This window comes from Primulina tabacum, chromosome 9 (genome assembly GCF_025594145.1).
Source record: "Primulina tabacum isolate GXHZ01 chromosome 9, ASM2559414v2, whole genome shotgun sequence".
NCBI lineage: Eukaryota > Viridiplantae > Streptophyta > Magnoliopsida > Lamiales > Gesneriaceae > Primulina > Primulina tabacum.
In genome coordinates this window covers 31,762,741-31,822,321 of record NC_134558.1, presented here as the reverse complement: position 1 = coordinate 31,822,321, position 59,581 = coordinate 31,762,741, and the positions used below count along the sequence as shown (strand labels likewise).

At 33.8% G+C, this 59,581-nt stretch overlaps 2 protein-coding genes and 1 long non-coding RNA gene across 4 annotated transcripts; 1 reads left to right on the top strand and 2 right to left on the bottom strand.

Annotated features, from left to right (window-relative positions):
- Nucleotides 1-10,024: 10,024 nt before the first annotated feature.
- LOC142556554 (uncharacterized) lies at nt 10,025-13,350 on the bottom strand. 2 transcript variants are annotated; one of them, XM_075668014.1, is made up of 3 exons: nt 12,281-13,350; nt 11,250-11,396; nt 10,025-10,257 (listed from the first exon to the last, which is right to left on the bottom strand). In XM_075668014.1, the coding sequence occupies exons 1-3, from the start codon at nt 13,124-13,126 to the stop codon at nt 10,162-10,164; spliced, it is 1,089 nt and encodes a 362-aa protein (XP_075524129.1). In that variant the 5' UTR covers nt 13,127-13,350; the 3' UTR covers nt 10,025-10,161. The 2 variants fall into 2 exon arrangements, with proteins under 2 accessions (XP_075524129.1, XP_075524128.1); XM_075668013.1 differs by having other exon boundaries at nt 10,048-10,257; nt 11,250-11,789; nt 12,281-13,338.
- A 12,884-nt stretch (nt 13,351-26,234) lies between these two features.
- LOC142556553 (uncharacterized) lies at nt 26,235-28,585 on the top strand. Its single transcript, XR_012822650.1, has 2 exons — nt 26,235-26,387; nt 28,338-28,585. It is a non-coding gene; the product is annotated as an uncharacterized LOC142556553 (long non-coding RNA).
- A 6,541-nt stretch (nt 28,586-35,126) lies between these two features.
- LOC142556552 (uncharacterized) lies at nt 35,127-45,462 on the bottom strand. Its single transcript, XM_075668012.1, has 3 exons — nt 44,499-45,462; nt 35,660-36,202; nt 35,127-35,373 (listed from the first exon to the last, which is right to left on the bottom strand). The coding sequence occupies exons 1-3, from the start codon at nt 45,312-45,314 to the stop codon at nt 35,278-35,280; spliced, it is 1,455 nt and encodes a 484-aa protein (XP_075524127.1). The 5' UTR covers nt 45,315-45,462; the 3' UTR covers nt 35,127-35,277.
- Between the last annotated feature and the right edge of the window lie 14,119 nt (nt 45,463-59,581).

Genomic DNA, 59,581 nt, shown 5'->3' with positions numbered 1-59,581 from the left:
GACATATTCCTTTATTCGGGCTTACCCTTGTTAGTCCCATTCTTTTCATCAACACCTTGATTAAGAATGTCAGAACTCATTTCTGATTGCACCCATCGGATCATGGTAAGAGCGTCTAGTAGCATCGCCCCATGATCCCCTAGGTATCACTGATAGTGCCTGCAAGAACCAGTAGATTATGATTAACGTACAGTACGGTCCCTTCATCTCATATATACCGATCGAATCTGCAACCATTGGTTCATCGAGTGTTGCATATTAATTCGATAACTATGTGATACATATAAATAGTGGCATCACATGTACCATTGGAGAACTCCTTCTCCAATGTACATCTCATACTCTGGCCAGAGATTCCACGCACTATTATTTCATCAGATCACATAGGATATCCACACCCGTAGGTGAGCGGTGAATCCCCGACTACAATGCACTGGCTCCTACATGTGTCGCAACTGTACCCAACCTCGCCACCTGATGACTCTCCTGGAGTCGGTAAACAAGTCAAAGCACAGCTCTAGCATATAGAGCCTCAGTGTTGTCCCGGATCGTAAGGACTAATGGTGTACAATCATAACCACTGACTTATCCTCTCGATGAATGATAACCATTTGGAAAGTCCGAGGGAGGGTTGTTCGGTATAATCATCATATGACTACCTATCTGTATGTTTGGATATCTCCATGCCCTTACCAAGAAACGCGGTACACAACATCACAGATACTAGTCTCGAGCTCAAGCGACCTTTATCCATGTTTTAGGCGGCTGAATCGACTAGGAACAGATTTAGATAATACAGTGTTTACAAATTAGTTTCAACATCGAATTACGATTCATTTGTATTAAAGTATAATCAATGTCTTTATCTATGTTGTTCACATGGGTATACAGATAAAGAAATAACAAACCATGAAACATTAAATTATATTAAAATAAAGATTGTTTATTATAACTGAGTCAATAAAATCCCTAGCCAACAGTTGGCTTGCAGGGCATCTACTCTAACAGGTTGTGGGTTTGAGAGATTGATGAACCATTTCATTTAATTGAGTATCCACCTGAGCAACGCCTGAAATTAGCACTATGCCAGTTGAGGGGCCGTGCTAAGCTGTGGTGGGTTATGACTTTGATAATTTTTTAGGACCAAAATTTGCAACTTCTTGGGATATATTTAAGCTAAAGTTTTAAGGAGAGTTTTTGTAGTTCAAAAGATTCAGATTTCCATAACTTAAAGCATAGAAATATGTTTGTGGAGAATTATGCTGATACATTCTTCAAGATGCAGAGGTATGCTTCTCATGTTGTTTTAGATAAAAGAGTTGTAGTTAATAGATATTAAAAAAAGACCTAGATGGCCATCTAAACCCTTTTGTATCTACTAGCAAGAAGCACGTGCGATGCACGTAAATATTAATTATTTAATAAAAATTAAAATTCGATTTTTTTAAAAAATAATTTGAATCATTTTTTTATTTATATTGGTTTAGTCTTTTGTCACATTAGACGAATAATTAATTAAGAACTTATATACATATATGAAGAAAATATTATTCTTCTAATGTATTTTTTATTATCGAATATCTATTCAATTTTTATGTAATATTATTTTCAAAATTTCTTATTTTACAATTTTCTATTAAAAAAATAAAAACACTATGATCCTCATGTGTTTAATGAGTTCAAAAAAATAAATGCATCAATTAAATAAATAATCAATACATTACAAATTCAATATTCCAAATTTGTCCCTAAATTTTATATATTTTTTACACCAATGCCAATACAAATTAATACAAATAATGCATAGTTTTTGGGCAATATAGTAAAATCACAATGCAGAAACTTTGCTCATCATCCATACTTTTATAGATATATAGATATAGATTTTCCACCAATGCCCATGCAATTAATACAAACAATGCATAGTTTTTGGGTAATGTAGTAAAATCACAATGCAAAAGTTTTGCACATCATTTATATTTTTATAGATACATAGATAGATATAGATTTATAGGTATATGAATACATTACAATAAGGCTCTAAAGTCAATTAATTATTAGTAATGATGAGGCATTTATGTCATGTTATTTTTATCTTTACATTACAATAATAATAAGTTTTATTTTGTTCAAGTTTGCACAAATGACATTTTTGTCAATGCAAAATCGAAAAATAAACATTACAATAATAATAAGTTTTATTTTGTTCAAGTTTGCACGAAGGATATTTTTGTCAATGTACAATCGAAAAACTAATGTCAATTATACACACTTTTATATGTATATATATATATATATAATTATAGGTATATAGATATAGATTTTCCACCAATGCTCATGCAATTAATACAAACAAATCATAGTTTTTGGGTAATGTAGTAAAATCACAATGCAAAAGCTTTGCACATCATTTATATTTTATAGATACATAGATAGATATAGATTTATAGGTATATGAATACATTACAATAAGGCTCTAAAGTCAATTAATTATTAGTAATGATGAGGCATTTATGTCCTGTTATTTTTACTTTTACATTACAATAATAATAAGTTTTATTTTGTTCAAGTTTGCACGAAGGGTATTTTTGTCAATGCACAATCGGAAAACAATGTCAATTATACACACTTTTATAGGTATATAGACTACGAATCCGACAAGTTATCTTGAAGTTGTGGAGTTGGCTAAGATAGTTGAGGTTAGTTTGAGACGAAGTGAAATCATGGCTCTTACTCAGCACAACCAGTCTGGCAGACAATCTTTCAGTCCATCTGATATTGCTAATCTTCACCCAAAAGGAAATAAATTTAAGAGATTTGGCTCTAGTTCTAAGAATTCTGAGAAACAGGGCAGGAAGTGCTACACCGGCCCCTATTGTGATCATTGTGGGGGTTAACACTTTAACTAATCAGTGTGTATGAGTGCAACGAATTTTAAATATCTTTGGCAGACCAAGTCGCTTTGCTCGAGTTTGCCCTAGATAGACCGGTAAAATAGTTCAAGCAGGTAGTGGAGTACCTATTAACAGGTTCCCAACACCATCTCACTCCTCTCAGAAGTCCAGTTGGCCATTTCAGTATTTCACGGTACATGCTTCTCAGTAGAATTAATCATCTTTCTTTGTTTTTGCCTTGACTGAGGATGAGGCACAAGCAGCTATAGGTACCGTTATAACTTGTAACTGAACGTAATGTGGCTTTACAACACGAGTATTATATGACACTGGAGCATTGCATTCATTTGTTTCTCATGCATTTGTTGTCTCGCATGATCTCTGTACCACTAGATCTGTTCCTACTCCGATGAGTAGAATGAATGTAACTGATAATGTGGTCTTTAATGCAGCGTTATTATTTGGTAATAACGTGTTGTATCTAAATCTCATAGTCCTACATATGCATGATTTTGATTGTATAGTTGGTATGGATGTCTGGACTTCTAATAAAGTCACAATTGAGTGTTATTGAGAAATAGTTCGTTTTAGGCCTAAATTTGTCCCTAAGTGGAATTTTTATGGTCGAAGTTCTCAGGATAAAACTCATTTAGTTTCATCAATCGATATGACTCGATTGTTATTTAATTATTTCATATCAGAAATCTAACTCGGTTTTTTATGGGGCCGGGAGGGGGCAGGAGGGCTACTATGGCTACTGTTGATCACCCTGGTAGGTCACCCAAGTGGTTTAACAGCACCAAGCGGAGAGTCCGCCAGTGGAGCTTGTGGTTGAGGTTGGATCGTGTATGCAGTCTTCTAGATTATTATGTATTATGTTAGAATCTTGTATATTTTTACCAGGTCGATGTCTCAAGTATTTTTATTATTATTATTATTATTTGGAGTTTTATGTCGTTTTATGGACATTATTATGTTGTTATCGAGCCTTGTCGGTTCTAGTATTCAGTTGGATGCTTTATGTTGTCGTTGTGCCTGACCTGCACCCATTTGTGTGAATTTAAATTGATTGAGGCCCTAGTTTTAGTTATTTGGCTATAAATCGCTATTCGAGTTTTCTGAAATGTCATATTTACGACGAGGTTATATCAAAATTTTTTAGGCTGAAAAGTTAAAATTTAACTCTTTTTCTACTGTTTACGTTAATGCATCTTGTTTTGCATGTTAATTAAATATAATTAGAGTAATAGGCCCCACATCTTGATATCATGATCATACAACTCTATATCCAGTATATACTCAAACAAAAAATATTTGTGTATGATCTCCATTATGTTCGAATTCCTCTTATCACCTTTTTTTAACTCACCAATCTACTTATATTAATGTAGTCCAAGCAAATGATAAAATCAATAAAAATCCAAATGCTACATAATATAGAAATATTAATTCATAACATATTTCGTAATATCGATGTTTTTCGTGATATTCAATATAAAATAGTGGATATAATTTTTTAAATTTATGCAAAAATACATTCAGACAAAGTACCACTTACAAAAATTCATATTTATACGATAACTAAATAATAAATCTGAAAATTTGAGAATATCCATTTGATACTAGTTTTGATGCTAAAATCATATTTCAAGAGAAATTCGGGATAAAAGTGCTTTCCAACTATAAAATAAAATCGCATTGCGAAACTAATTTGCATGTCTCAATAGCCTCCGCATGTGACAACATCTATTTTTTTGAATAGATGATGCATGACTCACTTCCTAATGAGTTCCTTATGTATTGCAATTATTGCAAGATATTGGCAAAATGGAATTTATAATTATAATCAATTCAAAAAATGTTATGATTAATATTAGACACATGAGAGTTGAACTATAAATATCTCATATATCTCAATCTCAATAGTCTTAAACTGAGCATCAATATTCTTCGCTCATGTGTATGATATGATCACACACTCAAATAATGACGAACTTTAAAAATAAAAACTATATAATTAATGTGTTTGTTATTATAATGAAAATATCGTATTTTTCGATTCAACCCCTAATCACAACTGAAATATTTTTATTTATGAAACTATTTGATAAACGATTAAATCTCTCTTGTTTTTCATAAAGATATCCGGTTCGGTCGACCCTACCCCTGCGGGCACTGCCTGCAGGGGTCGATCCAACGGCTCGGATTTTTCGAGCCAATTTTTTTTTTTTTTTTTACAGGGAGGTGGGCCCGGATCACTCATGTGGAGTGATCCGGGCCGTTCATTGCCCGTGCAGGCGGTAGGTTGAAACAAACCAAGATATCCATATGAATATGGGGTTTTAGTAATGATACGTGATTCATATTTATTAATAGTACAATCAATGTTCATTAATCTCAAATAAAGAATAATCTTCCCTTCCAAACCCTATAATTATTACCTTGAACCTCTGTAGGTTCACAATTAATATCATATTAATGATCAAGAAAAAATGCTACAAAATAATAAATAAAGTATATGCTAATGTTATCAAATGAAGTAATAAACCATATGTCATGTTTTACTCATGTAAATCATATTGTAAATATAAATTGTTGACATACAAATATCTTGTGGGTTAAATTTTTAATTTTTTTACACTAATACAACTTAATGATATAAATACTAAATTATATTTCATTCTTAATCCTTATGGGTGGTTGGGATCATAACATAGTTTAGAGGGCCGGGGGTGGATAAAGTCTTTAAAATATTTTCTTAAAACAAGTTGCTATAACAGTGTTTAGGCAGTTAGAACAAAGTTTCTTGAATGGCTAGCCTCACTAGACCACTGAAAATAAAATAGTGCGACTATGGTCCGGTTTGATTAGTTATAAGTTATATATTCAATGAAAGCAACAATTAACAATAAACCGCTGGATAAAATAAACAAGAATGAAAGTGCATAAAGGAAATACGACAACTATTTATGAATGTTTGGAGATAAATAGTCCTGCGTCACCCCTTTTTCCACTTTGAATAAATTCACTAAAAGACTTTGATTTTACAATTTCTTGTAACCACCCAACTCAACTAGGACTTATCACTTCCTAAACTGAAACTCTTAGTGATCAATTTGCAAGTTTGGGTGTTTGAGAACCATCGGTTCACCAGAAAATAACACGGCTCACGGGAAAATAACACAAAAACCAAAGGTTAGCTTGAACGGCTTGAGTTGACAGGGTAGCACAAAATGATCTTTGAAGATATGATATTTTCTGATATGTCTGTGCTAAGTGAGCAATTTGAAGTATCTTCATTTAAGTGTGTTTAGAAATCTTGAAAGAATGCATACCTGAAAGAAGTAAGCTTGAAATAATGGTTCAAGAAACTTGTTCTTCAATCTCGAGTATGCATATTTATAGTTGAAAAGCTTCATGGTTGAATATTGTTTTTCAACGATCATCTGTACTTGTTATAGACAAAATGTTCTTGTCACTAACAACATCGTACACTGTAATAAATTCCATTTAATGTTTCTTTGATTTTTTCCGGCTTTGTCTTATATAGCCTTTGAAAAGTTGATTGAATTTTGAAATTTTGGAAAAAAATTATGTCATTCGGAGTTGTTAGGATATTGTGCCAAAATGATTGAGCCGAAACAGCTTGAGTTCAACATGTACTCCTAAATTTTGTCATATCTGAATGATTGCAGTGCGGTTGGACTTGATCCAACCATTGGAAAACCTGAAATTTCAAACATTACTATGCTACATCCTGAAATTGTTCGATGTTTTTATTTTTTAATCAACAAAACTTAGTGTAAAATATATCTCCTCCTTTACTTAGGGTAAAATAAATATTCTAACAATTTTTTTCTTTTGGGTGATGATGAAACCAAGCTACAAAAGTTACATAAAACGATTAAACGATAAGGAAATACTCAAGATGCAAACACGTTCTTCGTTAAGATAATGAATAACATTTGTAAAAATAAAAAATCCTAATACACCTACCGAAGTATGTAAATCCTATCTTCTAAAACTTAATCCGCCACTGCCACCTCATCATCTTCTTCGGGCTTCTGTTGGAATGTTGTATCTTCATTAGTTTCTGCAAGGTATATCTAGCTGGTGGTTGTTTGCCAGCTCAACTTCTTCAGCAGCTTGATTATGAGTAGTTTTTTCATTGCCGATTGACTTTCTTCAGGAAAGATTCTAGCCATTTTTCATGAATCTATCTCATTATCACTTATAGAATCAAGGTTTGCAACATCCAATCTTTTTCTTAAATAATGTATATTATTGTTGTTATTATCATGACAAAAGGAAGATTAATCAAAGACAACATATAAAAATTCTTCAATGGTTAGAGTTCTATTGTAAATCATATAAGATTTATTAACTGAAGAATAGCCTAGAAACACACCAATGTCTGATTTAACATCAAAAGCAATTAAATACGTTTTATCACTATTGTAAATGAAACACTTACAACCAAATATGAAGAAATATGATATTTCTGGTTTTTTTCCATTCCATGTCTCGTATGGCCTCTTTTCATGATTCTTTATTATTATTGATATGTTACGTGTATAACCATGTAGTGTTCATAGCTTATTCCAAAAACCTTTCTTTGCTTTTTACCATCATCTTTTTTAGCTTCTCTGAAAAATTGATTTACTATTGACACTTTAAGAAACATTCATGTTATTCGGAAATGTGCATTACAATTTATCTGATATCATTGAACATATTGAGTTTGTTCTATCCATCTTGATTTGTTCATGTCTCACCAGTTAGAGTTGAAAGGTCGGACTCTCATTATTTCTTTGATAGAGCGGTCTGGTTAGAAACCGATAGGTGATCATCTTCTATTGATATTTGCAACTTGACTGTTCATTTTGAGCTGGTCTGAACTAATATTGTGGCAAAGTTTCCCAATAAAGATTATGTATTTTATAATTTGAGACTTGGATTTGTTGAATGAGATTGTATGAGCAAAATTCTTGATATCCAAGTTCCCGATAGACTTAGATACATCTTGCAACCGGTTCAGTATTTGTTGTGGCATTGGGTCTTCATCACTTTCTTCATCAGTCTCAAATTATCAATCTTAATAAGCAAAAATTGGTCTCGTACTTACCTAACATTGACTTTACAAAATATGAGGTTTTTATGCATGCAGTTAGTAAATTGGTCAGATCAACAATCAAGAACCAAGGAAGTAACTCAACGGCTCAATGACTCGAAATTCTACACAAGGACTTAACTCATCCAATACCCATGATGAGCATAGGGGGAAAGAAGTATACCCTAGTAATCAATGATGATTTCTTCTGAAACACATGGGTCATCTTCATAAGTTATAAAATATCAAACCACAGGCCCAGCTAATCAAGATTCCTAAAAGACTTCAGAATGAGAGATCCTCATTGGTGGTTACGATAAGAAGTGACAGAGGAACTGAGTTCATCAACAATCTCCTTTCAATCTATCTGGATGGTAATGGAATAAAGCATGAGCTTTAGTCGCAAGATTACTTCAGAAAATGGTGTTACTGAGAGAAGAAACAAAACACTCAAAGAAGAGGCTCGAACCATGATAGATGAATGCGTTGAATAAACATTTAATGAATTGTATAATGAAGAGAGAATGACAATACCAATATGTCGGGAGATTATACAAATGATCATTGAAAATGTTTTTTTTTTGGACCATTAGAAGACTTTCATGAGTATAAATATTCATATTTAAAACTTCAAAAAGGATAAGAGAAATTAACAAGATTCAAGCCTTCACGATATCCAATACACAAGATATAGAGCACACTTATTATTCATATATAAAACCGCTCACCTACCACATGCCTATTTGTTCATATCAGATAATCGAGGATCAACTAGTGTTACCCTACCAATATTAGTTGTTCAAAACTAACCGTTGGAAAGTTTGTTGATTATGGTGAACTGAGGGTTCTTATACAGTCAAAACTTGTTGTTTTGAGGTATTGTTAATAGTTTCGACTTAGACATTGTGATAAATCTAGTTGAAATGGATTTGTACAAAGATTGTATAAATCAAAATCTTTTAGTGAATTCCTTCCTAAATGGGAAATGAGATAATGTATGAGTTGTTATATCCGAACATCTATAATATTGGGTCCATATAAATTATGCATTTACTTATCTAGTTGTTTTACTAATTGATTGCTTGATATTATCACTAGTCTAGCCAGATCGTTTCTGCACTTAACATTTTTTTAGTGGTCCAGTTAAGTCTAGTCGTTCAAGAAAAGGTTTTAACAGCTAATAATTGTTAAAACCAATTCAAGTTCTGAAATGTATTTTAAAAATGTACATCTACACAAACACAAACATATTATACATATGTACAAATAATTATATGGAATAAATATAAAAAAAACTTTTTTAAATGATATTAATTAGATATTTTACTATGTAATTAATTTTGATTGCATGTATATTTAGTTTGCGATTTTTTTATGAATGTCCCTATAATTCTTTCAAAATAAATCCACAAATGTCCATGAAAATATTTTACAACTTCGTTTTCAGGTATATTTAGTTTATTTTTAATATTCAAATTCAATTAAAATCTGTGAATTTTTTTATGAATGTCCATACAATTCTTTCAAAATAAATCCATAAAATTCTATGAAAATATTTTACAACTCCGTGGAATTGTATAGAAATCAATAAAAATCTATTAATTCCGCACAAGTACATTATTTTTAAAAAATCATTAAATTTTTACAATGAATACATCATGTTCATCTGTGTTAAATATTATATAATTTGGTTAGTTCTTTAAAAAAATTCATTTTGTTCTCAATCAAACAATGTTAACGAATTTCTTGAAACTGGTGGTATGTTTGCTTGTTGGATGCATAGAAAATACTTTTTTGATGATTTTATTTCAAAAAAATTAATATTGTGTTTACTAAAATTTAAGCTAAACATACTATGTTAGTTATATATGATATCAATTTGGTCGATATATTATAATGTTCAAAATTTTTATATTAGTTAATAGATTGACCATCATCATCTTCAACATCATTCAAGTTATAAAATCCATAGAATTCGATAAAAAAAATAAAATGTTAGTAACAATCTCGCGAAAAGTGGACAAGAATCCATAGAATTCTTTTTACAATTATGTAATATTCTTAAAAAAAAAAACTTCACAAAAAGCTATCATGTTAAAAATCTCTAAAGTCTTAAAACTCTGAATTGAATACATAATTGCTAATAGTTTTGATCCATCACGCAATAACTTCGTCAATCATGCATTCCCTAAATTTGAGTTCAGCCTTGCTACCTTGTACACGAATGATGTCGCAGCATTCACATCGATCCATCTGAGACATCAAACAAAATACATAAATTTGTTATCAAATTATAGAATTGATCTTATGAAGATGCATTATGGGCATCTATCTATGTGAACGCCGAGACGTCTGTCTACCTATTAGATATACAATTTCATCATATTAAATAGGTAGACATCACCTCAGATTTAAAAATATAGATAAATATATGATTGAATTTAAAAATATAGATAAATATAGAATTAAAAGATTAAAAAAGAAATACTAGATTAGGAAAATTTTTTAAAAAAATGGACTAAATTTGGATTTATTGAATCCCTAAAATATTAAACTTGTGAATTGTGATAATTAATTTTTGGTTAACCAATATACACGAACTTATCAATATTTTAAAAGTTTGAGTAGGTCTCTTGTGAGATGGTCTCACGAATCTTTATCTGTGAGACGGGTCAACCCTACCGATATTCACAATAAAAAGTAACTCTTAGCATAAAAAGTAATACTTTTTCATGGATGACCCAAATAAGAGACCCGTCTCACAAAATACGACCCGTGAGACCGTCTCACACAAGTTTTTGTCTAAAAGTTTTAGGTCAAATAGTCGGAATTCGTTGTTTTAAGGTATTATATATATTGATTTTCATCATCCAAGTAATCAAAATTGGGTCTTAAGTAAAATTATTATTTTGTAGGAGTCCTATTAATTATTATGGTGCTGAAAATTGTTGATTCAACATTGAAAAATTCTAATATGACATTGGATATTGTTAAGTGTCACAAAGCGAGGATTACGACAAAATAGAATTAATTTTTTGAAATTTGACAAAGTAAAACACGAAAATTCAAAACATAATAAGTTAGAAAATTAGTTTGAATATTTACCCACATTTTTAAATTTTGTACGATTGTGAAATATTAAAAATTAAAACCATGATAATAATGATGACGCTGAAGATAACGACAACATAAGCAAAAAATTATTTCAATTAAACTATAAAAATCGAAATTGGATTGTGACATACCTGAGCCCGCTTTGTGGCCGGCGACGAGACATGAATCTCGGAGACATAATCCGCGGAACGATTGCCCGTCAACCCGCACGGCCCCAGCCCACGAGGCGCGGCTCGTGAATACACTGTCCGAGTCCCCGACGTGCTCTTGTTCACTTCCTGCAAGAAAAAACCATGAGGAGCTTCGCAAGGATCATTGGAAGGCAACCTCGTATTGAACATATACAACGGCGGCGGCCGCGGATCGCCGTGCCATGGCTTGAACGTTTCGATGGGGTTTTGTATGTAACTTCGAGTCATGATTCTCTCGTATATTTGTGCAGAATATCCCCAAGAAACGGAGAATGACCACTCTTTGTTCCTGTCGTAGCATATTGTTTGCTGCACGAGACGGGATTGGTCGGCGTCCGCCGCCTTCATGAGGTGGCGCGTGGACTCGAAGCGGTCCTTGGAGGGGAATATGGGATCAACATGGTCGAAATGATGAAGGGAGATTAATGGGAATTTGGGGTGAGATGATAAGAAACCAGATAAATCACCACGTAAATCAATCTGCAATATAATAAAAAGTTATATAATTACTGTCTCTCAACATATTATCAATTTAATTTGTTAATCAATTTGAAATTAATTTTATTGAATTATTTAATGAAATATAAAAAGTGTAATAAGATTTTTTTAGCTTCCAACTCTTTCTTTTTTTTTTTTCTAGATTTCTAACATTATGTCGAATCATATAACCAAAAAATAATAAATAATAAATAAAAGAGTAGAAGAAACCACTTGTCACATAAAACTAAATTTGATTATTCGAAAGACAAATATTCAACTTCAAAAACGATTTGGATGATTTTCTTATCCTTTTAATGGACTTTTTATGCCATATTTTTAAGGCGGCTTGAATATTATTTCACTATAAATACACCTAATTTACTAGCTACACCTGTTTGACTCTTGCAAGTTTTTCTTTGTATCAAATTTAATTTTGAAAACGATTTTTATTATTTTTTCTTTTATGATATATATTATAATAATGAATATACCTGGTGAATCCCTTTATTCGGAGAAAGATTGACCCCAATATCTCCGACACAAGCCATTGTTATCAAATCAGCAGAACTCAAATGTGCATATCTCCTCAAGCAACTCTCCATATCTTTTGCAAGAGCTTTGGCCAAAGGGTAACTCATAATAATCCCAGCCCCGCCAAAAGCTTGGTTAAATTGGAACCAAAAATTCGACATGACGAACTCGGACTGCCCTCCTAGGTAATAATACCTCGTATGATCGTACTCACCTAGTACATCAACTAAGTTGTCCACGAAGAATATCGAGTCGTCGTCCCCCATTACAAGCCATCGGATTTCTCTATGATCACCTTTCTCTACTTCCCTCAAAACTTCCATTATTCCATGAACCATTCGAATCATGATAGGCGCGCGAGCTTTTGTTTCGGCCAAGAGAGTTGTGAGATCGTCGGAAACTTTGTAAGGCGGCGAGGCTTTCGACCAAGGTAGGAGTTCTCCTGTGGGGGATTTGTCTAGAAACAGGAACCCTCTAGTTATGTTCGGCCTCCACCATGATTCTATGTACGGTTTTCTCCAGTGCCACGCGTTTTCGGACCCCAGAAGCCCGAAAACGATGTGGTTCAAGCCTGTTGGCAATTTATTGAACTGTTCTTGAGAAGAACTGTTGGAAACAGGAGGCGGTGAAAAAGGTTTTTGGTTAACTGGTTTTTTCTTGAAATAAGACAAGAAATCCGAGGATGAACAGCTAGGATTTTGTTTGGATACAGAGATGGAGATGAAGTAAAGGGCTAGACCAAAGATTAACAGGGCTTTGCAGAGATTATTTACAGCAAATTTCTCAGATGAAAACGGAGAAATCATCTTGAGATCAATTACTGTGGTTGAAACCGCACGGGTTCGTGATCAGAAACGTTATGGAAAAGAAAATTAATGGGAGAATTAATGCAGAAGATGATATATATATATATATATTTATCCCTATGAAAAAGCCAAGAAATTTAAATGAGTCCTACTCCTAATCAAAGACTGATTACGAAATTTTGTGAGATTGATACAGAACGTGTCTTAGCCAAAAAGCTAAATCCAGAGATTTATGGGATTAAGATAATCCTTTGTAATTTTCATTGTGTATCTACTTGGATTTGTTAAGTATATATGGTATATATTTTGTAGAAGAATTCGCTCAATTATTATATTATATAATAAGAAAAATATGCATTTTTGTATTTTATGTTTGTTATTTTGATTCCGTATATTATCAAATTTTAGTTATAATATCTGAAAATATACAGCCCGTCCTGGCTCGATCAGTCTTAGCCCACCCGCAAGAAATTAAATAAAATAACAATCATATCAATATTTAACAATTCATATGTAATTACTTTTGACTATTATATAATATTTGATCAACTCATACTAACTAATTTTGATATATCAATGTGACACTAAATTTTTTTTATAATTATACTCTCGCATAATATTTATTATGTAACTTTGATTGTTGGACACATGGGCTTACTAACAATTTTTGTACCTCTCTCGTGCTTTTCCAATTTTTTCTCCAACTCATCACTACATTATCTTGAAGTTCAAACTACCTTAATAAAACCGGATTTAATTTTTAACTATCATATTGTAATAAATAATATATTTTTTTACACAAATAATTTTAATATGTATGCATATGTCACATGATAAGAGACATTAATAATAATATATTATACCTAATCAAATGATCAAACATTTAAAATCATTATTATAGAAATTAAAATATAAATCTAAACTATATATTATTAAAAATTCATCAACCATAAATTTTATATCTTTTATATTTCATCTTTATTTCCATGTCTTTTCTTTTCTTCATGAATAATTTTCAAAATATTTGAACCCTGAGATAAATTTTTCTTAGTATCTACACTATTTTTATTATCTATACATATGAAATACATAAAGTTCAAAATTAAAATCTCAATAAACTAATATATCAACTAAATAAATAAATAACTTGATAATTTGTAAATAAAACTATCTTTTTAATAATTTATAAATGAGTAGGTCTCTTATGAGACGGTCTCACAAATCTTTATCTGTGAGACGAGTCAACCCTATCGATATTCACAATAAAAAGTAATACTCTTAGCATAAAAAGTATAATACTTTTTCATGGATGACTCAAATAAGAGATCCGTCTCACAAAATATGACCTATGAGACCGTCTCACACAAGTTTCACGAATCTTTGTCTGTGAGACAGATCAATCCTACCGATATTCACAATAAAAAGTAGTACTCTTAGCATAAAAAATAATTTTTTTCATGGATTATCCAAATAAGAGATATGTATCACAAAATACAACTCGTGAGACCGTCTCACGTAAGTTTTTGTAATATACAAAACGGAAAAAGAAATTCTCTCAATATAATATACAAGAGTTACTCTTGTAATATATAAAAGCATCCCTAAAAGTTTGGTATATCTCTGCGTCAATCTCTCACTTTGTCCGTGTGCTGATTTGTCCCTAAATTTTTAACATTTTACCCAATCTCATCCAGGATATTAACTATGAGTAATGCTATATATATATATATATATGTACAATCAAATTTATGCAATAATTCTTATAACACAAAAAATTCAATACATAAAATTCCATTTATCAAAATCTCAAGATAAATTCAATACAAAATATCACGAAATAATAGTAAAATCTCACGATATAATTATTGTAAATATCGTTGTACAATATTTTAATTGTACATTTAGTATTATTTATTAAATTCGGACGTCTACAACTAACCACACACACAGATATATAAATATATTACAAAGCCCATAAACTCCTAAAATAATAAAAGAAATATATACTCTTCAACCAATTGAAACAAAAAAAAAAAAATTTATTCAGAAGCGACAGATGGAAGAAAACAAAGTTTAAAGGGAGAAAAGTCGAAATTGGTCGGTTTGATTCAGTCTGTAGATATTATAATTATAATCACGTTGTTCACTTCCCATCTTGTATGGAAGTGGAAACGTTACGTTTAAAATGTGTATAGACGAGACATAGATAAATTGTACTTTAAGTTTAACGTTACGGCTAAGGGTTGACTTAGCACAATGACCGAGGAGGGTTGACGCTCGATATTTATGATCCTATTAATTTAGTATCACGTGACATTGATTATCATATCAATTCTAGGACTAAAGATTAACGGCATTCCAAAAAATTATATTTGACAGTAATGGTACAATTCAAATATTTTAAATCGTATATAATACCCAAACATCACAGTTCAATGTGTTTTTAGCAAAAATAATTATTGCATTGACACAAAATTTCTTCAATAATATACTAATTTATTTTTATTGATTTTAGTTAATTCAAACACAAACACTATTTCGATTCGATCTCTATGATTTGTTAAACATCGGGTTGGGTTGACTATCTCAATTTTTGTGTAAATTTTAATTGCATGATGTAGGTTGAAAGATTATTTAGCAAAATTTTCAGATGAACACGGGGAAATCATCATGGGATCAATTAATTATTGTGGCCGAAACATGGGTTCTTCTCTTGAGGTATTTCTGGCTGGTGATCAATCAACGGTTCAATTTTTTCAGCGGCTAGTTTCTATACATATTCTTCATGGACGACCGAACTTGATATATGAATGATTATTGTCGTTCTTTTCAAATCTATCTCATGATCACTGATTGCATCGAGGTTAGTAGCATCCAATCTATTGCTTAATTCATGTATATTGCTACTATTATTATCATGACAGATAGATGATTCAGAATACAACATGAATTGACTCTTCTACGATTTGAGTTCTATGATTATAATCTCTATATACTTTACTGACAGAAAAGTAAGTAGAAACACACTAGTATCAGATTTAACATCAAAAGCGGTTAATTTTTTTTACCGTTATTATGAATGAAACACTTATAACCAAATATGGACAAATATGAAATATTGGGCTATTTGTAATTCTAAATCTCTTAGGAGATCTTCCCATTATTCTTGTTAATCATTGATCTATTTAGTCTAGCAACTTAGTTTTGTCATCACAAAAAAATATAAATTGTTAGTTTGAAAATATCTTTATTTTTTAAAGATAACAAACAGTATCGAGTTGTTTGAGGATCTAAATGTAATTTGCGTGTATTTACAGGTTTTTACCTAGATTCCATGAAGTCAACCCGGACAGAGTTCTCGTCATAGTTCAATTTTGAACCACCTTAGTCAAGCTCCACTTGAACTGGACCGCATCAAAAGCTCAAGCCTCCTAATGATATTAGTTGATCTGCATACATATCAGATCAAGTACATTTTATAGATCATGCACAGTATCCAAAAAACTCATAATTGACAAGAATGTACCCTACAAATTCAAATATCCATCAACTTTTCACAAATCATAGTTGTCTATTACAAGGTGCCACTACAACAAAAATGAATTTTCGCAGCGCGCAAATCTCTTTCCACGGTGCACATTGCACGCTGCACAACTGCAAGCTGTTGAAAGTGCAAGATTATCCGTGGCGTACATATGCATGCTGTTAATACTATTATCCGCGGCGTGCATATGTACGTCGTTAATACAATTATCCGCAGCGTGCAATGTACGTTGTTAATATTCATAAAACATCTAAAATTAGCGATGGTTTTGTAATTAGCGATGGTAAAAAACCATCGTCGTCGTCGCTAATTTAGCGACGATTTAACATGCTTCGCTAATTTAGCGACGATGTTTAAATTTAGCGACGGTTAAGAAACCGTCGCTACATTTCGCGACAGTTCAAAAATCGTCGCTAATTGTTTCGTTAAAATAAAAAAATTACTTTTATAATTTAATAATTTTTTTAAAAAAACTTACAATATGACTATGATAACAATACTCATGATCTTAATTAACACTTAAAAAATTAACCAAAAATTGAAACGACAAAATGTACCCTAAATTGAAAATAAAATCGTCTAAGAGAGAAAAATTTTAAGTGTTGTGAAGTAGTGTGGAGGAAAATGGATGAAAATGCGGATATTTATAAACAATTTGCGACAGTTTTAGGTTTAACTGTCGCAATTAGCGATGGTGTTTAATCAAACCGTCGCTATTAGCGACGGTTCTATATAGCGACGGTTTTTCATTAAACCGTCGCTGATTTAAAATTAGCGAAAGTTGTTATTACGAAATCAACCGTCTCTAATAGCGAAGGTTTTTTAGTAAACTGTCGCGGATTTAAAATCAGCGACGGTTTTAAAAAAACCATCGCTAAATATAGCGACAGTTTTAAAACCGTCGCAATTTTTAAATTAACGACGGTTTCCATTTTTCGCAGCGTGCTAATATGCGTGCCGTGAATAATAATATTGACGGTGTGCGATTAATGTACTCCGTTAATGTCTAGACATGATTTTTTTAAAAAAATAATTTACTTTTAACAGCGCACATAAACATGCACGCTGTTAATAATACTATTAACGGTATGCCTTTATTGTGCACTTCGAAAATTGCATAGGTTATTAACAGCTCACATATAACTGCACGATGTCGTTTATATAATTTATTAACAGCACAGATAAATGCATGCTGCGGATATTACTATCTGCAACGTGCTTTTAATGCACGCCGTTATTTCTGTCAAGTGCAATAATATTAACTGCGCATATGGGTGCACGTGTTAAAAGTAATATTCGCACTGTGCTTTTAATACACGTTGTTGATGACGTGATGTGGAAAATCATTTTTCTTGTAGTGTGCATTAATGTGCCGCATTAATGTGCCGCATTAATGAGCCATTAAATGCGACATACTATAAATACATATTGAAAATACCTTAAAGTTTCTTAACGTTGGAAGAATTTTTAGTATATATAGGCATATTCAACAAGAAGAAGGATACCAAAACTGAAACTTTCATAATTTGCTATCCACATGATATCGAGCACTCTTATTCTTTCAATATCCAGCTGCTCACCTTGACACATGCTTATTCTACATATCAGATCATCAAGAATCTATCGGTGCAACCTTACCAACTCTAGCCATTCAAAGTTATCATTTGAAGAGTTGTATTGTGTATCTGTCTGAACCGAGGGTTCAATAGACAGTTTGTGTTTGTATTGTCATACTAAGAGTTTCAGTTTAGGAAGTGATAAGTCCTAGCTAATGTGTGTTTGTATAAAGAATAAATCAAAGTCATTTACTATATTCTTTCTTAAGTGGAAAAATGATAGACATAAAAAGATAGGGAAAATTACGTTTTCAGTCCTGTAATTGGCACTTTTTCTAATTTTAGTCCTGTTATGAGACAATTTACATTCTTAGTCCAGTAATTTGTAATATTTTCCAATTTCAGTCCTTTTTTCCCCAAAATTGAAATCTACCACGGGAAAATGACTAGCTGGCGGCCGGAATGCTGAGCTGTAATTTGAATTGGAGGGTTTTGATTTTTGGTGGCTTTTTCAAAGTCCACATAATTAGTAAATAATATAATAGAAAAAATAAAACTAAATCAACATCACTTTAAAAAATAAATCCACAAACATATTCCAAAAAAATGAAAAATCTTTTAAAAAAACAAGCATATTCTCCAAAAAAATGCCACGAAAACATAAAAGATTAAACCCAAAACAATTTTCAAATTTTTTTCTCCAATTTTCGATGCATTTCCGAATCCAAAGAAATCGATGCAACTCAGAAGTCCTCTTGCTCGAATAAATTACAGAGAATTTCAGTCTTCGACCTTTGTGAATCCAGAAGTCATTGTTTTGAAATGAAGATTCACCTCTCAAATGGAGTGAAACTTCCTCCACTAGAATATGGTTTGATTTATTGTTCTATTTTGAATATGCACTTTTTTGTGGTCTATGTGTGTTGCATCTTCTTTTAATAATTATAATCTTTGTGGGTCTGTGCATTTTAAATGCTATGTTTGTCCTTCTTAGCGAAAAAAATTTATTAATTTTTGTGTATTTATATTCTTCATGTTTGCTAAGTAGGGTACAATAATATATATACTAATTTTTTGTCTATATTCACCTTATGAAGCTGGAAGGCATGAGGACTCAAGTGAAGAAAATGACAATGCAGGTGGAGGATAACATTAGTTTAGGGAATGAAGATGGAAGTGATGAGATCATAGATGATGATAATGATGAGTACAACGAATTTTTTTATTGAGACTGATGACGAATGTGACGATAATTTATTCACTGCTAATGTGGATTTTGACAGTGAGTGGTGCCGGGAAAATAATGGCTCAAATGTTTCTCTGAAAATATATATGGCCGAGGATTCAACTGAGGAGAATTTAATTGACAATGAAGATGATCTAGTAAAAGTGTGAATGGATCAGATATAGAAAATGATGCAAATGAGTTTCCTTCTTTTAATTGTGTACAACAGTATGATCCAAATTTTGAGTTGGGAATGATGTTTAGCAACAAGAAGGAATTGAGAGATTCAATACACTCACATGCTTTAAAAAATAGAAGAAGCATTAACATTACAAAAACGACAAGATCAGAGTATATGCTAATTGTGCAGCTGAGGATTGTGAGTGGAAGCTTCATGCATTGAAGATTAGTGGGAATGCACTTTTCAAATCAGGAAGTATGTGGCTAAACACACATGTGTGATGAATATGTATGTAAAAAATCTGAAATCAACTTGGTTGTCTACAAAGTACATGAGTTAAATCAGATCAGACACGAAAAGAAATATGAAAGGCTTTAGAACTGATGTTATGGAGGACATTAGATGCATCGTATCAAAGTATGAAATTTATAGTGCAAAATCAAAAGCAACTCATCTTGTTGAAGGACAAGCCTGTGAGCAGTATGCATTGATTTGGGATTTTGCAAATGAGCTGAAGAGATCGAACCTGGGTCCACTGTTGTGATTGGCACTAATAATGAGATGACAAAAATAGGTTTGACAGGCTTTATATGTGTTTGTATGCATTGAAAGATGGATTTTTGTCAGGATGTAGGCGTTTTATTGGGGTCGATGGGTGTCATTTGAAAGGACCGCATGGCAGGGTGCTGCTATCAGCTGTAGGAATTGATCCAAATAATAGTAATTTCCCAATTGCTTTTGCCATTGTGAACAATGAGTCATGTGAGACATGAGGCTGGTTTTTGAGTTTGTTGAAATTAGATTTGAATATTGAAAAGGATTATGAATGGACATTCATGTCTGACAAGCAAAAAAGGTTGATCCAAGCATTCAGTGAAGTATTCCCAGGGGCTAACCATATGTTTTGTCTTAGGCATTTGCATGAGAATTTTAAAACGGCTGGTTTTAGAGGTGAATCATTTAAAAATGCATTATGGAAATGTGCTACATCTACAACATTGAATGATTTCAACAGAAAAATGGGAGAAATGAGAGATATTGATTCAAGCGCTGCTGATTGGTTTGATGACAATCCACCAATGTATTGGAGTAGGTCACTCTTCACAACCAACTCTATATGTGACTTTTTATTGAATAATTGTTGTGAATCCTTTAACAGCACTATTTTGGATACGAGCGATAAGGTCATATTGTCAATGATTGAATGGCTTATTAAATTGAGACTTCAACCCGTTTTAAAAGTGTGGAATTTTTTTTTTTTAAAGCTCACATTTTCGAAAATAAACCTTTAAATATTTTGCATGCATGCAACCCTGCTGAAAAATATATATGTCATTTAAAAATTTATCGTAAGCATTCGACGAAAAAAATACTGTAATGTAAAAATTGTCAACTCGGCCCTCAATCATGCATGAATAAAGCAAAACAAGTAAAATCCTGAAAATCAACCGTGCAGCATAACAACGTATAAAATCAATCATGTCTACTCAAAGCTCATAAAAACGTGATGTGCGGAAAAGTGTGGTCCTCGGGTCGTGCACGCACATCCAGTCCTGCCAACTCAGAGTTCGGCACCTCCTGTCCCATCATAAACATGCTCACCTGCATCACGCACGCCTAGTGAGTCTAAAGACTCAACACACCTGTACCAGCAATAACAAGTACATATACATAGTACACAGCAGTGAAAAATATCATACTCAACATATCTTTCATGCATTTAAAAGCATAAAACATGTCGTGTAAAATCATCTCGTGTCAAATCATGTCATCATATACGTATATATTTTCATTCTCGTGTCAAATCATGTCATCACATGTCATTATAAACGTATACATTTTCTTTTTAATTGAATTCAGTTCATTAGTTGTGACTTTCGTATCAGCTCTATCGTATCAGCTTTATTCTATGGATCCATCTATAAAACCGTGGTACCCGGCGGCGGGGGACATCAGCGACAGCATTACCCACCCACTGAGCCCGGGCCTCAGCTCATCATATCTCATGTCATCGTATACATATATATTGTCAGTCACAACCAATTCTCTTCCTTCAAAAATATCATCATTTTCATCACTTAATAAAAACATGCATATGCGTAACTTTTCCTTTTAAACCAAGCATGCAACGTATTTATCGTAATTCCATGAAAATCATGAACATGATGCATAAACATTTAAAATGTCATAAATTTGTGCTCATGGTGCTGCCAGGATCAAAATCTCACCCCGGGTACGAAATGAGCATTTTGCCCCTGGAAACCCATGAATTATCGTTTCAACCCTGGACCTCTAAAACTGACCCGAAGCTTACCAAACTCCTTAAAATGTCCCAAAACATTTTATAAACACTCCTAGACGTAAACTCGAGCCCAAACTCAAACTTAACTGATTCGTTTTAAAACTTGGACCGGGGTCCCGGTTTTAACCCGAATCGACTCGAAATTCAACCCAATTTTTCCCAACTATTAACCATATCTTAAAAAAACACTAAAAGGCCCTTAGTACTCTAATAATAGCTCCAAAACTTTCGGCTGAAGGATCCAAAAAAAATGACAAACTCTCGGCCTTCCCTATTCTACAATCTCATGACAACACATGGCCCCCAACTCACAACCTTTCGGTCCTCTCTAATCCCACCACCTATCCAACCTTTAAACCACACCATTAGGAACCTAATGACCCCTTTTAAACTAAGCCAAACCCAAACAACAGCTGCTGCACGAAACCATGGCATCAAACTGCCGAGCCTAACCCATTTTCTCTCGGCTAAGCTCTATCTCCCATGACCGAGCTTCTCCCTCCACCAAGCACCCATGGCTCACGTCCAACATCTTACTAGACTCAACAGATCTGAAACGTGGCTGGGTTCGAACCCATGCACAGCCGAAGCCTCCATACCTCGATCCACCCATCACCGAACCAATAGATAAGAACCGAGAGCTCCCTTACAAAAATGTTGTGATGATCTCGTTCCCAGCCTACCAGTACCACTACTCCCTACGGTGATGACAGCCTTCAAACACCCCCTACAGCAGACCCCTTGCACAAACTGAAGGAAAACGTGAGTTTCAAACCAAAAGGATGCAAGAAACATTTGAGAAATCGTACACCATGCGCACTCACGCTTGGATCAGAATATTCACAGTCAAATATACATATTACAGCAAGAATATAGCGTGTATGATGCGTAAAAGGATGGTAACATGCGTGCCTTATGAGTTTGAAGATAAAAAACGAGAAGAGAGATGCGCCGGAGATCATTCGATGGAAGAACAAGCTAAGCCGTGGCCTTCAGCTGATTTTTTTCTCTGAAACCGTGGGAATTCTGAAAGGAGAGGGACATATATCGGCTGTGGGGGTTACGGGAGATTAAGGGATTTTATTAGGCTTAAATGAGGTTGCAATTAAAAAGGTTAATGGTAGGGATGTAATCGAGTCGAGTCGAGCCGAACTCTTGAATGTTTGAGCTTGGTTCGTTTATAATCGAGCCGAGCTCAAGCTGTATTTAACGAATATATGCATGGCTCACGAGCTTATTCAAGCCTTTATCGAGCCTAAATAAGCTTAATAAATATGAATTATACATTTAAATTTTCATTAAATTAATTAAAAAGTAAATTATATATTTAAAAAAATATATATTATTCTTATTAAAATTTGTAAATTTATTATAATAAATAAATTTAATAGATTTTTCTATATATTTCATAAATAATATGCAAAATCAATAAATTAAATATCAAAAAAATTATTTTTTCATCTAAAAGATTACTAATGAACTTACCAACGAACATGTTCACGAGCTAACGAGCCGAATACTGTAAAACTTAAGTTTGGTTTGTTTATCTTAACGAGCCTAATTAAACGAGCTCAAACGAGCTTTTATCGAATCGAGCTTCGAATAGGTCACAAACGGTTTGGTTCGTTTACATCCCTAGTTAATGGGCTCTAACCTTGATAATTAAAGGTTTAAAAGAATATTTAAGCCCGATGAGCTTCAAATTTGACCCGTTAAATTACAAATACACTTCCGAAAAAATATTTCGTGTTGGAAAGTTCTTGAAAATAGTAGCCGAACTCTCAAGACGTCCCCCGATTAGATAAAATTTGCGTACCGTTAAAAATAAAATATCGCGGGTAAAAATTATCCAATAAGGCCTATTTTTGAAAAATACATTTAAAACATCTTATATTAATTAATAAAAATTAATCTTGTAATAAAAATAATTTTATTGATAAATCTCTTGTCTCCGTTCCTCGTTCGAGCGCGAAATGCAACTTAAAAATCTTTAATGCATGAACCTTTAAAATTTCATGAAATAAATTCTATCATACATGAATTATGCATAAAATGCATAAAAATAATTAAACACATAATTAATAAAATAAACATGCATTTTATGCTTTAAAAGAATTTAATAAAATACCAAAGAACTTTAATAATTTGCATGCATGTGGTTCACGTGGACTTTCCGATTTTCGGGACGTTACATAAATACTTCATGCCAAAAATGCAAGTTAATAGGGATAGGGCTGAAGAAAAGTGGGAAGAATTGTTTTGCCCACGAATAAAAAAACTAATCGAGAATAATTTGACAAATACTGGAGATTGCATGCCAATTAAAGCAGATAACTTTCATTACCAAGTTTCATGCTACGATGGGAGAAAGCACAGTGTAGACTTAAAATAATGGACATGTGGTTGTAGGAAATGTGATTTGAGTGGAATTCCATGCAACCATGCTTTATCTGCTATTTTATCTCAACGATTGAATTATTTAGATTACGTGCATAAATGTTATAGTTTAGCCACATACAAACAAGTATATGCTTGTACATTGATGCCACTAAATGGTAGGAGCGAATGGTAGCCAACAAGAACAAGAATTATGCCAGCACTTGCACCAAATTTTGGGAGACCTGTTGGAAGGACCAAACAAGCAAGAAGAATGGAAAGAGATGAAGCTACTGAAACAATGAAGAAAAAACGAAAAAGCAAAGCAAAGACAGTAAGAAATGATCATGAAATGAGGGAGCCATCAACGAACAGTGACATGTAGCATCTAGTGTTATTAAGGGTCACAATAAAAAAAGTCGTACTCGAACTGAACCAGTAAGGCCAGTGGAATCCGTACAAATCAAACAATCACAAGAACATCCTTTAAGCCAACTAACTGAAGAACTTATAAGTCAACCATCATCCAAGTTACCGGTATATGTGTCAATTATTATTTTTCTACAATACCGTCAGAGGAAATGTGGCAAAGAAATGAAATATCTATCATGGAAATAATAGTGTAAGCTAATGTTTTATTTTGTGTTTAGTATTTCAAATATCATATATAATAAAAAATTGTCAATTTGTATTTTATTTAAAAAAATTTACTTTTCATAGGGGAAAGACAAAAATATGTCTCAACCAATTGCTCAAAAAACTACATCAATCTCTCCATCGAGATCTATGGCTCCCCCATCTATGTATGAGCAGTTTAAACAATGTGAAATTCCCACAAATATGTCTAATATAAGGGCATCTACACCATTTGTTGGAGGAACCTACATACACAGTGTCGAACCATGCATCAATCGTTCACACGTGCTTCCAAAGTCAACCACATTTGAAGGAGGGCAGAAAATCATAACAATGTCCAGGCCTAAATAATTCGGTATCTGAAAATGAAAGTGTACTGGCGACAAAAAAGAAGAAAGGAAAGGCTTCTCATAAGTGAAAGCAAATGAAGTGTGAACTTTTTGGTTACTTTTTATATTGCAGCCCTCATGAAGAATATTAGATGTTTTTTGGAAATTTGAACTCATTTGCTTTTTGGCAAATATTCTGTACATTTCATGTTTTTTATATTTGATGGATTATGAAATGAAACATTGACATTGAATAAACAAGTTTCAGTTATGAATATTTCATATGAAAGTTTTTTATTTTCATGGATTATTTTTAATGATTCCTTCTGGGAGAGTAACAATATAACGTCCCGATAATTTGAAGGTTCACGTAAACTACATGCATGCAATTTATTAAATTTCTTTGGTAATTTATTAATTTGTTTTAAAGCATTAAATGCAGGTTTATTTCATAAATTATGGGTTTAATTATTTTTATGCATTTTTTGCATAATTATTGCATAATATAATTTATTTTATGAAATTTTAAAGGTTCATGCATTAAAGATTTTTAAGTTTCATTTCGCGCACGAACGAGGAGCGGAGACGGAAGAAATTTTCAGGAAAATTATTTTAATTACTGTGATTCATTTTTATTAATTAATATAAGATATTTTAAAGGTATTTTTCAAGAAATGAGATTTTTGGGGTATTTTACTCGCATGATTTTAAATTTTAACGGTGCGCAAATTTTATCGGATCGGTGAACTTTTTAAGGGTTCGGCTAATATTTTAAAATCTTTCCAATACGAAATATTTTTCGGGAGTGTGTTTGGATTTAATGAGCCAATTTTTAAGCTCATTGGACTTAAAACTCTTTTAATTTTTTTATTAAATCATTTATGGCTCATTAGCTTTTTGATTAATAATTAAAATAAATATTATACTATCTACCCTACACCAATAATAGAACTAGCCGACACCCTCCTCTTCATTCAGAAATTTCATTCTCGTTTTTTTTTCAGCAGCCATGGTGGGAAGCTTCGGCCTCTTCACTCCTTTGCAAAGAAAAATTCTTCGGTGCTTCCTTGTTGCTCCATTCTTCGATCTCCTCGCGTATATACATCATCAAGGCATGCTTTGTATCATTTTTTATGCATCATACATGTTTTATATGCTGATGAATGTGTTTATGCATGATAATTTTCGATCCAGCTTGATGCATGAAAGATATTCGGTTTTCTTTGCTTCGGTTATGTATTTCTTCCTACTTACTCACGTTCTTGATAATCTGTCGTGAAAGGGCTGCTGGTTGGTGATGCTGTAGGTCTCTAATCACCCAGGAAGAAGGGAGTGTAAGCTGGATACTAGGCTGTGTCGAATCAAGAAGGAATTGAGCGCGTTCCTTGAAGCATAGGCTCGTTGGTGAGGAGATTTGGTTGATCTGCTTGAACCAGCGGCACAAGGGCCGATCCAAGGCATGGAACAGACCTTGGTGGGTCTGATCCACGACCTAAGAAGGCTCGAGTGCTGCTGGAACAAGTCCCTTAGCCGATCGAGTGTGGGTTAATAAGAATCGGCCACGGTAGTTTCCTTCGGGTTCTAGCGTTCGTTTTCGTTGTGTAGGCTGCATGGGGCTGGTTGTGTGAGTCGGGTAGGTCCCTTGGGGTCTGGTCTTGGTCCCTAGTAGATTGGTTCGGGGCTGGTTGGAGTGGCTAGCAAGTTAGGACCGAGTTGAGCAAATGGATTTTGTAGGAATATGTGCTGGATTTTTCAGCCACGGTCCAGGATCATTTTCGAAAGTTTAGAGGTCTGGTTTTGAGGATTTTAGGGCCTTTTAAATATATAATAAGTATGGTAAGAAGTTGGGAAATAGTTGGTTAAGTTTCAGTTTGTTTCGGGTTAAAACCGGGACTCCGGTCCAAGTTTTAAAATATTCGGTTAAGTTATGAAATGAGATCGAGTTTACGTCTAGGGATGCTTTTAAATATGTTTTGGGACATTTTGAGGAGTTTGGTAAGCTTCGGATCAAAATAATGAGTTTTGGAATTATTCGGGATTTAATCGCCACACGAAATGTTAATTAAAGAATTAATTGAAACGCCTAGATTTAAGCTTAATAAAATTTTGGAAAATTATATTTAAGCTCAAATAATTATTAGAAGTCTAATTTTTTAATTTGGGAATTTTATGCTAATGTTTGGATTAATTCGGGATTAAAAGCAGTAATATGTTATAGTTAAAGATTAATTTTGAAGTCATGGATTTAAGCCAAATAAAAATATGGGAAAATTCACGTGGGCTTAAATAATTATTTGGGATATGTTAGAGTCAATGGAAATTAAGAAAATATCAAAGACGTGAAATTTTACGTGTAGGGACAAAGCGGTAATTTTTAGGTTTACAGTGGCAAAATGGTCATTTTGCTCCCGGGGTGAGATTTTGGACCTGGCAGCGCCCTGAGCACATTTTATCATGTTTTTAAATGTTTATGCATCACGTTCCTGAATTTTATGGAATTACGATAAATACATTGCATGCTTGGTTTAAAGGAAAAGTTACATATATACATGTTTTTATTAAGTGATGATTATGATGTTATTTTTGAAGGATGGGATTTGGTTGTGACTAACGATGTATATGTATACGATGATATGAGATATGATGAGATGAGGCCCGGGCTCAGTGGACGGGTAATACTGTTGCTGATGTCCCTCGCCGCCGGGTACACACGGTTACATGTAGATGGATCCATCGATAGAGCTGATACGATAGAGCTGATACGAAAGTCACAACTAATGAACTGAATTCAATAAAAAAGAACATGTATACGTATATGATGACATGAGATGATATGTTTTGACACGATATGATTTTACACGACACGTATACGTATATGATGACATGAGATGACATGATTTGACACGACATGATTTTATACGACACGTTTAGGTTCATGTTTTAAAGTTCATGAAAGATATGTTGAGTATGATATTTTTCACTGCTGTGTGCCTGTATATGTACTTGTTATTCCTGGTACAGGTGTGCTGAGTCTTTAGACTCACTTGGCGTGTGTGATGCAGGTGAGATTCATGATGAGGAGATTGGAGGTGCCGAACTCTGAGTAGACAGACTTGGTGGGGTGACATGACCCGAGGACCGCATGTTTTCCGCATTATGATTTACGAGATTTGAGATGAGATGAATATTTTCATACGTTGATGATTTTAGGATTTTTTACACGTTTACGTTTACGTTGATTTTGAATGATGGTAGTTATTTTAAACTACATTAATTTTATTGTCAATTAAAAAGATTATTTTAAATGTTATTTTTAAATGATAGCTTTATAAAAAAAAATATTTCCGCACTTTTAAATCGGTAGATGTGACAAACAAACTAATGAGAAGGCAAAAACGAAATTGCAAAACTGGCTCAATCTGAAAGAAAGCCATTCCATTGCTGATACATTATCGAACCATGGTTTTGAATGGTTGTCAATGAGGCAAATGTTTGCATTGATTCATAGTTTAATATGGTAGGCTGATACATAGAACAATAATACATTGATTCATAGTTTAATATGTTAATCACATGTTCACCTTGACAATAACAAAATAGATTACAACACTACTATAAAATCAAAAAAGCTTTATATTAGCACATGGGAGTTACCAAAGTGACGGTAGAAGCAGATTTCTTATACATTGTAGAAGCTTTGCATCTTCAAAACATAAAATCTTTATCTTCTAAGTAACTAGGGATGTAAACGAACCAAACCGTTTGTGAGCTATTCGAAACTCGATTCGATAAAAGCTCGTTTGAGCTCGTTTAATGAGGCTCGTTAAGATAAACAAACCAAACTCAAGCTTTACAGTATTCGGCTCGTTAGCTCGTGAACATGTTCGTTGGTAAGTTCATGAGTAATCTTTTAGATGAAAAAATAATAGTTTTGATATTTGATTTATTGATTTTGCATATTATTTATGAAATATATAGAAAAATCTATTAAATTTATTTATTATAATAAATTTACAAATTTTAATAAGAATAATATATTTTTCTTTAAATATATAATTTACTTTTAATTAATTTAATGGAAATTTAAATGTATAATTCATATTTATTAAGCTTGTTTAGGCTCGATAAAGGCTTGAATAAGCTCGTGAGCCATGCATATATTCGTTAAATAAAGCTCGATCTCGGCTCGATTATAAACGAACCAAGCTCAAACATCCAAGAGTTCGGCTCGACTCGACTCAATTACATCCCTATCAGTAACCCAAATCACCCATCAAAACATCCACAAAACAAACCAAATCAACCACGGTAGCATGAGAATCAACTTCAAAGTTGTGCTCTTCCCTCGCCATTTTTCGATTTTCTTCTTCTAGCACATTTATCTTCCGTTTTAATCCTAGAATTATGTTCATAGCTCTATAACACATTGGTGGATCTTTCCAAGCAAAAAAGTTACAGCCACCCTTCTGTAAAAGAAAAAGAGACCAAAATTGAAATGAACATTTATAGTACCTTTTTGTCAAAATTTATAAATACCTGAAAAGAAAAAAACCACCACCTTCCAATCTATGCAGCCATGAAACCTCCTACTAGGGTTACCATTTGTCCAAGAAGTTCGCAATATTGATCATTTCGCACATTTACAGAACAAGAAACCAGTTTAGTATGCTGAAGACATCTTCCTAGTTCGAATTAATTCAAGAACCGGCATGATCTTCCAACTTCTGCGATTTGAAGAAAGCCAAGAAACCAACCCCTGCATCTGCTGCACACATCTCTGATGACAAGCAAGTACCTGAGCCGATGCAAGAATCTACAGACAGCCTCCCCGATAGTGAAGACTCTGATGCATCTTCACCCAGCTTGATGAAGTTCCTGATGAGACCACTACCTCTGTTATCGAAAGCCATGCAGATTCCCCTACTCCTCCAGATGTTGCTCCAGATGTTGAGCACACTGAGGACAACAACGATCTCTTTGGATATGATCTTACCACTACCTTCAGTGACAAGTTCTACATTGAGCAGGCAGTTGCTCAGTGGCATTTATATGCGCATCGTGATTTTGTGGAAGAATATACTGTTGACACCGATGCCTTTGCGAGACACAATTTGCTCGTATTTCTCCAACACTGCCACCTCCTCTCCACAATCTCTGCTGTCACACCATTAAGTCTCAGACCTGTGCTGGAATTCTACTCCAATCTCTCACCTGGTGTAGGTGATGAAAGGTCTGGTAAATACGGGAAGGTCTTTGTTCGCGACAAAATTTACGAGTTCAGCCCTGCCGCAATAAACTCCCACTATCAGACACCAACATAGGATGAGGATGGACTTGCCTAAGACATTCACATGGTCACTTCCACACTCACAAGGGGCCTCTTTACACAATTTCCAGCCCATCCTCAGCGCCTGTCAGCCGCCAATCTTACATCGTTCTACTGCGTACTCCAAAAATTCGCCATAAGCAATTGGACACCGTCCACAAACACCACCATTGTGACAAGACACCAAACAATGGTTCTGTACTCCATCGGGACGAATGGAGTCTTCAATTTTGGGAGCTGGTGTTCAAAACGGAGCTTCAATATGCTGATGGAGGGCTCAAGGCATCGAAGCTCCCGTTTCCAAGTTTGATCTATGGGATGCTGGTCTCTCAAGACTTTATTCGGGATGTTGATGAGCAATTGTCTGATATCAGTGAAATGTTCAAGATTGCTCCTGCATTATTTAAAGAGAACCAGAAGATTGATCTTCCGTGGTGTGCCTCTCCCACTGCCCCTGCTACGAGTGCCACCCCCCAAAGCAAGCCTGACACTTCGACGTCCACGAGATTCATATTGCTCACCACAGCGGAAGTCCAAGCCCAAATTGAGCATGCCCTGTCCAAGATTGTGCAAGTCAAGGCTGATATAGCCTCTTATGAAAATTTGGTTGCTAATTACAGGCTACTTCTGGAAGTGGGTGTCCATTCTGGACAAAAAGGGGGAGATAATGATCAAATGCCTGCTGCTGCTGCTGCTGCTGCTGGAGAAGCTAGTTCATCGGGGACCAAGGACGGTGATTATACTGATGAAGAGGATGAGAACTGATTATAGAATCGATGTGTTTCTCTTCTTTTGCGCTATCAATTTGCTATATTTTATTTGCTAGGAGTTATGTTTTGCCCTGTGCTCGATGCAATTGCTTAATGATCTGTTAATGAAATTAGGCAGGTGTTGTCCTAAGTGTTGCCAACAAAGTTAACAACACATGTGCTAACTTATTTTATTCAGGGGGAGAAAAATTCTCTAATTCATGGGGAGATGACGTGAGCTAACAAAGATAAATGAGTTTGATCTCATTTTGTCCAGAAAGACAAAAAGAGAGAAATTGAAGGGAAATATAATCTCTTAATATATTTACTTAATTTAATGATTTCTCTAATATTATCTTTTCCTTATTGATTTGATTGAGTATAATATCTTATGAGATTTTGCTTTTCTAGATAATGAGATAATTATGCACATATTATCATGATATTATATTAATCTTCAACATGAGTTTTGTTCCTAATTAAACTTCTACTTTCCTTGGGGAAATTTAGGGAAAAGGGAGTGGGATATGAAGTATTTAAAAAAAAGGATCCATAAGTCAATTTACTTAAATGTCCCTGTGTTTTAAGTGTAAATACATCATTAAATTTGATTACATATAATCTGATAATATTAACGTTTATTGTTTATTTTCGTTCTCCGATCGACTGGTTGAGGAAGAAAATTTCGACCACGTTTTGGTCGAAACGACCAAAAAACAGTAGTCTACCATGCGGTTGACCAAACAATGGTCCACCAAAACTTTGGTCGACCAAACAATGGTCGACCATTGCTTTGGGAATTGGTCGACCAAAAGCTTTGGGACCATTGCTTTGATCGACCAATTCAAAGAATTGGTCGATCAAAAGCTTTGGTCAAAGTCGACTATTGCTTTGGTCGACCAATTCAAAGTTTCAGCCTTTTGAGTATACCTAAAATTCCAATCTTTTGGGTCGACCCAAAATTTTATTGATCGACCCAAAATTTTGTTGGTCGACGAAGAACAAATTTCTTCTTGGTGGACCAACATTTTGGTCCTTTGGTCTACCAAGAAGAAATTTCTTCTTGGTAGACCAAATGGTGGTCCTTTGGTCTACCAAGAAGAAGACCATCATTTGGTTTACCAAGAATAAATTTTTTTCTTGGTCGACCAACACCAATTTCTTCTTGGTCCCAAAAGCTTTGGTCAAAGACCAAAGTTGGTCGATCAATTTGGTCGATCGTTGATGGTCGATCGTTGTTGATTGTTGGATATTATATTGATTTTTATAATTATTGGACATTGTATTATGTTTGATAATCATTCGACATTGTATTATGTTTGATAATCATTCGACATTTTATTGATCTTTTAATTATTGGACATTGTATTGATCTTTTTTATTTCGATTTAAGTATATTTATGGTGGAATTTTGTTGTTGGTCAATTTTTGGGTCGACCCTGGTGATTTCTGGGTCGACCTTGTTGATCCATGTTGATATTGGGTCGACCATGTTGATCTCTGGGTCGACCCATGTTGATTTTGGGTTGATCAAGGTTGCTTTTGGGTTGACCTTTTTTCTAACACATGAATCCATAATTAAAAAAAAATATGACCGATAATTACTTAATTTTGACGGATAATTACACAATTTTGACCAATGTTGCATGTTTTTAACATATGAATCACATAATTTCACAATCATGTTCTATAATGTTACATATTATGACATATGAGTCATAATTTCACAAGTATGTTACATATGTTTTGACATATGAACCACAATTTCACAATTATGTTATATGTTTTACCATATGAATCACAATTTCACGACTATGTTACATGTTTTAACATATGAATTAGTGTTTTAATATATGAATCAGAATTTCACAACTATGTTACATGTTATAACATATGAATCATACTTTCACAATTTCACAACTATGTTCCATGTTTTAAAATATGAATCACAATTTTACAACTATGTTCCATGTTTTAACATATGAATCACAATTTCACAACTATGTTCCATGTTTTAACATATGAATTACAATTTCACAAATTTCACAATTATCTTATATGTTTTAACATATGAATCACAATTTCATAACTTTGTTGCATGTTTTAACATATGAATCACAATTTCACAAGTATGTTACATGTTTGAATATATAAATCACAATTACATAATCACAAGTATAGTATGTTCTATAATGTAATATGTTTTAACTTATTATGTTACATGTTTTGACATATAAATCTCAATTTCACAACTATGTTACTATTTTAACATATGAATCACAATTTCAATTGAATTATATGTTTTAACATAAAAATCACAATTATATGTTATCACAATTTCAATTGAATTACATGTTTTAACATAAAAATCAAAATTACATGTTTTAACATATGGATCATAATTTCACAACTATATTGCATATTTTAACATATGAATCACAATTTCATTACATAATATTACATGATTTAACATATGAAATACATATTTAACTTGGGTCGCCAAAGTAGCATTTATGTACCAACTTTGGTCGACCCAAAGTTCCAGCCTTTTGAGTATACCCAAAATTTCAATCTTTTGGGTCGACCCAAAATTTTATTGATCGACCCAAAATTTTGTTGGTCGACTAAGAAGAAATTTCTTCTTGGTGGACCAACATTTTGGTCATTTGGTCTACCAAGAAAAAATTTCTTCTTGGTAGACCAAATAGTGGTCCTTTGGTCTACCAAGAAGAAGACCACCATTTGGTCGACTAAGAAGAAATTTTCTTCTTGGTCGACCAACACCAATTTCTTCTTGGTCGACCAAGAAGAAATTTCTTCTTGGTCGACCAAGAAAAGTCTTCTTGGTCGACTAATTTAATTTTGGTCGACCAATTTTTCTGGGTGGAAGGATAGATGACTCGTAAATTTTAATTGGGAAATATGTGTGTCGACTGAGAAGAAAGGGAAAAAAACAATTAATTGATTAAGTTAAAAGTTTAATTACGGCTTGGTCGACCAAGGTGTTGGTCTTTTGGTCTACCAAGAAGAAATTTTCTTCTTGGTCGACCAACACCAATTTCTTCTTGGTCGACCAAGGTGTTGGTCTTTTGGAGAGTGCCGGTGCATGTGCGGCTGTAATTGTTGAAGACATTTCAGACAACACGCGTGCAAGTGTTGGCTAAAGATTGTTTCGTTGCTCCAAGCTTGTGGCATCACATGTTTTGCTTTCTTATTTATGTTTTAGTATTCTTAGTCGTTGTTAGAAAAATATTTATTTTCTCAAGTGTTGAGAAAATTGATTTTAGTTATAATCACTAGTAATTGGTTTACGTAAACGTTTTGGTTTTCTAGTGATTAAGTCTTGCCCTGAGGCACCGCGCAAGTATTTATACTTGTGCAAATTTAATCTTGTCCATATAGTTCTTTAAAGTTAATTTGTGTTACAAACTTTAATATTCCGCTGCATGTTGTCTTAAATGTTGTAACATTTAGCACAACACTTAATTCTGATAACCACAAATTTATGTATTATATTGTTACGTTTATATTCACTCACTTCTGTCAAGCAATATCCCTACAATTAGGATGGAAAATAACGCTAATTAGCGACAAATTAAATATTAGCTATCGCTAGTTAGCAATAAACCCTCAATCCCGCTGACTACATTTTGTCACGAATTTGCAATATACAAGCTTTAACCCGTTGTTAGATACATGATATTTTTTGTATTGACTTATATACTTCACATAAATAAAAAATCTAAATTCTTAGAGAGTAAAATACACTCTCATCATAGAATCTTTAAAATATATATTCCATAATAGATCATACGAAAAATGGTCCTTCAAATTTCTGCCGCATAAGATTACAGAAGTACTCGATTATAACGAAACATTACAGTTACAATAATCTGGAAAATCGCGGGGAAAAGACCGACTCAGTTATCAAGCAATAATCTCGTCTATGTTACACTCCCGATAGTTGATCTCTGCCTTGGACTCATCCACTTGAACAACGTCACAACATTCACATCGATCCGTCTAAGTGAAAATCGGAAGAGAAAAAATAGTTAAACTATAAAATCGACGAAAGAATCGAAAATTTTATTGTTTAAAAATTTTGTTATTGTGGTAAATTTTTAACACTGCCTATATGTTTGGTAAAGCGACAACTTCGATAATGTTATGCAAAAATAATAATTCAAAAATACAAAGGATTTTCAAGCAATTAAAAAATACTAAGGATTCAAAGTAATGGAATTTTTATACCAAGGAGATAGAAGTAATGAATGGACTAAGTAATGAACTGAAATGTCGACATATATACCTGGAGACGCTTCTTCGCTGGGGAGAAGACTTTGATTTCTGTGATCGATTCCGCAGAATGGTTACCCCCCACGGGACATACCCCGAAACCTCGAGGTCGAGCTCGAACATATCTCGTAACAAACTTATCGCCTACATTTCTTTCTTGTACCGAATCAAAAAAGAAAACATGGGGAGCTTCGCAGGGGTTTTCCGACGGCAGCCGCGTATCGAACATGTAAAATGGCCGCTCGGGTCCGTTGGCCCACGGCGTGAAAGTCTCTATGGGAGTCTGTAGGTAGCTCCGAGGCAGTATATTTTCGTATATATAAGCAGAATAGCCCCAGGAGATCGAAAAAGACCACCGATTTTGACGGTGGTAGCAGATGGATTGCTGTAAGAGGCGAGACTGGTCAGCGTCGGCCGCCTTCATGAGGTGGCGCATGGACTCGAAACGGTCCTTGGCAGGAAAAATGGGGTCCATTGCATCGAAGTGGTGGAATGTCATGAGAGGGACTTTGGGGTGAGCTGAGAGGAAGCCGGAGAAATCGCCGTGCAAATCCACCTGAAAATTAATTACTAAAATAATTTGAATGAAAAACCACAAAAATCATAGCAAATATTATAGAAACGATATTGTAGATGATTATTGATATTATTACCTATTAAAATTCTGTAAATCTACTCTATAAATAGAGGTCTCAAATGATGAATAAAGAACTCGAAATCATTCTCTCTTCTCTATATTCTCTACTATTCACAACACGTTATCAGCATGAGTGATCTTCAAGGTAAAATTTATAAATAATTTATTCTTATTCTTGTATGAATGCTCTTGAAGAAGCACAATATTTAGATTTAATATTGATGCTCCCGAAGTAGAACAAATTATAGATTTATATTGATGCTCCTGAAGAAGCACAACTTTTAATTTTATGTTGATACTCCTGAAGTAGCACAACACGACTTCATGTTGAAAATATTGATAGATCTACGAATAAAATATAGATGAATAAGATTTATCAATGTTCTCGAAGAATCTTGATCTAAAAATCATAAAGATCTATCAATATCTATGAATAATATTGATATGAAATATAACGTTATCATATTCCTGAAGAATTTAGGTAACTATCATATGTTTCGACAATATTCTTCAATATTCTTGAAGAATATTGATTATAATGTATTGTTGCTTTGATTCAAGTTTTTTTTTATCATATCTTGGATTGCTTGTTTAAGATTTATATTATTTGGATTTTGATGATTTAACTAGTCGCTAAAATATTGTGTGAATACAAGTATTTAATAGTTTTATGATAATTTTTGAGTCAATCTCAACACTATAATTGATATTAATTGGACCCAAAAAAAAAAATATGGCTTGTTTACGAAGTTGGGCAGAATTTTATGATATTTGTTTTACGTATTTAGAATAATTGTGCATAAAAGAGTTTTATTTTTCCTTTAGTTTATAATGCTACAATTTTTAATTAGTGCAATTTGAAATAGATACATAAATTATTATTTGAGCACATCTCAATGAATTTAAGAGACAATAAAAGAAGGAAATGAAATGTCCCAGCAGGACCGTGCAAAGGCACTTATTTTTCTTCGTCATCACCTCAATGATGGGTTGAAAGTCGAATATCTCATTGTGAAAGAGCCACGAGAGCTTTGGAAAAATCTAAAAGAAAGATTTGACCATCAACGAACTGTACTTCTCCCAAGAGCCCGATATGAATGGATGTACATACGGTTACAAGATTTTAAGTCTGTAAGTGACTATAACTCTGCATTATTCAAGACTAGTTCCACACTGATACTTTGTGGAGAGAAAGTCACTGATCAAGACATGTTAGAAAAAATATTCTCCACTTTTCATGCATCAAACGTGCTCCTGCAGCAGCAATATCGTGAACGTAGATTTCAAAGGTACTCTGAACTCATCTCATGCTTACTAGTTGCTGAACAAAACAATGAGCTGCTCATGAAAAAATCACCAAATGCGCCCATTTGGATCCACACCATTTCCTGAAGCAAATGGAACTACTTTTCCTGAAGAATATGAAATTGCATTTCCTGAAGCGAATGCTAATTCCACTCAAAATCATAACAATGAAAGTCAACGTGGGCGTGGGCGCGGGCGCGGGCGTGGGCGTGGCCAAAGAAGATACTATCAGCAACAAAATGGAAAGAAACATAAAGCAAGCCACCAGCAGTGGAATTCCAATAATGAAGAAGCAAAGGAGAAGAGTTCCAAAGTATATGAAGAAAAATGTTATAGATGTGGAATGGAAGGACATTGGTCTCGTACCTTGTCTTACGGCAAAACATCTTGTGGATCTATACCAAAAATCAATCAAGGAAAATGGAAAAATGGAGATAAATTTTGTGGACAATGATGATCCAATCGATATAAATCACTTGGACGTCTCTGATTTCTTTGCTAATCCAGATGGAAATATAGATAATTTGATTGGTGGTGGTGTGTTAGAAAATAATAAGTGGTCTTGTTCCTACTTTGAATTTCTATTGTTTATTAGGTTATTGTTGTCTCGTTTTTATTTTGATGTTCAGTTCATGTTTAGGATTTGTCGTGGAGGTTATTTTGTTATTCAATAAAATATTTCCTTTGAAAGTCTTATTTATCATATTTAGCTTATTGAATTATATTTTTATTTTAGATTAACGATGAAATGTCAGGATGAATGCTTAGCGGATAGTGGTACAGCACATATCATTCTTCAAAATAAAAGATATTTTTTGGAGTTAACATTAGCTGAAAATAATTTTACAACAATATCGGGTGCATCAAAATTTTTTGAAGGTTATGGAAAGGCAAAAATCATTTTACCAAATACAAGCCTATATATTGAAAATGTCCTATATGCGAGCAAATCCATTAGGAATTTACTTAGCTTTAAAGATATCCGCCAAAATTGATACCATATTGAAACATTAAATGAAAATAATTTCGAATACCTTTGCATAACATCTATTATATCTGGCCAAAAGCAGATAAAAGAAAAATTATGTGCACTCTCTTCTGGAATGTATTTTACAACAATAAAAACAGTCGAAGCAAACATTGTCACAAACCAGAAGTTTGTTGACCAACAGAGCTTCAAATTATGGCATGATCGACTTGGTAACCCTGGGGCAACAATGATGTGCAGAATAATAATTAACTCACATGGACACCCTCTAAAGAACCAGAATATTCTTTTACATAATGATTATCCATGTGTAGCTTGTTCACAAGGCAAAATAATTATAAGACCTTCCCCTACAAAGATTGATGTTGAAATCCCAACCTTCTTGGAGAGAATTCATGGGGATATTTGTGGGCCTATACACTCACCATGTGGATCATTTCGATACTTCATGGTATTGATTGACACGTCTACTAGATGGTCACATGTTAGTTTGCTTTCAACTCGAAATATAGCTTCTGTTAGATTACTTGCGCAAATTATTAAATTACGAGCTCAATTCCCAGATCACTCAATCAAGACAATTCGTCTTGATAATGCTGCTGAATTTAAATCGCAGACATTAATGACTATTGCATGTCAATAGGGATTTCAGAGTAGCATTCGGTTGCCCATGTTCATACACAAAATGGCTTAGCAGAGTCATTTATTAAGCGTTTGCAATTAATTGCTAGACCATTACTGATGAGAACCAAACTTCCATCACCTGTGTGGGGCCATGCCATATTACATGCTGCATCATTGATTCGTATAAGGCCAACTAATTATCACCAATACTCACCCTTACAACTTGCTTATGGTCGAGAGCTTGATGTTTCTCACCTTCGAGTATTTGGTTGTGCAGTACAAGTCCTTCTCCCACCTACACAACGAACCAAAATGGGCCCACAACGTACACTGGGGATTTTATGTGGGATATGATTCACCATCTATTATTAGATATTTGGAACCTTTAACAGGTGTTTACTGCGAGATTTGCAGATTGCCACTTCGATGAATTGGAATTTCCAAATCTAGGGGAAATAAAGTTGTGTCCCGAAGAACAACGAAAGATTTGTTGGAATGAGAAAACACTATCTCATTATGATCCTCGAAATAATCAATGTGAGCAAGAAGTAGAAAGAATCATTCACTTGCAAAGAATTGCAAATCAATTGCCCGATACTTTTGTTAATACAAAGAATGTGACAAAGTCACATATACATGCAAAGAATACCCCTGTAAAAATTGATGTCCCCGTAGGACCAGCTTTTATTCAACCTGCAAATGAATCTAAAATACGCCAGAAGCGTGGTCGACCAATTGGTTCCAAGGATACTGTACCTCGAAAAAGAAAGGTACAAGAGAAAGAAAATTCAAAAGCTCCCGAAGAAGAAATCTTGGATGATATAGTAAGAAAAATCAATGAACCAAACTTGGATAATATTATTTCTGAAGAATCAAATTCTTATGAAAATAATGAGATTTCAATAAATTATATATCATCTCGAAAATTGTGGGATAGAAATAACAAAATTGTTGACAATGACTTTGCCCTAAATGTTGCCCTTGACATCATACATAATGAAGATCCAGAACCACAATCCAGTTAAGGATTGTCAACAAAAAAAATGATTGTTCAAAGTGGAAGAAGGTCATACAAACTGATTAGACTCAATAGAAAAACAAAAAGTGTTTGGACATGTAATACGAACACCTGAAAATGTAATCCCAGTAGGATACAGATGGGTTTTTGTACGAAAGAGGAATGAAAATGGTGAAATTGTAAGATAAAAGGCCCGACTTGTAGCCCAAGGTTTCTCGCATAGACCTGAAATTGACTATGAGGAAATATATTCACCTGTGATGGATGCCACTACTTTTTGATTCCTAATCTGTTTAGTAGTATCAGAAGCTCTTGATATGCGACTTATGGATGTGGTAACTTCTTATCTTTATGGTTCACTTGATAGTGATATATATATATATATATATATATATATATATGAAAGTGCCTGAAAGATTAAAACTATCGAAAGAAAATGGTGAAGTGCCCAAGGCTATGTTATCAATAAAACTGCATAAATCTTTTTATGGATTAAAACAATCTGGTCGCATGTGGCACAATCGTCTTAGTGAATATTTGTTAAAAGAAGGATACACAAATAATGTTATTTGTCCATGCGCTTTTACAAAAGAACAGATGAGGGTTTTGCAATTGTGGCAGTATATGTTGATGATCTAAATCTTATTGGTACTCTAGAAAAGCTTACTAAAACTGCCAATTACTTGAAAAATGAGTTTGAGATGAAAGATTTAGGAAAGACAAAATTTTGCCTCGGATTGCAAATTGAACATTTGCAAGGGTTGTATTTGTTCATCAATCATCATATACAGAAAAAATATTAAAGCGCTTTTACATAGACAAGGCATACCCATTAGCATCATCAATGTTTGTTCGATCACTTAATGCTAACAAAGATCCTTTTTGACCATCTGAAAATGGAGAAAAAATTGTTGGTCCAGAAGTACCATATCTAAGTGTCATTGGTGCACTGTCATATCCTCACAAATTGTATTCGCCCAGATATATCATTTTCTGTTAATCTTTTAGCAAGATATAACTCATATCCAACCCGAAGACATTGGAATTGTGTAAAACACATATTTCGTTACCTTTGGGGTACAACTGATATGAGATTATTTTATTCGACAAAATCAAAGTCTTCTTTAGTTGGATATGCAGATGCATGATATCTTTCTAATCGACATAAAGCTGAATCCCAGACAGGTTATGTGTTTACACGAGGAGACACTGCTATATCATGGAAGTCGGTGAAGCAATCCTTAACAGCGACGTCTTCAAATCACTCTGAGATCATTGCAATGCATGAAGCAAGTCAGGAGTGTGTGTGGTTGAGATCTATGACACAACATATTCAAGAATCATGTAGGTTCCCAATAGCCAAAGATAGTCAAACAGTAATATTCGAAGATAATGTTGCTTGCATTACGCAGTTAAAAAGAGGCTACATCAAAGGTGATAGAACAAATCATATTTCATCAAAGTTTTTCTATACACATGAGCTTCAAGAAAATGGTGATATTGACGTCCATCAAATTCGCTCAAGCGACAATGTAGCTGACTTATTTACAAAGGCATTGCCAACTTCAACATTCAAGAAATTGGTGCACAAGATAGGGATGCATCAGTTGAAGGATCTCAGATGATTGAGATCAGGTGGAATATCTATTGTTGTACTCTTTTTCCTCGTTCGGGTTTTTCCATTGGGTTTTACTGACAAGGTTTTAACAAGGCAGCATTTGAACTCCCACATCTGTTAGAAGTAATTTGTTGAGTCGATAATCATCTAATAGGGAGTATTATAGAAAAGATATTGTAGATGATTATTGATATTATTACCTATTGAAATTCTGTAATTCTACTCTATAAATAGAGGTCTCAAATGATGAATAAAGAACTCGAAATAATTATCTCTTCTCTATATTCTCTACTATTCACAACAGCAAAATAGTTTTTTGGTATGTTAACTTGTTCAATTTTAAATTTTCTTCCACTAAATTTTAAAATTTTTGTTTTGGTATTCTTAACTTTTAATTTTCCGCCATTTTCTTCTAATTACTGACATGCCACCAAAAAAAACTGATGTGACAACCAAAATTGTTGACTTCTCGGATAACATGTCATTCATTGGACTAAAATAGTTGAAAATTAAATATTAGTGTGCCAAAACAAAATTTTGACAATTTAATGAAGCAAAACACAAAATTGTACAATTTAATTAACAAAAAAATCATTTTCCCAAAAATGTACAATTAATTTTCAAAATCTAGTACATCGTACGTTTTAAGATCAAATGATATAAATGTCGGTTATTTTTTCACTTTTAGAACAAAAATTACAGTTTGTTCATACAATTAAATCTTTTCAGATTAGATAAACACACATATTATTTGTAATATCGATATTTTCTCTTCATTATACATTATCGTGAATATTCTTAAGATTTTAAACGACTTAATTCAAATATCTTAAATTACAATATAAAATTCGTAATTAATTTCGCTAACAGATATAAGAGAAAAATTAACAAAATATGATGTTAATTAATTTAAAAAATAAGATATGGTTCGAGTAATGTTGCATGTACTTAAATAAGAAAGATATGTTCCACAAAAATAAAATAAAATAAAAAATACAGTTGTCACATATATAATAATTTAACATAAATACCCCCAATAAATATGTCTGTGTAACACAAAATTTTGTAATATTGATCTTCAATCTGACTCGGCCCATAAAAAATATTTTTTTTATATCTAACGTATTAATTTTTATTGCAATTATGAATTGGGTCGATCCATCTCATAGATGTAGATATGTGAGACCGTCTCACTGAATACCTAATTTATAATTAATTGTTTGAGCATCTTGGAAAATTAATATAAAATTAAATAAGAAAGAAAGATATATTCTTAAAAAATAATGGCTCAAATACAAAAAAATTATAGACTTGTCACTAAATTTAAATGAGCACAAAATAAAAAAATTATATTTAATTATTTTTCACACGGAATAAATCGCAATTAATAGTTAGTACTTAGTAGCTTTATAGATCGATATTACTAAAATATTTGACGAGTAACATACATTACATCTTGTACAAAGAGTTCAACAAAAAAATTATAGTACAAAAATACATAATTATTATTAATGTTTTCATAATCAAACATGTGATCTAACCGATCTACCTTATAAAAACAGTTTAATTGATCGGACCGTTCAACATGACGGTCGGATCGGAAATATGTTATATTATATAAAATGATAATATAATATAATGAAACATATATTTTAAATTCAAAAAAATTTAAAAGTGATTAACCGGTTGAACCGATTTTTAACTGGTTTAACGGTTCTTGACCTATCCAACAGGTTCTGATCGGTTTGATCGTAAAAAAAATTTTCAAACAAGGTGTGGACCTGATCCGTGATCGGTTTTAAAAACCATTAGATTAATATCATGAAAATAAAAATCATGAAAAATTGATATTGAAATTGCAAAACTAAACTTTGTGCACCTAAAATAAAAAAAATGATTTTAATACTCACTATATTAATTTGAAATGGATTGTAAGAATCCTTTAATTAATGACATCCTTTAATTAATGACATTTAAAGCATTAAAAAAAAAGGATCTGACTTTGAAATCAGAAATGCCTAATTACGAAAGTATATATAAAGGAAAATTCAATTTCGACTCAGAGAATTTGATTTTAGAAACCTGTAATAAGACACACACACAAATATAAATTAATCTGTTCAAATATATATAATATAACCCGGAAACCAAGACAAGTTGACCAATAGCCAATAGGATAAATTAATCAGTCGTGATATTCAGTAATGTTAATATAACTAAATAAAAATGCTAAAACAACATCTGATTTAGTAAGAGAATACATAAACAAAAACAAGAGGTTATTATTTTATTTTTTTAGAATAACAAGAGGTTTATTAACTATTGATATTTAATGTGTTACTATTAAATATATCACAAAAACTAATGTGAGACTTCGTACGTATCAATTTCGTGGGTTGAGTCTCTTATTTGGTTCATCCATGAAAAAAGTATTATTTTTTATGCTAAGAGTATTACTTTTTATTGTGAATATCGGTAGGATTGACCCATCTTACATATAAAGATCCGTGAAACCGTCTCACTAGAGACCTAACTGTAAAAAAAAAAAAAAAAAAAAAAAAAACCTTTTCGATATAATTATAAATACTTATATTTTAGATTTTGAGGGATTCTACTGAGTCTATTTAATCGAAAAATGCGATGTAATTAAATATTATCCGACCTGATGAATCCCTTTGTGTGGAGTCAGGTTGACTCCAACATCCGCAATGCACGCCATTGTGATCAAATCTGCAGAGCTCAACTGCGCATACCTAATCAGACAACTGTCCATATCCTTCGCCAGAGCTCTCGCCAAAGGGTAACTCAGCACGATCCCGCCACCGCCGAAAGCTTGCTTGAACGAGAACCAGAAATTCGAGATCACACTCTCAGAATGCCAGCCCAAGTAAAAATACTTTGTGTGATCGTATTCGGCAAGAACGTCGACTATGTTATCGACGAAGAAGATAGAATCGTCGTCTCCCATCACGATCCATCGCACGTTTTCATGTTCTTCCCTGAAGAGTTCGAGTATCCCGTGTACCATTCTTGGCATGAGCTCGAACCGGGGTTTGGTTTCTTGAAACAGTTTCGACAAGTCATCCACGATTCTGTATGGCGGGGCGGTTGCCGGCCATGGGAGGAACTCCGGCGGGGGAGCTTGGTCTAGGTAAACGTAGCCACGGGTCTTGTTCGGCCTCCACCATGCTTCGAGATATGCCCTTCGGTGTGGCCACATTTTTATTGACCCCAGAAGCCCGAAGGCCACGTGGTTCAGATTTGTCGGCTCGGAATGGAGGATCTGTAGCGATGTCGAAGAAGAATATGTTGAAGGTGCAGAAGGAGGAGACCATTTCATGATCAAATCAAGGTTTTGTGAGGGGTAAAAGGAGGTCAAGATTATATACAGAACAAGGCCTGAGATTATTAGGGTTTGGCAGAAGTTTCTTGAGAAGATGAAATGGTCGATTTTAGCAGATAAGGATGGAGTTGACATCTCCGAATTAAGGAATAAAAATGGGGAGATTATTCAGTGATTTTGAGGCTATGGATATGGAAGTTTGCAAGATATATAGGTGTTTTTCAAAGGAGAAATTGGATTACCGAAATCTTTATTTAAGTCTTAGATTAGTGAGGAATACATGGATGTGATGGCACTCATAAAATTTATTGTTCCAATGGTAAATGCTCACTTACTTTCTGTATAAAAGCCATTTTGTTGTGGGGGAACATATGGCAAATATGATTAAAATTTTAGAAAATAAAAATTAGTGGATTAAGACTGCAAAAAAAAAATTTGATTGATAACGGAACTTTAAAATTGAATGAAACGTGTAAGTTATACGACCAAAATTGTAATTTTTTTAACTGAAATTATTCAGGCATCAACAAGCTCGTCCACTAACGTCCTCGATCATGAAATTTCTCGTTATACAGATGATCCCTATCATACCAATCCATCTTTTATTACGCTTTGATCAGACCCTCGGAAGTGTTGATAACGATCCAAGAAAAAAATGTGCAACGAGAAAACAATAAAGAAGATTAGTATTTTTATATCGTTTGTCGTGTTTTTATGGATATATCTGTCTATCAATAATTTTTCACATATCTATCAGATAAAGAAATATTTTTTATAATTGGATCTTGAACCCGATATCTTCTCCAAATTTGGAATTTGATGTTACATGGGTTACAAGTCATTGTCCTCTAGATGTTCGAAAAAATGTTTGAATTTCCTGTATCCACAAACATCTTAAACTTCCTATTGCAATTTCTATCAAAATTAATATATATATATATATATATATATATATATATATATACTACAGCAAATTAAAGATATAACTACAGCAATATATGATGAGCAATTTTGTGGGACTAATTTTTTTTAATGAGAAATGATATATGTATTATAAAGGCTAGGTTACACATTAATTTTAAATTACAAAACTACCTCAAATCAGCTTATCTGAAGTTGGCCCCACCCTTTCTACTGATAATATTTTAAAAAGAAAAATTTTATATGTATAATAAAGTTATATATGGTTATGGACTATTTTAAATTAGAAAACTACCTCAAATGCTCTTGGAAGTTGGAAGGAGCCAAGAAAAATTAAATGATTCCTACTCAAATATTAATTACAAAAAAATGGGGGAATCATATTAAATGAGTCCTACACAAAAGCTAACTAGCGAAAAATTTATGAAATTAATATAATAATTTTAAAATTTAAAAGTATTTTTAGGTCGATGTTAGCTTGTATATACAACATATATCCATAACATATTAGAGAAGTAAGATTCTTATACTATCCACTTTTTGTATCATGGTAGTTTATTTTAGTTAACTAGTAAAAATGACGTGTGTTGCACGTGAAAAACATTTTTATGTTAACGTAGTTAATTCTATATTTTTTTTGTCATCTATTGTTTTAGATTAACACTCTTCTAATGTACGTTACATTTTCGTATCTCGATGATCAAAAGAGAGTTTCTCATTCGTTGTACTATTTTTAACAAAAAAATAATTGAACATAATGACAATAAAAAAATGTCATAATTTTAGTTGTTGCATTTATGATAACTTCCAGCTAAAAAAATATTACAAGAAGTTGCTAAAAGATATCCGAATTAGTGGAATAGGTGAGTGCTCATTTTCTCCAACAAACATATGTCTTAGGGTTTATTTGGCTAGCATGGTTAGCAGGGTATTGCATTAGTCCGGGAGCGGCCCTGGAGCTGTCAGGCCCAGCCCACTTGTGATATTGTCCGCTTTGGCCCGAGGCCTCACGGCTTTAAAACGCGTCACATCGTGCGGCGCCACTCACACTGGCTGTCATACCAAATGTCACAGCTCAACCTACTTGTGATATTGTCCGCTTTGGCCAGAGGCCTCACGACTTTAAAACGCGTCATAGTGTGTGGGCGCCACTCAAACACTGGCTATGATACTAAATGTCATTCCCAGCCCACTTGTCATATTGTCCGCTTTGGCCCGAGGCCTCACGGCTTTAAAACGCGTCACATCGTGAGGCGCCACTCACACTGGCTGTCATACCAAATGTCACAGCTCAACCCACTTGTGATATTGTCCGATTTTCGCCTGAGGCCTCACGGCTTTAAAACGCGTCACAATGTGCAGCGCCACTCACACTGGCTGTCATACCAAATGTCACAGCTCAACCCACTTGTGATATTGTCCGCTTTGGCCTGAGGCCTCACGGCTTTAAAACGCGTCACAATGTGCGGCGCCACTCAAACACTGACTCTGATACCAACTGTGGGGGCTCGTGTTCCTGATTAATACTTAATGACCAAACAACCAGATTTATTAATGTAAACAGTGAAAGCGATTAAAATTTTTCATTTTGCGCCTACAGAAATTTCGACATGACCTATTCGTAAATAGGACATCCCAAAAATTATCAAAACATCACAAACAACATTTATATACTCGAAATAAATTCATAACATCAATTCACAAACCTATAGCCGCACTGGCCAGGACTAGCATATACAGAGCCGACAAGGCTCGCTCACACAACAACAATACAAAACATCGTAAAAATAACAATACAGCTACACAGGGCATTCCATGCCAAAAGTATGACTCCATAATATAATATCTGGGAACTCTCAATCACAATCCAACTACTGGGCACCGCTACCTGACGCTCCACCAGACACGTCAAATCCTTCTGGATAACTTGCTACCGCATCAAAACAACCATAGCATAAAAAGAAACGAGGGGTCGGGCCCCAGTACGACGAACCAGTAATATTACGACAAATATAACTGACATGAAATAAAATCGATTAAAATGCGATGCAATGCAATGTAATGCAATGCGTGAAAGGTAACAACCGATAACTGATGCCAAACGGAGTCCAAATGAATCGCATCAACAACAGTAACAGTGGCCACCCGTGCCAGGAACGTAGCAACGCAACATCAAGTCGCCACTCATCCATACACGTAGCATCGAGGGTACGGGAGCTACCTGCTCAGCCCTCATGCAAGTCATCAGGAGTGCTAATCCTACCCACCCGCTCCATCGATGACGCAACAACTCGATAGATCAATATCAATAGCAATCAAAGGAGTCATGGCTCGAAATGCTATGCACTAATAGTATCAACTCAAATAAATGCATGAATGCAATCACATATTCATAGAAGCACATAAAGCACGCCACAACCCATTACAAAATACTCAACATCATCTCACGTCATAATAGATGTAATGAAAACAGTTCGTACGTACCTCAACTGACTTAATTTACCACAAAATATCTTAAATCCTCAAGAAAGTCCTGGAAATGCCAACTCAGACAAATCACCTGAATATTAATTTAAATGGTCTTATTATCATATAAAAATTTCAGAACCATATAAATTCACTAAAAATCCAATTTCAACAATTTAGGCATTTTAAATTTCTAAAATCTCAATATTCGATTAAAATGCCTAAAATCAATCATTTCTGTTTTATCGTCGCAAAATATTCTTTTTAGCCTTGAATGACGCTAAACTAATATTTATGTGACTGCGATAAATTCTAGGTTCATCAGATTATACCTCCAACTCGCACAATTCTGGAACCTACAACAATAACCCAATAATTAATCAATAATGATACATTATTCGAGTCGAAATTGAATTAACTTCATGTAGGCAACAATTCGCACTGAGGGAGCTTGTAATCCGAACAACAGTGGCTGAAACCGAGCCTCAACCAAAGCTAACCGACAACAGGCGGCAAACTCGCTGGAGAAGATGACCGGAATTACGCAAAAAACAGAGGGTTCTCGAAAATTTGCAAAAGTGGTATCCAAAGAAAGCTTATGACATAAGGAACAAAACCCCTCAATCAATTTTTAGTTTTGAGCGGCGGAAGACGGCGAATTTAGCGGTGAAAGAGGCGGCGTTTTTCGCCGGGTTTTCAAAAATCACGATTTTACCTAACAAGAATGGTATCAATGGATAGCTCTCATCGAGAGGATTCCGAAACTATGCTTATTTTCGAAAATCGGTGACCGACGGTGGAGTTACGGGCGGTCAAAGGCGGAAGAAAATTGTTTGACAAAGAAGAAGAATTTTCGGAGCAGAAGGTTCGGTAGATTCAGATTGTTCTTTCTTTTTTTATTTTTATTTTTTTTAACTTAATTAATAAAATTGGGCCGGGCTTGGAAAATATGTTTGGGCTTGGGAAATGGGCTCTCACAGCCCGTGTTCCAGATTAATATTTAATGACCAAACAACCAGATTTATTAATGTAAACAACGAAAGCGATTAAAATTTTCTATTTTGGGCCTACAGAAATTTCGACATTACCTATTCGTAAATAGGACATCCCAAAAATTATCAAAACATCACAAACAACATTTATATACTCGAAATAAGTCATAACATCAATTGACAAACCTATAGCCGCACTGGCCAGGACTAGCATATACAGAGCCGACAAGGCTCGCTCACACAACAACAATCCAAAACATCGTAAAAATAACAGTACAGCTACACAGGACATTCTCTGCCAAAAGTATGACTCCATAATATAATATTTGGGAACTCTCAATCACAATCCAACTACTGGGCACCGCTACCTGACGCTCCACCAGACGCGTCAAATCCTCATGGATAACCTGCTATGGCATCAAAAACAACCACAACATAAAAAGAAACGAGGGGTCGGGCCCCAGTACGACGAACCAGTAATATTACGACAAATATAACTGACATGAAATAAAATCAATTAAAATGCGATGCAATGCAATGTAATGCAATGCGTGAAAGGTAACAACCGATAACGGATACCAAACGGAGTCCAAATGAATCGCATCAACAAAAGTAACAGTGGCCACCCGTGTCAGGAACGTAGCAACGCAACATCAAGTCGCCACTCATCCATGCACGTAGCATCGAGGGTACGGGAGCTACCCGCTCAGCCCTCATGCAAGTCATCAGGAGTGCTAATCCTATCCACCCGCTCCATCGATGACGCAACAACTCGATAGATCAATATCAATAGCAATCAAAGGAGTCATGGCTCGAAATGCTATGCACTAATAGTATCAACTCAAATAAATACATGAATGCAATCACATATTCATAGAAGCACGCCACAACCCATTACAAAATACTCAACATCATCTCACGTCATAATAGATGTCGTAATGAAAACAGTTTGTACGTACCTCAACTGACTTAATTTACCACAAAATATCTTAAATCCTCAAGAAAGTCCTGGAAATGCCAACTCAGACAAATCACCTGATTATTAATTTAAATGGTCTTATTATCATATAAAAATTTCAGAACCATTTAAATTCACTAAAAATCCAATTTCAACAATTTAGGCATTTTAAATTTCTAAAATTTCAATATTCGACTAAAATGCCTAAAATCAATCATTTCTATTTTATCGTCGCAAAATATTCTTTTTAGCCTTGAATGACGCTAAACTAATATTTATGCGACTGCGATAAATTCTAGGTTCATCAGATTATACCTCCAACTCGCACAATCCCGGAACCTACAACAATAACCCAATAATTAATCAATAATGATACATTATTTGAGTCGAAATTGAATTAACTTCACGTAGGCAACAATTTGCACCGAGGCAGCTTGAAATCCGAACAACAGTGGCTGAAACCGAACCTCAACCAAAGCTAACCGGCAACAGGCGGCAAACTCGCCGGAGAAGATGACCGGAATTAAAATTGTCATCCTAAAAGATAAAATTGTCATTAATATTAATATTTGTTATACATATTTGAGTACTTAAAAATTATATATTAGTATAAAATTTGAAACAGTTGGTATTTATATATCATATATTAATATCATATTATTTAGTTTTTGTACTCATTTTCATCAAATTAAATATATGTGTGCTCAGAAAATGCAAACGCATTTATTGTGGATCAAATAGTGCAAACATATTATTTTTCTACTAGTGATTGAATGGACATTTAAGTTAGGTTGTGTGGATTTAAAGCAAATTTACTTAATTATCTTTATAACATTGATTTTTATTATATATAATTACAAAAGGCTCGGACTTTTCTTCCGCACTAGACCCTAAAGAGCCTAAGACTGGCTCGGCCCTGCATTAGTCCAACAATTTACCAAATGCTCACCAAATGATGACGGTTGCAATTCTCACATCATAAAAAATAAGATTAAAATAAGTTGCACCATATAGCTTCTTTTATGATTAAACAATTCATTTGTTACTACTCTCTCCTTTTGTACCATGATTTTTTGTGTTGATTTCCCAAATTATAGAAATAATTTACACTAAAAAATTTCTAATGATAACATTAAATATAAATTAAAATGTGCACATGTGATAATTGTCTTCTAAAACAACAATAATTTAATAATTAATTTTTTTAACCATCTTGATTCAGACATAACTACCAAGTTAGATAAAATAAAATGACGCATCTATCGGAACAATTATGATTTTACTAAACTCGTATTAGTTGTTTCTTGAATTATTGTTTTTGGAATAACTAGTAAAACTCGCATGGAGTTACCTCCAAGTGCAACAATCTTTTCACCAAATGATTTTCGAATGTCAGTTAATTTTTGCAAGCTTATACTGATGTCTTCAATTGGTAAGTGTTTTGTCATAGGTGTTTCATCCCATATAATCAATTGTGTTTTATGCAACTTAACAAGAGCGCTTTGTTTTAAAATTGTACAATAACTTTCTTAATGCAAAAAATCTTCTCAATGTATATGACATGTGAAATATATATAAAATTTCATTTCTGTCACGCCTCGAGACCGGGGTTAGTCGACACTAGCATTGTTTCAAAATCACACAATTTGTAAACAACAAGCCTCGTAGTAATCAAAATAACCAGTCTATCTCATAATAAATAGTCGTCTTTACAATGCGATTAAAACGAAATGCGGCGAATTATATGATAATAAAATTAAAAGACAAAATAATTCGACTGGTCTCGAATTGGATTGGCTTCATCACCATCCTCAAAAGTAATTTTGCTCTTCATCCTCGATTTGTTCATCGTTCTTATCTGAGTGGGAATGTAGGGGTGAGTATTTTGGAAAATACTCAGTAAATGGGGCTCGATCGTTCATAACAAATATCGAGGATATACATACGAATAAATTATCGTAATTTCAATATTAAGCATGTTGAATCAAATACTAACACAAATATGAATATAACACTGAAAATCATCTCATTTTCTATGGTATTACTGATCAGTACTCTATATGTTACTCCTCTAAGGGGCGAGGCCTAAAGGAACGGTTATTATAACCCACCGCATCAGGGCCTAAACAAAGCATATCAAAGTTCGGAATTTCTTTTACCATTTCTAAATCAAATCATTACAGTGCATTTCAAATAATTCAAACATGCTTTCAAATATTATAACTGATATCGAACAACGAATAATTCAGGGGATTTCATACCAAATGGAAACGAATATATCATGCCGATCGAATTTTCAAAGTCATATTTAATTTATTTTCGAAATATATCATGCTCATTTAAAAGAACATAAGTGTGCCAAATCTTTTATATAATAATATATATATTCAAAAGTCCATTTTAAAATAAATAAATGAACTATATTTATTAAAAGAATATAAATATCAAGAGCCACTTAAAATAAACATAAGTGCGCAATTTTATATAATAATAGCAAAAACCCAATTACTTGAGAAATTGTTTCGAAAATCTTGAAATGAACAATTTGAAGTTTGACATCAAAAATCAGCCACCTTGAAAAAATTTTTGCGCCTAATTGAACCGTTGGATTGATCTGAAATTTGGATATGTTGCTCACAACACGTGTAGGTGTATTTTGAACGGTGGAGATCGGATTCTGAAGTTTAAAACGACGAGAAAAACTTTCTGGATTTGTGTAGAATTTTGGCACTCGAAAATTGGTAGAAACTTGAAGTGATTTATGTGTGTCAATTGGTGCCTTTTTATAGAGAATTGGTAAGGCACCTCACTACTCTATGATCCCATGTCTCAAGACACTACTCCATGATCTCATGTCTCAAGCCACTACTCCATGATCCCATGTCTCAAGTCATGTTTAATTAGCCACTTAGCCATGTTTTTATGCCACTAAGTATGTGGATTTTCAGGTCTTCACATCTCTCCCTTCTTATTGGAAGTTTCGCCCTAGAAACTTGAGTTTTTCTGCGTTTCAAAGAGGTAAGGGTATTGTTTGCACATATTCTTTTCAAGTTCCCAAGTAGCTTCTTTTTCGGTGTGGTTAGACCATTGTACTTTGACATATGGAATGGTTCGTCGCCTAAGTACTTGGTCCTTGGTGTCCACAATTCGAATAGGAACTTCTTCGTACTTTAATTCTTCATTCAAGTTTCCTTCGATTAAGAGTGGTTCAGCTTCAAGAATGTGGCTTGGATCCGAAACATACCTTCTTAGTTGCGAGACGTGGAAGACATTATGGATTCTAGACATATTTGGTGGGAGTGCCAATCTGTATGCAAATGTTCCCACTTTCTCCAGAATTTCAAAAGGTTTAACATATCTGGGGTTCAGTTTCCTGGTTTTGTTGAATCGAACCACACCTTTAATTGGTGACACTTTCACTTATACTTTATCTCCCATTATAAATTCCATTGGTCTTCTTTTCAAATCAGTCCAACTTTTCTGTCGGTCTTGTGCAATTTTAAGTCTCTCCTTGATTATAGCGATTTTATCCACTGTTTCTTGGATCAACTCGAGTCCAGTTATTGCTTTTTTCCCCTATTTCATCCCAATATAGTGGTGATCGACATTTTCGCCCATACAGGACTTCATACAGTGCCATTCCAATACTGCTGTGATAACTGTTATTGTAAGAAAACTCAATTAAAGACAGATGTTCACTCCAATTACCACATGAAGTCTAGAGCACATGCTCTCAGCATATCTTCTAGAGTTTGAATTGTCCTCTCTGTTTGGCCATCGGTTTGAGGATGATAGGACGTACTGAGAGTGATCTTAGTTCCCATGGCTTGTTGAAAACTCTTCCAAAAACGAGATGTAAACCTAGGATCTCTGTCTGATAGTATGCTGGCTGGAACTCCATGTAATCGTACAATCTCATTCATGTACAATGTGGCTAACTTGTCCAAATTATAGTTCATGCGGACAAGTAAGATATGCGCAAATTTTTCGAGTCTATCTACGATTACCCATATGTCATCATGACTTTGTCTAGACTTTGGTAATCTGACAACAAAGTCCATGGAGATATGTTCTCATTTCCACTTTGGAATCTCTAGAGGTTGAAGAAGTCCTCCAAGTCTTTGGTGCTCTGCTTTGACTTGTTGGCACAAAAGACACTTGGAAACAAATATCGCAACATCTTTTTTCATTCCACTCCACCAGAAATTCTTCTTCATGTCTCTGTACATCTTGGTACTGCCAGGATGGACTGAAAATTTTGACTTATGTGCTTCAAACATTACTTCTTGGCGAAGGTTGTCGATGTCTGGTACGCATAATCGTTCTTTCATCTACAAGATTCCCTTGTTATCCGTCTCGAAATCTGGTGTTTTCCATTGTTTAGCTTGCACTTTCAGTTTCACCAAAGCGAAATCTCTATCTTCACTTATCTTGATTGTCTCTCGAAGACATGGTTGTGCTGAAAGTGACGCCAGGATCACCTTACTCGTATTCTTTCGACTCAAAGAATCTGCTATCTTGTTGGCTTTGCCTGGGTGGTAGCTTATCATTAAGTCGTAGTCTTTCAAGATTTCAATCCACCGTCTATGCCTCATGTTTAACTCTTTCTGTGTGAACAAGTACTTGAGGCTTTAATGATCGGTGAATATTTCACACCTGGCACCATATAAATAGTGTCTCCAAATCTTCAGTGCAAATATCAGTGCTGCTAGCTCGAGGTTATGTGTTGGGTAATTTTGTTCATACGACTTCAACTGTCTCAACGCGTATGCAATTACCCTTCCCTCTTGCATGAGTACACATCCTAAACCTCCTTTAGATGCATCACTGTAGATGGTGAAGTCTTTGCCTTCCATAGGTAATACCAATACTGGCGTAGAGGTAAGCTTTTTTTTCATAGTATCAAAGCTTTTCTCACAATCTTCACTCCATTGAAATTTAGAGTTCTTCTGTGTGAGCTTGGTGAGAGGTATGGCTATTGAAGAGAATCCTTCAACAAATTTTCGGTAATAGCCACTAATCCCATGAAGCTTCGAATTTCTGTCACAGTTTTTGGTCTAGGCCAATCTGAGATTGATTTTACTTTCTTAGGATCCACAGCTACTCCTGCTGCTGATACACCTACTTAGCCAGAATTCACATTTTTTGAATTTGGCGTAAAGTTCTTTCTCTCTCAGTGTCTGAAGAGTTAAACGAAGATGTTCTTTGTGGTCTTCTTCACTTGGTAAATATATGAGAATATCGTCAATAAACACCACCACAAACTTGTCAAGAAATGGTTTGAACAATTCTGTTCATGAGATCCATAAATGCTGCTGGAGCATTTGTTAATCCAAATGGCATTACCATGAACTCATAGTGTCCATATCTTGTTCTGAAAGCCGTCTTCGGAATATCGTTTGCCTTGACCTTCAGTTGGTGATAACATGTCCTTAGGTCGAGCTTGGAAAAGACCGTAGCTCCTTTGAGTTGATCAACCAAATCTTCTATTCTTGGAAGCGAGTACTTATTCTTGATTGTGATCTTATTTAGTTCTCGATAATCAATACACAATATCATGCTTCCGTCTTTTTTTCTTTACAAATAGGACATGAGCTCCCCAAAGAGATGCGCTTGGTCGGATTTGCTTATTGTCCAACAATTCTTGAAGTTGTTCTTTGAGTTCTTTCAACTCTGCCGGACCCCTTTTGTATGGTACTTTTGAGATTGGTGTAGCATCGGGTACTAAATTAATCTCAAACTCCACTTCGCAGGTCGGGACTATTCCAAGAAGCTTTTCTGGAAAAACTGTCCGAAAATTTTTGTATTACTAGAATATCTTCCAACTTCAGCTCATCTAATTCTTGCACTTTGTTTACCATTGATAGGTAATTTCTTTTGCCCGATATCATGACTTTCCAAGTCTGGGAAACAGAAAAATGTATTTATGTTCCTTGGCATTGCCATGGTACCTTGATTTCTTCTTGGTTTGGGGTTCAGATTTTGACACTCTTACTCTAGTAATCTATTATTGCACGGTTCTTAGATAACCAATTCATTTCCAGGATGACGTCGAAATTTACCGAAGTGAGTTGAATCAAGTCGGCGCTAAACATATGCGAATTGATACTGTTTTATTCTATCTTGAAATTATCCTTATTACTATCTAAAAAATTAAAACCCATATAGAATATTGAAACTTAACTCAATGTCGATCTATAGCTTATGGACTTAAATCCCGAAAATTATAACCTAACCGTTACCTCAAATAATTATTTATTTTATTAAATCTTACTTTCATCAAGATCATGAACATATCACGCTCTAACACAAAGGATTTCATTGAATGTTGTTCTCTATGAATCATTCTTAGTACCATAAAAAGTCAAAACTTATTGTACTATACTTTTTTTGATACCCATCAATATCTCATAACTTATTTTATTTACATAAGGTCATAGCCTATTTGTTATCCCAAAATAATATAAATTTCTTAACATGGAGATATTGTCTCACAAGATATTACAAGATCCTACATATTTAAAGTTAGCGCTTAATATTTTAATAACCCAAACTTAATGCCCACATAGTTAACTGTTACCACAAAATCAACTTCTCTATTGGAATACCCAAAACTTATTATATAATTCTTATATCAACTTTTCTCATTTTAGTTTTCAAAAATAACTTATCATCCTCGAGTCAAATATTTTCTCTTAAATCAAAAGCTTAAGTCAACTTATATCTGATAGGTATATTCCCAAAAATAAATACAAATACCAATTGTTCCTCATAATAAAATTTCATAAAAATTCGACAAGTAGTTCAAGAACACGTTGAACGGGATTTTTCGAGAAAGTTTTCCAAAAATAGAAATTTTTTATATTGACTCATGGATAGGAAGAATACGTCGAGAGGATTCTAGAACAGTCGACGGAATTAAATTCCGAGTTTCCTACGAAAAGGTATGAGTTCTACGAAACTTTCCTAAAATAGCAAAAACGCGATTTCGAATATCTAAATAAAGGAATTTCGTGTTTTTGGACCACGCGCTCACAACAAAGTTGTAATATTACCCGTTGGTCGTTCCGAAGGGGACTGCATCAACCTTTTGCCATAATCCGACAAATTTCTCTTCCCAACTGGATTATGAACCTGGCTGCTATGATACCACTTAAATGTCACGCCCCGAGACCGGGGTTAGTCGACACCGACGTTGTTTCAAAATCACACAATTTGTAAACAACAAGCCTCGTAGTAATCAAAATAACCAGTCTATTTCATAATAAATAGTCGTCTTTACAGTGCAATTAAAACGAAATGCGGAAGCGAATTACATGATAATAAAATTAAAAGACAGAATAATTCGATTGGTCTCGAATTGGATTGGCTTCATCACCATCCCCGAAAGTAATCTTGCTCTTCATCCTCGATTTGTTCCTCGTTCTTATCTGGGTGGGAATGTAGGAGTGAGTATTTTGGGAAATACTCAGTAAATGGGGCCCAATCGTGCATATCAAATATCGAGGATATACATACGAATAAATTATCATAATTTCAATATTAAGCATGTTGAATCAAATACTAACACAAATACGAATATAGCACTGAAAATCATCTCATTTTCTATGGTATTACTGATCAGTACTCTATATGTTACTCCTCTAAGGGCGAGGCCAAAGGAACGGTTATTATAACCCACCGCATCAGGGCCTAAACAAAGCATATCAAAGTTCGGAATTTCTTTTACCATTTCTAAATCAAATCATTACAGTGCATTTCAAATAATTCAAACATGCTTTCAAATATTATAACTGATATCGAACAACGAATAATTCAGGGGATTTCATACCAAATGGAAACGAATATATCATGCCGATCGAATTTTCAAAGTCATATTTAATTTATTTTCGAAATATATCATGCTCATTTAAAAAGAACATAAGTGTGCCAAATATTTTATATAATAATATATATATTCAAAAGTCCATTTTAAAATAAATAAATGAACTATATTTATTAAAAGAATATAAATATCAAAAGCCACTTAAAATAAATATAAGTGCGTAATTTTATATAATAGCAGTGGGGACCCGGACGCTAATTCATTCCTTAATCGTCTTTAGGAATAATTCAAACATTTATAATAAATAGGGTCTAAATTTTTTTTTTAAATACAAAGCGAAAATGTAATGTAATTCAATTCAAATTACATATTAAACATAAAAATATAAATCTTGTACTATCTACAAGAATTCAACTAGGTTCAACTATATATCAGTGCTGAATCCTAAGTTGCTTCGAAGCCCGGATCTCCACGCTATCTAGTCCAGCCTCGTTCTCTTCTTGACCCTGATCCTATCTCACCTGTTGTCATGCACATATACAAACAAGACAACAGCCGGATAACTCCGGTGAGAATTACATTCTCAGTATAAATCATGTATACATGCAATCATAGAAACAATGTAACCGCATATAATAGATATGTCTAACATGTATTCAAATCATAATATAAATCCATATCAAGAATAAATCCTATTCTAAACATGTACCATTATCAGGAACATAAATCAATATGTACCATATTCAGGAACATAATCAACATGAATCAATATAACTGTCAATTAGACTCATGACGTCACATTTAAGACTAGACTCAATCCTAGTCTAGGGATCCCGGTTTCCAAATGTGGTATTCCTATATCGAATTCCGTAATAGAAGGAACTCTGTTCCTATTACTCGATATAACCAAATATGGTGTTCCTATATCGAATTCCGTAATAGAAGAATTCCAATCCTATTACTCGATATAACCAACATCCGGTGTCCTGACCTATCCGTCATGGACTGTAGCTCTATCGCTAATATCCCATCTTGAGACATCGAGCAATGTGCCCGTGGCGATCCCGCCACTGTCAGGCACTTCCGTCCCAAGATGTCTACACTATCCTGTAACATCGTGCAATGTGCCCGTGGCGATCCCACCACTATCAGGCACTTCTGTCACAAGATTCTTGTCTAATACCTGCTATCTATCAATCAAGAGAACAAGTATATCAATCAAATCAATACAATAAGGTAA

Excerpts from the sequence above, each read along its gene's own strand:
- LOC142556554 (XM_075668013.1), bottom strand. The coding sequence starts at position 13,126 with ATGATTTCTCCGTTTTCATCTGAGAAATTTGCTGTAAATAATCTCTGC. Across the intron at positions 11,790-12,280 it reads CGAATAAAGGGATTCACCAG|ATTGATTTACGTGGTGATTT; the intron begins GTATATTCATTA and ends ATTATATTGCAG. Across the intron at positions 10,258-11,249 it reads CGGCCACAAAGCGGGCTCAG|ATGGATCGATGTGAATGCTG; the intron begins GTATGTCACAAT and ends TTGATGTCTCAG.
- LOC142556552 (XM_075668012.1), bottom strand. The coding sequence starts at position 45,314 with ATGTCAACTCCATCCTTATCTGCTAAAATCGACCATTTCATCTTCTCA. Across the intron at positions 36,203-44,498 it reads CACACAAAGGGATTCATCAG|GTGGATTTGCACGGCGATTT; the intron begins GTCGGATAATAT and ends ATTAATTTTCAG. Across the intron at positions 35,374-35,659 it reads CAGCGAAGAAGCGTCTCCAG|ACGGATCGATGTGAATGTTG; the intron begins GTATATATGTCG and ends ATTTTCACTTAG.